Genomic DNA, 70,284 nt, shown 5'->3' with positions numbered 1-70,284 from the left:
CCAAAAAAAAAAAAGTCTGTTTCAAGTTAAATGCCTTATTGGGGTGTCTGGGTGGCTCAGTAGGTTGGGTGTCCGACTTCGGCTCAGGTCATGATCTCACGGTTCGTGAGTTCGAGCCTCGCGTCGGGCTCTGTGCTGACAGCTCAGAGCCTGGAGCCTGCTTCGGATTCTGTGTCTCCCTCTCTCTCTCTCTCTGCCCTTCTCCCACTCATGCTTTGTCTCTCTCAAAAATAAATAAACATCAAGTTAAATGCCTTATAAATGATCTGGTGGTTGTTTCCCTTGGGGTGAGTTGCCTGCCTCTCTCCCTCCCTCTCTCTCTCTCTCTTTACCTAAGATGAATGACATACAATTTCAACTTTTCCTTTCTTATTTGGGACACTGAGAAGCAGTCTTCCTCTATTTGCTAACAAAGTTATTACAAAATAAGCAAGCAAAAATTTATGTGACATAAAGTTAATAAAGATGGAAGAACTCAGGAGTGTGCTTTGAGACAGTCATTTTGGGAAACAATTTGGCATTATCTGGAAAGGCTGAAAAAGAACATTTTCTATGACACAGCAATTCCAACCCAGGGACTATACCCTAAAGAAACACACACACACACACACACACACACACACACACACAAAAGAAACAAAATAAATTCACATGCAGGTACGTTGTAGTGAAATTTAAAGAAGATAAAAGAAAAACAGAAGTTCTGAAATAACAACAAAACAACAACAAAGAATGGCAGCTGACTTTCTCAATAGCAACAACAACAACAAAAACCCTGGAAGTCAATGAAATAATATCTTCAAATACTTAAATAAAATAATTACAATTGTCAACCTAGAATTGTATGCTGATTGCATCATTTAAATGTGAGGGCAAAGTAAAGGCATTTTCAGAGGAAAAACAGCATTTACTTCTAAGAGACTTTTATTGATAGAACTTCTAAAGGATGTCTTCAAGAAGTCAACAACTGAACCCAAAAGAAAAGGGTAAGATGCAAGAACATATGGAAAGCCAAGAAATTGAGTATAATTTTCAAACCAGTAGATGTCAAAAGGGAATAAAGCATACGTAATTACTCCACTGGCAGGAAAGATGAGGTGGGAAAGGAGCATATTGTAGGTATTATAAATGGACAATACAACACAAGGCACAAGAAATACATTAATCACCCTCTAAAAGAGGTAAACGGGGAGGCAGGGGAGGCAGCACCTGGGTGACTCAGTTGGCTAAGTGTCTGACTCTTGTTTTCCACTCAGGTCACAGTCTCGAGATCCATGGGTTCAAGCCCCTTATCGGGCTCCGCTCTGATGGTGTGGAACCTGCTTGGGAATTCTCTCTCTTTCCCTCTCTCTTTGCCCTTCCCCCTATCACTCTGTCTCTCAACATAAATAATAAACTTCAAGAAAAAAATTTTTAAAGAGGTAAATGGGGCAAACTTCTCAGTTAAAAGACAGATTGTCAGCTATATTCTTTTTTAACAAGATATAGTAACTAAAACTTAAAGGACACCAAAGGGTTGATAATAAAAGGAAGGGGAAGATATGCAAAGCCATTAACAAGCAAAAGAAAGTTAATATAGCTGTATTACTGTCAAGAGGCAAAAAAACAGGCCTAAAGTCAAATGCATTATTATCAGGATAAATAGAACTATTTAATAATAAGGATAAAAAGAAAAATTTGCAAAGAAGTTATTACCATTATGAACCAATATGCATCTAGAAACATCTCAAAATGTTCAAAGCAAGAATTGACAGAAGGACAGGTTGGCAAATCCATAATCAGAATAGAATTTTATACAGCATTTTAAGTAAATGATGAATATTTAGACAACATGTGAAACATACAGAGAGCCCTATAAATATTCTTTTCAAGCACACATGGGATCTTTTCCCAAATAGCAGCATACTTATTGTAATGCAAATATCAACAAATATCAAAGAATCAGTGGCCTATAACCCATGTTTTATGACTAGAATATAATATTAGGTTCCAACTATAGACAGAGTTGGTAATTTTTCAAACTTTAAGAGAATACTATAAAGAACTTTAGAATAATAAATATGGAAAAATAATGGACAATTTCTAGAAAAAAGCTTTAACTTCTGAAACACATGAGATGTAGAAAACCAAAGAAGACTAAGAAAATTGAAACTGTTAAAAAAATCTACAGCCCTCTCCCATAAAAATCAACTCCAGAAAGTTTTAAAGATGAGTTTACCATACCTTCAAAAAATAGGTAATAAAATTTTCACGCAGTTTCATGGAATCAAAAGGGAAAGCTATTTAATTAATTCCATGAGGATAATATAACCTTGATATCAAAACTGAACAAAGAGTACAAGAAAAATAATAGGCCAATCTCACTTTGAATTCATACGAAAAAATCCCAAATAAAACAGTGGTAAACTAAAACTAGCAAAGCTTTACAACAAACAAACAAACAAACAAACAAAAAACGATGATAAAATAGTATTTATTCCTGAAGATAACATTATAAAATTTATTAACAAGATTCACCACATTAATATATTAAAAGTAAAAAGCTATAAGATTACCTTGATATATGCAGAAAAAACATTTGAGAATTAAAGGAGGGACCCATACTGTACAAGGCTGTCAAAGAAACCTCTGTGAAAAGACAGCATGAGATGAGATTTAAAGAATGAGGATTCCTACATTGAAAACCACAGGAGCCAACTCTGGTCAATTTAAGTTTAAAAAGGCAATTTATTTAAAGGCTATGGGGATACTCACAGGATTAAAAGGATGCCTGAAGTACGCTCTCGTAAAGATCAATAACCAGTAGCTCTAATTGTCCCGTAGAATTAACATTCTCATCCTGGCAGTACTACTCCAGCCATTTTTTTATCACTCTGCTTTCAGTTCAAATCCCAGGAAAGGAGCTTTACACTGGCTTACCTTGTGACACAGATTCATCCCTGATCAGGGTGCCTTAATTAACTATCCCATCAGATCATACACCAAAAGAAAAAAGTAAGTAATTGCGGTGATATTATCAAAAGAAAATAGAATAAAAGCAGAGTAAGAGCACTCAGAAAGAATTGAACAGCATGTTCAAAGGTCCTGAGGCTAGAACAAGTGGAGCACATTTGTGGCTAAGGAAGCCAGTGGGGCTGGGATGTAGTGAGGGAGGGGAAGAGTGGTAGACTAGGTTGCAGTTGGGCATTACTATTCAAGGTATGGCCCTTGACTGGCCGAATCAGACCTATCTGGGAGTTTGTTGGAAATTCATATTCTCGGGCCCAGGCTGAGAATCAGGCCAAGAATTCTCCAAGTGATTCTTAAATTTGAAAGTCACTGATACAAAGGTTTGTAGACCATAGTAAAAGTTCCAATTCCATCCTAAAGTTAATTAGGAATTTCAAGCAGAGAACCACCCCTGCAATTACATAAGAAATAGATTGAAGAAAGACATGAGTGAAAACAAGGAAACCAGTTAGGAGATTGTTGCAATAATCCAAGAAGAAAATAATGGCCAGAATCAAAGTGATAGCAGAAGAGACAAAAAGAAATGGTCGGAATGAAGACATATTTTGGAGTTCAAATTATGAAGATTCACTGATGGATGTGACAAATGAAGGTTTTTAGTTTGAGCAACTGGGTGGATGGCGGTACCATTTATGACCTAGAGAAACCTGGGTTGATGAAGGAAAACAAAATTTGGGGAGCAAAAAGCACAAGCTCGCTTTTGTACATGTTAAGATTATGATATCCAAGTGGAGATGTCCAGTAGGCATCTGAATAAAAGTAAGAGTGGTACAACAGGAGGTATAAATTTAGAAAACACAGTTGTAAAAGTAGCATTAAATACACAAGAACGTTTGAGATCATTTATAATGAGCAGCCTCCTCTGCAGCATTTTAATAAAACTACTAAACTAAATAAAACACATTTAGAGCTAGCCTGTAGCATAAGTCGAGCAGTTGGTCACCTACATATCATGTTTTGAGTAATGCTTGGTTTCGGCCCCCAATTTTTCCCACATGGAAACCTTACAATGGTATCTTAAATTCCTAAATTAACTATTTTCTTTGGAATCAAAAAGATTTAACTGTCAGCCAATGATACCTCACATTTGATGAGTCCTCTCCCTCAATACTTTCTTGCAGATTGCAAAATCAAATACATTTTTCAGGAAGAGAAGGAAAGTCCACAGAATGGGAAGCACTGAGCAGAAAAAAGGGACAAGGACGATGTGTTTGATTTTACTAAAGAGGGCAGTGGTTAAAGTTAGAATTTAACTTAAAAGTTCTGTGTTGATATAAAACATTCCAACAAACAAATGATACGTAATTAGCCTACTGTTTGTTCTGTTTCAGTTATGTTGACAATAAACTGTGTTTTAGAACTGCTATTTCTCCCAATACTGCTTATTTTCCTCATAATAGTTTTCTTTTCTGTTCACTGATTATTTCCTGTATCAAGCATGAATTTATGCTGGCTATTAAGTCCACAATTTTACTTCCTTGAAAGAGACTTTGCATCTGGTGACTAGCCCCATAGTCTGGAAATTCTCCTGGATTCTATCCTGATTGTAGTTAAATCTTACCAATCTTGGCAATTTCATGAAATGCATCTGCTCCTAGCATGTTCATTTCCCAAACTAAAGAGTGGGAGAACTGCTTACTTACTCTTGCCATGTGTTCAAATGATCCAATTAAAGCACTAGGTATGTTAGATAGTCATAATAACCAGACACAGTAAAATCTTGGATTGCGAGTAACTTGTTCTGTGAGTGTTCTGCAAGACAAACAAACATTTCTAATAAATTTTAACTTTAGATAAACAAGCGATGTCTTTCAATACACGTAGTACGTGATCCTGAACGTCACCGGGTCACAAATGAGCCAATGGTTCTTCTCTCTCTCTCATTGTGGGATTGTGGGTGATCATCACCCATATTCAGATGCTCAGTCTCAGGCCACAGTGTTTGGCAGATATCAGTGATTTTTCAGAACATTGGAAGGTGCCCACAACTGGCACTAGTGTATTTTTTGTCACTTCAAAGCACATATGGACAGTTCTTTGCTTTTCCATACAAGAGTAAGCTTAGTAAGCTTTGCTTCATTCTAGGTCAGGCTGCCTGAGGATAGACCATTTCCTCTGCTGCCTTATTGCCAGTTACATTAAATACAATATATAAGAGTTTATTAATACTGCGTATATGATGGCCCCCATGCAGAAAAAGATTCCATTGAGCTAATAGAGAGCAGTGATTCCATTAGTGATAGTGAAAGTCATCCTAGAGTGCCTGGGTAGCTCAGTCGGTTAAGCTTCTGACTTTGGCTCAGGTTTGACCTCATAGTTCATGGGTTCGAGCCCTGTGTCAGGCTCTGTGCTGAGAGCTCAGAGCCTGGAGCCTGCTTCAGATTCTGTGTCTCCCTCTTTCTCTGCCCCTCTCCTGCTCATGCTCTATCTCTCAAAAATAAGTAAATGTTAAAAAAATTTTTAATAAGTAAAAAGAAAGTCGTCTTACACAGTAACCCTCCTCTCTCTTGTCTCCCTTGCTCCAGACACTTTTCAAAGGTAAGTGTAGGTTAATTTGTTTATTTTTCTTTATATTTTGTACGTTCTTCATTTTTTTGTATTATAGCATTATAATCATTTTTATATGAATATTTTTAGGTTGTGGAATGAATCATCTGAGTTTCCATTATTTCTTATGGGGAAATTCGCTTTGATATACAAGTGCTTTGGATTAAAGCATGTTTCCAGAACGAATTATGTTCGCAAACCAAGGTTTTACTGTAATGTAAAAAAGATATATATCATATGAGAATTGCTAGAATTGATTGCCATTTTAAGCCTTTCCTTCTTTTACTTAGTCTTCCTTCTCTGTTACTTTGTAATTATTTTATTGATTATTCATTGGTCTCTTCATGTTCAGGACCAAGTAAAATGTCTAATTAGGCAACTTTAGTCTCAAGACTTTCAAATCATTCCTTTCAATATTGCTATTTCCCATGTCTAGCTCTTGATTCCCAGGTGATTGGTGCTCTCAAAATATTCCCAGACTTTTCCTTGTTCCCCTGCACCCCTAAATAATAATAGTAACAATGGTAGCAGCAACACTGTACTAAGTTTTTTATACATTATTTGATTAATCCTCATGACAACCATAGGTTCTACTAATATGTTTATTTTTACAGATCAGGAAACTGTGGTTCAAAGAAATTAAATAACTCATCCAAACTCATGCAGCTAGTGACAAATGGAATAGACCTCTCAGGCTCTGGAACTGGGATTTGAATGAAGTCCATCCATATCAGAGCCTGAGTTCTGAACTGAAATGATGAACCATAAGTAGCCAGCATAACATGACAAAGAGGGCTCCAGGTTGGACGCAGATAACTCTCCTGGGGGATCCTGGGCAAGTAATGCAGTCTCTTGTTCCTCGACTTTATCACATTCTATCTCTGCATAAAGTACTCCTTATCTGAGCCTGTCCTTCACTCTCCAACACCTGAAATTTACCTATCTTTGATCTCCAAAGCTGTTTCCAGCTGTCGTTGAGAAAATGTTTAAATAAATGATACAAGAGTATTAGCTTTCTTAAAGGTATATATTTTATGTTAGCTTCCAAAACTGGCATACCTTAAGTGAAACTGAAATTTTAGATACTATAATGAATGAGAGGAAAAACTTGGCAGGAGAAATCTTCCTAGTATTCCTCCACTATGATGTCACGTAAGCCAGTGCTTCTCAAAGCCAGTGCTTATGTATTATTATACATAAGAACACCTGGGAGTTTGTGGAACTGCAGATTCTGATTCAGTAGGTCTGTGGTGGGGCCCAAGATTCTAAAGTTCCAGCAAGTAGCCAGGCGATGCTGAAAATCCCCAGACCAAACTTCTAAAGCATCTGTTCCTTTTACAGGTTGAGTCCATTCTCCTTAATCTATCGTTTCTTTTCATGTTTTTCTTTGCTAAATAGCAAATTCAAGAAACTGTAAAGTCTGATTTTTAGTTCCCTCTTTGGTTGACCCAGGAGGGTATCCCTTACTTTCTTGCAAACTCTGCCGTGCACTTACAAAGATGCACTATATTTAACTCAATGCATCTAGGTGTTTTAGGATTGCTTAAACCTGCATGATTGCTTTTTCAGTTAAAATTAAAATAATAATATATTACTTTTTTAAAAAAAAACCTGGGGCACCCAGGTGGATCAGTCAGTTGAGTGTCAGACTCTTAATCTCAGCTCAGGTCTTGATCTTAAATAAAAACAGAAACAAACTGAGTAAAACTATACCTTAAATGAATCAGGAATAATATGAGGATAGGAAGAATACTGAGAATTAAGAATTCTACTTCCTTTTTTCAAACTTGATTGTATTCTCAAAAAACTGGTTTATTGCAGCACAAGGTCCAACCTAGAACTACAACAAATCCTTTCTTTTTTTTTTAAACGTTTATTTATTTTTGAGACAGAGAGAGACAGAGCATGAACGGGGGAAGGGCAGAGAGAGAGGGAGACACAGAATCGGAAGCAGGCTCCAGGCTCTGAGCCATCAGCCCAGAGCCCGACGCGGGGCTCGAACTCACGGACCACGAGATGGTGACCTGAGCTGAAGTCTGATGCTTAACCGACTAAGCCACCCAGGCGCCCCAAATCCTTTCTATGAAAAGCTTTTCCGATTATAAAGAACTACTTAGAAGAGGGAGTCAACACAGTAAATCATCACGCCTAATTCATATTCAAAGTACGGACTACTAGTTCTTAAACTTTTGGTAGGTTGACAAGGGTGAAGCAAGCTTTGTGGTCAAAATAAGCTTGCATATTTTCACTTGCAAAAAAAATAAATATTTTCTAATAAATATAATTTCTAAAATTTCATGAATTTTAGGGGCGCCTGGGTGGCTCATGGTTAAGTGTCTGATTTCGGCTCAGGTCATGATCTCAAGATTGGTGGGTTTGAGCCCCACGTTGGGCTCTGTGTTGACAGCTCGAAGCCTGGAGCCTGCTTCAGATTCTGTGTCTCCCTCTCTCTCTGCCCCTCCCCTGCTCATGCTCTGTCTCTCTCTGTCTCTCAATAATAAATAAACGTTAAAAAAAAAAAAGAGGCTCATCAGGTGATTCAATTGCATATTTATGCTTTCTTAGATGAAAACAACAGAACTTAGTGACAAAAATTTAAAGTTACAAAATAAAAGCATAATTATATATTAAAAATAGATGCTGCAATGAGACACCACTCCGCACCAGTCAGAATGGCTAGCATCAAAAAGACAAGCAATCACAAGTGTTGGCAAGGATGTGGAGAAAAGCGAACCCTTAGGCGCTGTTGGTTATTACTAAATTGGTGCAGCCACTGTGGAAAACACTATGGAGGGGCCTCAAAAAAATAAAAATAGAATTATCATATGATCCAGCGATTCCACTACTGGGTATTTACCCAAAGAAAATGAAATCACTAATTCAAAAAGATATACGCATTTACTGCAGCATTATTTACAATAACCAAGTATGGAAACAGCCCAAGTGTCCGTTGACAGATGAATGGATAAAGAAGATGTGGTATATGTATATGGTGTGGTGTATGGGTATGCGTGGGTGTGTGGGGGTGTGTATGTGTGTGGGGGGGTATGCATGGGTATACACACATACACACCCATGCATACCCACACACACACACACACACACACACACACACACACACACACACACAAACAATGAAATATTAGCCATAGAAAAGAATGAAATCTTGACATTTGTGACAACACGGAAGGAACTAAAGGGTATTATAATAAGTCAAATCAGACAAAGAAAAACAAATACCATGTGATTTCATTTATATATGGAATCCAAAAAACAAAACAAAACAAAACAAATGAACAAATAAACCAAACAGACTCAAATACAGAAAACAAACTGATGGTTGCCAGAAGGTGGGTGGGGGATGGGCAAAATAGGTAAAAGGGGATTAAGTGGTACAAACTTCCAATTACCAAATAAGCAAGCCCCAGAGACAAAAATTGTAGCATAAGAAATATACTCAATAATATTGTAATAACATTGTAGGGTAACAGATGGTGTCTACACATCGCAGTGAGCGCTGAGTAATGTATAGAATTGTCAAATCACTATGTCGTACACCTGAAACCAATATAATATTGTATGTCAACTAACCTTCAATAGAAAGAAAAAAGATGCCATCAGTTCTTTCAACACATCAGCATTCAGCATTTTTCATGCTGAATCATATATTCCCAAGGTAATTACTATTTTAAAGGACCACCAATCATTCAGTATTTCTTTATAATATCATTTACCACATGACATAAAGTTCTATTTCTTGTTGTTTTGTATATATCATATAACATGTATGACATGTATCAATATAGCATAAATCAGAAAATATTTTAAAATCAATTTAAACATGTAATTATTTCAGGTGCACCTGGGAGGCTCAGTCAGTTAAGTGTCTGACTCTTGGTTTTGGCTCAGGTCATGATTTCACGGTTTGTGGGCTAGCAGCATGGAGCCTGCTTGGGATTCTATCTCTCCCTCTCTCTCCCCCTTCCCCATGCTCTCTCTCTCTCTCTCACTAAATAAACAAACAAACAAACATTAAACATGTAATTATTTCCAGAGTTTTTAAAAGGAAACTGAGGTAAGGGGTTAAACTGTAATAGGGAGAATGCCCTGACTCTAAGTGCAGAAATAAGAATCAAGTAATGATTCTTGATAGATATCCATTCTTGATAGATATTCTTCATAGATATCCATCTATGAAATATATGAGAGATCAGAGAACTAAAATATTAGTCACTGATTATGACACAGTTGTTTCTTTTTTTTAGCTCAGTACAGATCTTGTAACATTACTTTTTTTCTTACTCTTTCTCCCTAGGTATGTGTCATTTTCCTATTTGCTTGTGTCTCCTGTATTTAACCTAATTCTTTCCTACCATTATTCCCACTAAGTACTTGCTTTCCTATTTCCCTAGATTTGTCTTACTTTTTCCATGCTTATCACTATTATCTGACCATTCTCTTTAAACAAAGCTTACTTATTGCTTATTATTTATTGTCTTTGTCCCTCCCCACAATTCCTTACCTACCCTTTAAACTTTCCTCCATTCCTAACACACATACTCATTCACATTAAACTAGAAACTCTGGTGGTGGCTGAGTGGCTCAGTTGGTTAAGCGTCTGGCTCTGATTTGGGCTCAGGTCATGATCTCACAGTTTGTGGGTTCGAGCCCTGTATCGGGCTCTGCACTGATAGTGTGGAGCCTGCTTAGGGTCCTCTTCCTTTCTCTCTGCTCCTTCCCCTACCCTCAAAATAAATAAATAACCTAACAACAACAACAACAACAACAACAGAAAACACACTGTCTTATTCACTGCAACGATCCCTCACAGAATAATGCCAGATACATATCAAAGGCTCAGTGTACATGCACTGAATGACTAAAATGAATGAACAGTATATCTTCATGTCAAACCAAATGTCTCTTCACTTCTATACCATCTGTTTTGTTTGTATATTTCTGATCATACTTCATCCTTTAATACAGTTCCTAGTCCAGGTGTGTTGGACAACCACCATTTTCTGTACTCATGGAAAATCCCTTAAGGTCACATTCATCACCAAATCTTCCAAGGACCTAGCATATTCTATTCCATGTAGAAAGCACCCAGTAGGCTAACTAAATTAATTAAAAACTCCTAGGGAAAAAAAAAACTCAAAAAAAAACGCCTCTAGATGCTAAAGCAAGCTATTCCTAGATTGCAAGTAAGAAAATTTTCATCATTGCAAGCTGTCCCTAGATTGCTAAGAGAGTTTTAAGTCTACTTATCATTTAATTATTACAAGGTAACTTTTAATGATATCAATCTACAATAACTAGCTTGTTTATTCACACTGCAAGGCACTGGCCACTGGACATACAAAGGTGATTAAGACACTGCCCCTCCATGGAGGAGCTCACAGTCTAATGGACAGGCTGACACTGACATCATAAATGGAATGCAGTATAAAACATCCCACAATTTAGACATGTATGATGCAGGGGTGCCTGGGTGGCTCAGCTGGTTAAGCATCCAACTCTTGATTTCAACTCAGGTCACCATCTCATGGTTCATTAGTTTGAGCCTTGTGTTGGGCTCTGTGCTGTCAGTGTGGAGTTCCTTGGGATTCTCTCTTTCTTCCTTTCTCTCTACCTCTCCCTTGTGCTCTCACGGGCACTCTCTATATATATACAAATAAATAAACTTCAAAAAATTTTTAAAAATTTATGATGCAGTGAGGGAACAGAGAGAGGGAGGCCAACTTTTCTGGGGAGATCAAGAAGGACTCTTGAAAGGACTGAGTTGGGTTTTGTTTTAGTTTTTGTTTCATATTACTGTATTTTACCTAATTTAATTTTTTTTAATTTTTTTTAACGTTTTATTTATTTTTGAGACAGAGAGAGACAGAGCATGAGCGGGGGAGGGGCAGAGAGAGAGGGAGACACAGAATTGGAAGCAGGCTCCAGGCTGCCTGACGCGGGGCTCGAACTCACGGACCGCAAGATTGTGACCTGAGCTGAAGTCGGCTGCTTAACCGACTGAGCCACCCAGGCGCCCCCCCTAATTTAATTTTTTGACTAGTCAATGAGTTCACATGGTTCAAAACTTGAAAGATATAAAGAGAGAATACAAACACAACAACAAATGCTGGTGAGGATATTGAGCAATAGGAACTCTCATGCTTTGCAGGTACGAATGCAAAATGGTACAGCTACTCCAAAAGACAGTTTGGTGGTTTCTTACAAAACTAAACATACTCTTACCATACCATCCAGCAATCGTGCTCCAGGATATTTACCCAAATGAATTGCAAACTTACATCCACACAAAAACCCTCACACAGATGTTTATAGCAACTTTATTCATAATTGCCAAAACTTGGAAGTAGCCAAGATGTCCTTCAGTAAGTGAATGAATAAATAAAGTGTGGTACATCCAACAATAGAATATTATCCCACACTAAAAAATGAGCTAACGAGTCAGGAAAAAGACACAGAAGAACCTTAAATGCATATTACTAACTGAACAAAGTGTATCTGAAAAGGATGCATATTGTATGATTCCAACCATATGACATTCTGGAAAAGGCAAACCCATGGGGACAGCAAAAAGATAAGTGGTTACCAGGGGTTAAGGGAGAAAAAGGGGTAAATAGGCAGAGAACAGAAGATTTTAGGGAAACAAAACTATTCTGGATGATACTATACTGATGGATACATGTCATTATACATTTGTCAAAACCCATGAAATGTACAAGACCAAGAGCATACCCTAATGTAAAGTATGGATTTGGGGTAATGATGATGGGTCAGCGTAGATTCATCAGTTGTAACAAACGTACCATTCAGTTTGGGATTTTGATGTGGGAGGCTGTAATGTGTGGGGGCAGGAGGTATAAGGGTATAGGAGAACTCTATGTACTTTCTGCTTAATTTTGCTATAAACCTAAAAGTTCTTTAAAAAACAATGTCGGGGCACCTGGGTGGCTCAGTCGGTTGAGCATCCGACTTCGGCTCAAGTCATGATCTCACAGTCCGTGAGTTTGAGCCCCACGTTAGGCTGTACACTGACAGCTTGGAGCCTGTTTCAGATTCTGGGTCTCCCCCTCTGTCTGCCCCTCTCCTACTCGTGCCTCTGTCCCTCTCTCTCTCAAAAGTAAATAAATACTTTAAAAAAAATTTTTAAAAGCCCACTGTCTATTAAAAAAGAGAGAGAGAATACAGTGAAAAGTATTGTTCTCACCCTTGACCCTTGGCTGCTCAAGTCTCCTCTCTACAGGCACCAATGGTTCTAGTTTCCTAAATATAATTCCAAGAACTTTGAGGTATATGCAAACCTTCCACATTGTATATCATATCTATAGACATGATTTCCCTCTTTCTTCCTCAAATAGTAGTATACAACATATTCTGTTTTGCACCTTACTTTTTTCACCTAATGATATACCTTGGAGATTTCTCCATATTGGTACAGAAAGAACATCCTTATTCTTTTTTATTGCTGTGTATCATTGTATGAATGAAAAATAATTTATTTAATCAGTCCTCTATTGATGGACATGGAAGATGTTTCTAATCTTTTGCTATTACATACAATTCTGCAACAAATAATGTTGTACCTATGTCATTTTGCAAATAGGCATATATATTTGCAAGGATAAAGTTCTATAAATAACACTGGTATGTCAAAAACATGTGCATTTATACTTTAAAATATATTTCCAAATTTTCCTTTATTTGGAATTATACCAAAATATACTCCCTATAGCAAAATATGACTACAGACTTAGCAAGAGTATGTAATCAACCTTTTGGATCTTTTCCAATTTCCTGGTAAAAAATAGCATCATGTTATAGTTTAATTTACACTTCCTCCTATTATGAGTTAAGCATATATAATATTTGAAAGCCATTTGTATTTCCTTTTCTGTAAACTGTTTATATCATCTATTGATTTTTCTACTGATTTTTTTTGTCATTTCCTTATTGATGTGTAGGTATTCTTTTTTTTAATGTTTTATTTATTTTTGAGAGAGCGCAAGCAGGGTAGCAGTAGAGAGAGGGGGACAGAGGATCTGAAGGGGGCTCTGCACGGACAGCTGTGAGCCCAATGTAGGGCTTGAACTCACAGACCGCAAGATCATGACCTGAGCCAAAGTTGGGCACCAACCAACTGAGCCACCCAGGTGCCCTAGGTACTCTTTATATATTAAGGAAATTAACCTTTATCTGTAATAGTTGCAAATATCTCCTCACTTTGTCCTTGGCTTTGTATCAAGTGGGTTTTTCCATGCAGATTTTTTAAACTATAGTTGAATTTATCAGTGTTTTCTTTAATGGATTCAGTATTTTTTGTCATAGAAAGATCTTATCACTGAAGGTGATTTTTAAAACTTCTTATAGGGGCGCCTGGGTAGCTCAGCTGGTTGAGCATCCGACTTCGGCTCAGGTCATGATCTAGCGGTTCATGAGTTTGAGCCCCTTGTCGGGCTCTGTGCTGACAGCCTGGAGCCTGCTTAGGATTCTGTCTCCCTCTCTCTGTGCCCCTCTCTGCTCATAATCTGTCTCTCTCTCAAAATAATAATAATAATGATAATAATAAAAAATATAATTCTTATAAACATATAAGACTGTTTTCATAGTTCTATTTTTACATTTAAATTTTTGATTAATTTTTAATTTCTCATGATGCAAGGTAAAAAGTATAGTTCCTTTTTTTTCAGGTTAATCAAATACTATCTTATCTCCCCACACCATCCCCACTGGTGCAAGATGCCACTTTAATCATATACTAAACTCTTATGAGTCAACTTTTATGCTTTCCATTTTTCCACCGATTTTACTGACTGCTCATGTGCCAGTGCTACACTGTTTTAATTATTATACCTCGTAATATGTTTTAAATCTGGTAGGTGAGTGTCTTTCACTACTCTTCCTTTCCAGAGTTCTTCTAGCTATAGTGACAGCTTATTTTTCTATATCAATTTTAAAACCATCTTGCACAGTTCAGAAAAAATCCTGTTCGTCCACAATACTGTATTGTATACTTGAAAGTTGCTAAAAGTAGATATTAAATGTTCTCACCACTCACACACACACAAAATGGTAATTGTGTGAGGTGACAGATGTATTAATTAACACTGCTATGGTAACCACTTTACAATATATACATATATCAAATCATCACATTGTAGATCTTAAACTTACACAATATCATATATCAATTATAGATCAATAAAGCTGGAAAAATCCTGTTGGTATTTTTATTGGGATAATATTGCTTTATAAATTAATTTAGGAAGAATTGATGACTTTAATGGTTTTGAACCTTCCTTCCAACGTAACGGTATGTTGGTTTACTTCTTCAAGTCTTTTATGTTTGTTGATTATGTTTTTACATTTATGTTATATATCTCTTATGTGTTTCTTGCTCAGTTTACTCCTAAGATATTTTTTCTTTTATAAATGGAGTATTTTCTTCCATGATGTCTTTTATGTCTGTCATTTGTTTCTTGAGAGCTACTAATTTTTATATATTAATTTCAAACACAGCCACCTAGCTGAATTATCTCATTATTTGTCATAGTGTCAAAAATTGATTGTCATGATTTTTTTGGTTTACAAAAAAAATGTCTTAGAAATGCCTTCTATGATAGGGATAATTTTACTTTTTTCCAATTATTATTTCTCTTACTGAAACATTTTGGCTAATGTTTTGGCCAAACTAACACTAAGCAACAATTGTGGTGATCATGAATATTCTTATCTTGTTCCAAATGAAACTGAATCTTAAAGGATGACTATAAATTCGAACTCTTTTAATTTGGGGGCACCTGGGTGGCTCAGTGGGTTGAATATCTGACTTCAGCTCAGGTCATGATCTCATGGTCCATGAGTTCGAGCCCCACATCAGACTCTGTGCTGACAACTCAGAGTCTGGAGCCTGCTTTGGATTCTGTGTATGGGTGTGTGTGTGTGTGTGTGTGTGTGTGTGTGTGTGTGTGTGTCTGTGCCCCTCCCCTACTCATGTCTCTCTCTCAAAAATAAATAAACATTAAAAAAAAAAAGAAGAAGAACTCATATAATTTTAAGTAACAGAAACCAATTAGAGCATGCTTAAGCAAAATAGGCAGAATGCATTATATAAATACAGAGTGTCTCACAATTCAAGGGCAGCAGAAACCATGGGAGTGCTCTCTATGTCCTGTGTTCGTCTTCATATGTCTGTTTCATTCTTTCTTCTTAGATTTCTCTGCCACTCAGTCACATTGGAGGAAGAAGATGATTTACCCACAGTGACTAAGTTGCATGTTACAGATCAAACCACAAGTTCTTATTTTCCTTCAGCCAAAAAGAAAGGATTCTGACAGTTCCATTCTGGTCCAAATAACTGATGATGAGAAAAGGGTCACATTACAAACATCACTGCTGGCGACAGAGGTAAGGAGTAAGTACTTAATGATGTAATTTTGAGCGGGGCATTTACTCCAAAGGCAAGACTATTATAACATACAAAAATACACATGTATTTCAGGAAGCTACAAAGCACTTAGTTGTGATTTCTTAAAATACATATGCTTCTTTAAGATCCTATGTCTTAGGTTGGTTTCTCTGGAAGCAGAGCCTGAGACAGGGATTGGGATGCATATCAATTACTGAGGGAGTGCACAAGAAAAACTAGCAAGGGAGAGAATTCAGCAGAGTTGGGAAGAAGAAAAAGTGAGAAAGAATGTAGTCTCAGGTAAAGTCCAGCCATAGTCTGATCTACAAGAATCTTTTGCAGTTTTCACTACCTAAGATGAGAAGGCAGGCCTTTTGCAGTCCCTTAGCCATCTGTTATTAAGGCGGGGTGCCTAGTTGTTTGGCAAGGCAGCTCCCATCAACTTAGGGCAATTCTTTAGAGAGGGGGGTGTAGCTATGAGCCTTCGCCAGTCAACAGACACAGCAGCTTGGGGGGAGACACTGAAACAGCATGAACTACACCCTATGTTAATAAACTTCTTATCAAAATGTTGACAACATAAGAAAATATCATGATGTTGCAACACTTGAAAAATATGAGGCAAAAAGAGTTAGTTTTGCAATTAAATCCTTTGCCCTTTTTATGTTTTTCATTTTCTCAAATTTCTTATGGTTGGAATTCAGGTTGGAAATCACAATGGAATCAACTAACAGGTTAATATTTATGGAGCATCTATCATGTGACTCACATTGTGCTAAATGCTGTTAAGAATACAAAGCAATGCAAGATGAGGATTCTGCTGTGGATGAGGAGGAAATAGAGGAAGAAGACAAGATTTATATACACAAATAATCAGACATAACAGCAGTAAACCAAGTTTATCATACTGGGAGAGCCTTAGAATTAAGTTCCAGTACAAGGCTTACTCTATAAACTTGAGAAATGGTGCTTAATATCTTTTCTCATTTATTGAATAGAGTTTGAAATATTTTCCACCAATGCTAAGGGAAGTTGAAGAAAATAACAACGGTAAATTGTCCTAAATAACATGAAGGCAAGGACTAAAAGACATACAACTATATCGTGTTGCTATTGGAAAGATTCCATTACACAGAGATGGAAAACCACAGTCATTTGCCTCTGCATTCATCTCCCTGGTGCAAGTGGGCATTGTTCTGTACCCCATGGTGGGATTAGAAATACTGCCAGGGAACAAGTACACAAAGTTGTTAAGGAAACCAGAATGCATCAGCTCAGAGTTATTTACAGAGAACTTTCAGGATTATCACATTCAATAAAATCAACTCTGTTTAAACATGCTTCACTGCTTGCCAGTACATCCCAATCACGTATCTATTTTGAAGGGTCTTTCAATCAGCTGCACTTGAGTAAAAATTCAAGAGTCAGTGAATGATGGTCACATCACAAAAGTGTAATTTATGTGTGGCATTTCTGTATTACATGTTTGATCTTGTTCACACTTGCCCCAACCATTGTCAAGTTTGTTGGCTTCTGTGATATCGGAACAAGGTGGCTGTTGACTGCCATTGATAGAGAAACATTTCCTCCAATGCAGCTGTTGTCTGTGTTACCCAATACTGATACAGCAGGACTTGTCTCTTCACATTCTCTCCACTCAGCTTTCAAGCTAGATAGTAACAGCTGCCTCTGGCCATCGTTTTCATCCTTAATTGTGAATTGGAATTTTTCCAGCTACCCAATTCTTTGAAAAAAGTTGCAGGGTTGTTTGTTTGTTGAGAGAATGAGGATTTTCATAGCCTTTGAGGGATCTTTTGAACCATTTGATGTTTCAGCAGATGAAACTGTGGAGGCTGTCAAGCTGATGATAAAGGTATGTGCTTCGTCCCTAAGCCACTAAGATGTACACTAATTTTAACTATGCAATAAATTTAAACTGTACATGGGGCAGAGATACTATTAGGTACGTTTCCAGCAAACAGGGAACTAAAACTATTTGAAAATATCATTATTTGCTTACATAACAGTTTGAAAAGGATATAGTAACCATGGAGTTGTTAGACAGAAAGCAAACTGAGTCAGTAAATTCTCAGGAAAAAAAAAAAAGTTTGACTTCTCTTTATGAAATGTGTGGGTTGTGCACTGGCCAGGTAGTATTATTGCAATTCTTCATAAAAGGACAAAAACAGGGCATTAACTCTAAACTATATAAGTAGAGCATGCCAATTGTCAGATAGATGGCCCATTTGGTGAACAAGTAACTAGAAAGATCCAAAAGATTTTTGAGGTGGAGAGGACTATAGACAACTTCTGAGCTATAGCCTCATTTTGCAACCAGGGAAACTGAAGCTCAGAGAGGCTGACCATCTTACTTATGATTACAGAACCAGGATAAGAAATAATTTGGATTCAGTATCTCTTATAAATTTTTAGAAATATCCCCTCTAAAATGGGAACTTAAGACAAATGTTTAGGTCCTGACCCTCAGATAGTAGTAGTTAACTTCAAGATGATCATTTCTATTTGCTGAGGAGCATTTATTGAATCGCAGTCACATGATATTTAATAGATTACTATGATCACTGAAATCTAGATCTTCTAACACAGAGGGTCTTAATCTTTCTATGTCATGAATCCTTTGGCAGTCTGATGAAGCCTATGGATTCCTCAGAATGTCTTTATTTTTTTTTTTTTTAATTTTTTGATGTTTATTTTGGAGACAGAGAGAGGCAGAGCATGAACGGGGGAGGGGCAGAGAGAAAGGAAGACGCAGAATCCGAAGCAGGCTCCAGGCTCTGAGCTGTCAGCACAGAGCCCTAGGCGGGGCTCGAACTCGGGGACCGTGAGATCATGACCTGAGCTGAAGTCGGACACTCAGCCGACTGAGCCACCCAGGCGCCCCCCTCAGAATGTCTTTAAGTGCATACAATAAAATACATACAAAGAAAAGGAAACAAGCGATATTGAAATATGGTTTTCAAACATTACAAAACAAATTTGTGGGATGCCTGGGTGGCTCAGTTGGTTCAGTGTCCAACTCTTGATTTCAGCTCAAGTCATGATCTCGGGGTTGTGGGATCGAGCCCTGTGTCGGGCTTCATGCTGAGCATGCAGTCTGCTTAAGATTCTCTCTCTCTCCCTCTGTCCCTTCCCTGTTCACATGCATGCACGCTCTCTCTCTCAAAATAAATAAATAAATAAATAAATAAATAAATAAATAAATAAATAAATAAATATTTTTTTAAAAACCAAATTTGTGATATGGTGGACTTAACATATTGACAAATTTTAGCAATGCATCTAATAACTTGTAATTTCAAAGTAGTGATCAGTATAATATTTTGAGATTTCTGCAACAACTACAGCGTGATATGAAAATAGCTATGACTTCTACTGGAGACAAAGTCACAGATATAGCCAACCACTGTTTCTTTAGTTTGTTGCCTATATACACAGTAGTTTGTTGCCTATATATATAATCTCAGTTTAATTTAGAGTTAATAAAAATAAAATATAGTTTTTCCCAACTAAATTCTATCCATAAACTTTTGTGGAGGTCTCTAGACTCCAAGTTAAGAGCTCCTGTCTAATACCTCTTCCTCTGTCCAAAATAATTTTATAATTCTCAGTGGGGGAAAAAAACGTAAAAGAAAAGAGATTATATTGCAGGTCTAGTAACGTGGAGATACACTGCTTTGATAATGTGCTATTGATTTTTAAGGATTATTTCCACATTCCTCTCTCTGAAGATGAACAAGGAAGGCGGTATCTGGAGCTGATGTATGCTGGAGCAGCCCTAAAGGACAGCTGGAGTCTTGCGGATGTTGGAATATCTTTTTGTTCAACTCTCAAATGCTTTGTTAAGGTATGGTGATCAGAATAACATTTTTTTTTAACGTTTACTTATTTTTGAGAGATAGAGAGAAACAGAGCATCAGCGGGGAAGGGGCAGAGAGAGAGGGAGACACAGAATCTGAAGCAGGCTCCAGGTTCTGAGCTGTTAGCACAGAGCCCGAGGTGGGACTCGAACTCACGGACCGCGAGATCATAAACTGAGCCAAAGTCAGACGCTTAACCGACTGAGCCACCCAGGTGCCCCCAGAATAGCATTTCTCCAAGATACCTACTTCATTTTGAGTAAAGTGTGGATAATTCAACAAAAGTAATTTCATAACTTAGGAAGAACTTTTCTTGCCTTCTCCTGTCTTTCATTTGTCTAACTGGTCTTATTTCTGCTGTAAGGGGAAATAAGGTGTGGAGTCTGGATAGAGTTCCCCTTGTTTACTCCTTCTCTCCCTTCCCTCCTCTATCCCCTTTGTTGCTGCTCCAAACAGTCATCCCAGAACAACCCACTTACAAATATCAGAATAAGGCCAAGGCGTAGATCTGGAATATTGATGTGGAAGGAAAATTCAATCACTTCCATGGGTCCACAATGGATTAGGGGCAGTGGAGTGAGGAAAGGAAGAAATTCTCAGTAACTGTAAGAATGAAGGGGGGGGGATGGGCACCTGGGTGGCTCAGTCAAGTGTCCAACTTCAGCTCAGTTCATGATCTCACAGTTTGTGGGTTCGAGCCCCACGTCAGGCTCTGTGCTGACAGCTCAGAGCCTGGCACCTGCTTCAGATTCTGTGTCTCCCTCTCTCTGTCTGCCTCTCCTCCACTTGCACTGTCTGTCTCTCTCTCTCTCTCTCTCAGAAATAAACATTAAAAATTAAAAAAAATTTTTTTTAAATGAAGGGGCAGTTTCTACATCCAAATCCAGTGAGAGTAGCCCTTCGTTAATTATGTGTATATACCCCAGAGACAGCCTTTTCCATTTATAGTGCCCTTAATTAGTGGTGCTTAATTGGGGGTCCTTAAGCACTTTACAAAACCCTAAAATTGCAAAATAAGCAAAATTATGTGCCTGGAGATTTTCTGGGTGGAGGATCCTTAACTTCTGACAATTTCTTAGAGACAGGTGGCCTAAAGAGTTTAAGAGCTGATCTCTAGGGAAGAAATATGATTCAATAATAGTTCTTTACCCCAAATGAAAACATGATCCTCAAGAAACTAAGCAAATAAGTACACATTCTCTGCTAAATGGGGCACTAATTTTCTCATATTTAGCACTTAAAAAATGTTTATGATAGCCAAAGCTAATTCTTTTTGTTTTTTAATATGTTGTATTGATTAAGTGGAGAGTCTATGTTTAAAAAAAATACTCTAGAATATTTACTACTGGGGCGCCTGGGTGGCTCAGTTGGTTAAGTGTCCAACTTCGGCTCAGGTCATGATCTCACTGTTCCACGTCGGGCTCTGTGCTGACAGCTCAAGGCCCAGAGCCTGCTTCAGATTCTGTGTCTCCTCTCTCTCTGCTCCTCCCCTGCTTGCACTCTGTCTCTCTCTCTTTCTCAAAAATAAATTAACATTAAAAACTTAAAAAAAATAAAATATTTACCACTAAGTAGTAAAAACAGGTCACAGAAAAATAAGCATTGTATGATCTCATTTATGTAAATAAAAATAACATATTTGTGTATGTGTCTTTAATGTTTTATGAGCATTTATTCATGTGCTATTGTTATATTCTTGAAAACTGTTTAATTACCAAAAAGATACATAAAAATAACTCTGACTTCTTTTCTCCCTCTGCACTAAAATAATTATAGTATAATACTCTTTTGGGTAGACTAAATTCCATCTCATTTCTTTTTTTTCCCCAATCTCATTTCTTAAATGTCTTTTCCTCATGTCTTTAAATATACTCATATACTATGTTTTTGGTAATGTACAGGATAAACTCTTTTTTTTTTTTTATTTAAAAAAAAATTTTTTTTAACGTTTATTTATTTTTGGGACAGAGAGAGACAGAGCATGAACGGGGGAGGGGCAGAGAGAGAGGGAGACACAGAATTGGAAGCAGGCTCCAGGCTCTGAGCCATCAGCCCAGAGCCTGACACGGGGCTCGAACTCACGGACCGCGAGATCGTGACCTGAGCTGAAGTAGGACGCTTAACTGACTGAGCCACCCAGGCGCCCCCAGGATAAACTCTTTAAAATGTCCTGGAATTTTCCAGTGCCAAGAATGATGTTTGAGATATGTTGTTTGTTTACCTGGAGATAGTGGTATAAGTTTATTACTAATATTTGAGCTGGCTGGAAGAGATGGATTGAGCCACAGCTGTTTAGGGACGTAGATAATGTGTGTTAAGAGTATGAATAAAATACTATTATTTAACTCGGCACTGGCTTTATTTTCCTTATTTAAAAAATTCTTCCTTTTATGTATTTTTGACCAGGTAGGACACTCACATAGATAAAAGATACAAAAAGTATATATACAGTAAAAAGTCTTCCTCCTACCTTTGGCCCCTCAGTTTCCCTCCCTCGATGCAATCCATTTCATAGTTTTACTTACAAAAAATATTTTATAAATTCTGGCAATGAAGCATCATCTATCACAGTGATGCAAGCTGTCTTCACACTGAACTCAAACCTTTCTCTGGAGTTTAAACTCCTAATGGAAAAAAAAAAAAAAAAAGAGTAGACAGGTAAAATGGGTTTACCCAAGAGAGGCAGAAGCTAATTATGCATCACAGGACTGGCCAGCACATAGGGTTTAATTAAAAACTCTCAAGTTCAATGGAAATCTTACTGATCTTAATCTTCACTTTCTCCAGTAGAATCACATTTAGAGAAGTTTGTATCACTGGTTTTAGGAGAAAAACAGTATCTTGAATCTGAAAGAAGAGATTTACCTGCAAAAGCCATAAATATTGGTTTTTATCCTGCCTTAGTTCCTGTTTAGATTAGATGATAAAACAGGCCTATTTCAAAAGTCCACACCATTTACTGTGTATGAATAATAACAGTCCAAATGGGTTTACAACAACAAAAATACATGATGAAAATATCCCATGCCTCAGAGAATGCAGTCAGGCCAGTTCTGTGCTGTTTAATCTATCTTAAGTAACTAACACAAGGCTGCATTCTAAGTCATGTTGTTGCTTTATTGCATAGTTAGATGTATACAAATTTAAGTAGTACCTTTCCTATTTAACTATGGTACTCCATGCAATTAGTTTACCTTCTGAGAATCTCAAAAAGCTAGAGGCTCTTCATTTATTTTGGTACAACTTAGACATACCAAGATGAGAAACAAATGTTTTTGCAAAGTTTAAAAACTTGCCAAGTAAACAACTTTCTTTTTTAAAAAACTACAAGTAGATATTATGAAACAAATCCAAAATATTTGGTTTCTTTATCGTGCTTATATTTTTGTGTGAATTACAAGGCTTGCTTGTGTGAAAAGAGGAAAAGACTTCTGATAAATTAAGAGGTGATCTGCTCTTAAGTACATTTTTTAAATAGTCAATATATTTCCCAGCTTCCTTGTGTATTACACCTTCTCCTTCAATGGTAATGTAGACCCATTTGGAAAAGTGAATGAGGAGGTGATATGAGAATAGTGGGGAAGGAACATTGTATTCGTTTTTTCTTCTTTGGGAAAAAACTACAGAAACCATAGATGTTATCTTCTACAGCACATATATCCAAGTTCTATTAACACAGGAGTCAGTCCTGCCCATTCATTGCTGCGCATTCATCCGGTAAACCGTGGCATGATGCAGTGGAAAGGCCTAGGTTGTCAGACATGCAGAAATGCTATCGCACTTGCCCCCTTCACTCCAACCAGTGTTATTGTGGAAACTATTGCTTGAGTTTTGTTGGCACCCACTGCCTGGAATAGCACCTGGCATATGAGGCTCTCTGTAAATAGGTGTTGAATAAATAAGTTGACAAAGGCCTTGAGAGGTAGAGTGTGAAAATTAACAAGAAGGTATATGATTGTTACCAGAAATGTTATAACAAGGTATTGAGATGCATTTCAGGGTTTGGATTCCCTCCCTTACTGTGACATCTCTCTCCCTCTCTACCCTCACGGCAAGGTGCTCCTGCATCCTTGCCCTATATTTTCTTATCTAGCATCAGGGTTCTTAGCTGCAAGCAGCAGAAACAAACCCTGGACAATTGAAGCAGAAAATAAACATATTGAAAGGCTACTGGGTAGTTCACAGTCTTGACAGGAAGACTGAAGAATCAGGCTCAGAGATTATGGAGCCAAAAACAATGTCTTAATCAGGCCCTAGGACTAGTCCAGGAAAGCTACCACTTCGGCTACCTCTAAGCCCTTGAAGCAGGTCCTGGAAACACCAGCAATGCCTCAGATCTGCCACTGCCACAGAGGATTCCCTGTATCTGTTCCTGCTCTGCCTTACTGGCCCCTAATTCAAAGTAGGGCTGGATGGGTAGGCCTGAGTAGGAGCATCCTGGTCACGTGTCCAGGACCTACTGCAAAGGGGGCTAACAAGCAAATCTTTGACAGGTCACACCTTCTACCATGTGAGGTGGGCTCAGCCTCCCTGACACTCCTTCTGGGTTCCCTGCCTCCTTCTCTCACCATATTTCTACCAACCAAGGGATGGCGTTAAAGCTTAGTTATTCCTTTCGGGCATCCTTGGAATGTTATTTTACGGTAAGAGATCAGATTAATTGTGGTAGTATTGAGTAAATGTTGGAGTATGTAAAGAATTTGGTGAAGAAAGGTATTTGAATTCAGTGTCCTAGAATTCAAGTATAACGTCTTCAGGATGATTTTCATACAAAAGAAGTTTACGAGGTTAAGATGTTTATGAAGACATCTCAACTTGAATCCATTCAGTTCAACAAAAGCAAACATTATTATTTTTTTTTTTTTTTGTGGTTGGTTAGGAGGTTTTATTTTATTTATTTATTTTTTCAATATATGAAGTTTATTGTCAAATTGGTTTCCATAAAACACCCAGTGCTCATCCCAAAAGGTGCCCTCCTCAATACCCATCACCCACCCTTCCCTCCCTCCCACCCCCCATCAACCCTCAGTTTGTTCTCAGTTTTTAAGAGTCTCTTATGAAAAGCAAACATTATTTATTTCCTCTTTTCATCTACTCAGGAATCATTGGGGCAAGTTTCTGCTTTTTTAGTGCTGCAACTCCAGAAGAGCAAAATCTAAAAAAGCAGAACTTGTAGAAAATGTATAGCAGTGTTCAAAACTTGCATTAACTTTTGTTTTCTTTCCATCTGTTTCTCTTTAACTTTTCCTATTTTATTGTTAATGCACATGTTTTTACAGTGAGTTTGCACTTGGTTTCTTAAGACAAAAGTGGAATTATTACCATGAAGTAGATCTATGTATTTGTTTTTATTGAAAAATAAGACATTTTGTCTGTACCTCCTACCTACCATGGTGTCTTGGTTTATTTGTAAAGGGAAAAATCTAATCTTATGTATGTTCAACAATTATTTGCGGTAGTATTGTTTATTTAATAACATCTGACTTCCTTGAGCATAACTACCAGTGTTCCCTTTAGAAAATTTGAGGAGTGGCATCATAGAGCTAGAGAGATGGCTTTTCTTATGTAGATAGAATGAGTTGGCAAGTTGCTATTAATCAGCACCTACCTGCTCCCCCTCCAAATAACCAACATGAAGAAGTGTCTCCAATATTGGTCTGTCTCATTAGAACTTAAAATGAGCTTTTTCACAAAAATAAGGTTTATAAAATGATAGATAAATAGAGTTAAAATATTACAAAGAGAACTATATTCCAGATACATTAAGAATTAAATGGGCCTGGGAAGTTCCTGGGTGCTAAAAAAAAAAAAAAGAAAAAGAAAAAAAAGAAAAAAGAAAAAAAAAGAAAAGGACAAACTCAAAACAAATAAATAAATAAAATAACAAATTCTGTAGGTGTTAATTTTCTTGCAACTTAAGAACCTGGCTTCATTAGTAATAATATTTTTTTATTTACACTTTTGATTTTCATCTAAACATTGCCGTATATTTTGCAATTCTAACTTATTACTTGTTTCAGAGCTTTATGTATACCTAGGTTATAGATGCTTGTGTTTATTCATATTATTAGAAGCTCCTTTTTAACTTAACTCTGTAACATTATGTAATTGCTAGTTAGCTATTAAGAGTGACTTGGGCCTTTGCTATTTTGTTTGCACATTACACATTTAATTTTAACTATAAATTAGTATCGGTACCAAGGGCTAACAAGAAATCAGAGTAATCATAAAAGAAATAAGGAACAGCTATTATCTAAAATATAATTTTTCTCCCCCCCCCCACTCTTTTTATTCAGTTTTCATAGAATTTCTTCCTACCTATATATATCACATGGATTAGGTTGGTCTTTAATGCAGCCATAGGAAAACATAAACATGGCGAAAGGGAAAGGGTGAATCCTATGTCCTTTCCATTTTTACTGAGCAGATTTATGAGAAGCTATTGAGTAAAACTGTTCTAAGCACTTCAGACTCAGGAAACAGAGGGCCGGAACCTGTTTCTGGTGATTTGAGTCACTGAAATGGGCCCCAGATCAAAGCTTTGAAGCCTAAATGTTCATCAATAACATTCATTACTCCTTTAAAGCCTCCTTCAAAGAGATCTGCATGTTGATTATATCATTGCAATGTGTGACCTGGGAGGAGGGGAATGAATATAACGTATTATAAGCCTGAAACAGGGAGGGGCTCCTGGGGAATCCAAAAATAAATTTTGATAGGAGAAAGGGAGAGAAGAACAGAGGCTGAACAAGAGAGCAATGACTGGCTGGAGCCCCCTTCTCAGTTTTACTTAAGACCCCTCTCCAAGAGTCCCATGTTACAGTGGCAGCACTGTGCATTCAAATCTGCCAAGCCAACAAGAAGCCTTCGAGGAAAAAAATGATTGTCCTGAATCCGATAAAGACGAAGTAAAGTCAATTTCACTTTTTTTGTTAGAAGAGTGAAAATGTTAATAGTCTTCTCTCCGCCCCCTTCACATTTCCCGTTTCCTGTGTTTTTAGTTTTAGTTTGCCTTGATTCACCTGTTGTTAACAGGAGGATGAACATTTTCCCCAAAGTTTCCATTTTAACTCTACTTCAGATCCATCAGTGCCACTTGCTTTCCTATTTGGATTGCAAAAGAAAAAGAAAAAAGGAAAATTTTCACTTATATTTAGAACTTCCCTTTTTAAAGAGTAAAAATAAATACACGTTTGTTTTTTTTTTTAAGTCAAACCATACAGACAATGAAAAGCATAAAATGATAAGCCAACTATCCCCCCAATCTTGAACTTGGTTCCACTCCTTAGAGACAACCTCTTAGAAAGGATTTTAAGGGGTGCCTGGGTGGCGCAGTCAGTTAAGCCTCGGACTTCAGCCAGGTCACGATCTCGTGGTCCGTGAGTTCGAGCCCCGCGTCGGGCTCTGGGCTGATGGCTCAGAGCCTGGAGCCTGTCTCTGATTCTGTGTCTCCCTCTCTCTCTGCCCCTCCCCCGTTCATGCTCTGTCTCTCTCTGTCCCAAAAATAAATAAACGTTGAAAAAAAAAAAAAAAAGGATTTTAAAAACTGACCAAAGGTTTAGAATCCATTGCATTTCTTTTTTTTTAATGTTTATTTATTTTGAGAAAAAAAAAGAGAGAGAGAGAAAGCATGAATGTGAGGGGCAGAGAGAGTGGGAGAGAGAGAATCTCAAGCAGGCTCCATGCTGTCAGTGCAGAGCCTGATGCAGGGCTTGATCCCACAACCGTGAGATCATGACCTGAACCAAAATCAAGAGTCAGACACTTAACCAACTGGGCCATGCAAGTGCCCCGAAGAATCCACAGTATTTCCAAATCAATGCACAACATAACAGTGGAGTTGTTTCTCAACCAACACCTCCATAAGTGCAGCTTGGATATAAATTATCAACATGCCTCTTGTGTATCTGGGTTTGTTGACTAAAAAAAGGGGTCTCAAAGCCCTGCCAAGTCTTCTTTATGCTACTCAAAGCAGGAGGACTCCTTAATATCCTTGGGCAGAAGAACAAGAGTTAGACCAGAAGCCAGGGAACCTAACTGGCCTTTGCCCTCATCCTTAACACCCATGTCATGGAAGTTACAGGCACTTAGGGCCACCCTCCAAAACGTTTTTCCCTTGCTCCAACCCCAAGACAGTGCTTATTCTTAAGTTCCCTCCTTCTCTTTCCCCTTAGGAAGAAGATAAGCCAACTCTCTATGTGTTCAATGCTGTGACCCAAGAGACAATGCCAATGATGGAGAACATCTCCCTTCTTAGTAAAAAAGTGTCTGATCTGAGAACACTGGTAGCTCTGAGATGTGGCTTTCCCGTGAGTGTCTTCTGTCTCCGGACCCCAAATGGAATGGAGATGTATGACTGCAACACCCTCAGGGACTACCAAATAGACATCGGTACTGCCCACTATATTTGATACTAACTACCACTCAGCGCTAGGGTTCTTCGATACCAGATTTGCAACAAATGGAGGAATTGTTTCCAAACTAAAACTTCTGTAACCTCAGTGGGGATGTAAATTATCCATACACCTCTCTGGTATCTGGGTCTGTAGACTAAGAAATAAGAATAAGAAAGGTCTCATAGCCCTGCCAAGTCTTGTTCTCTTTTCTCAAAGTAGGATAACTTGTTAATATCCTCGGGATAGAAGAGCAAAACTCAGACCAATTTATATGTTTCTCTTTCAAAATATATTTCAAGAATACATAGAAGGAAGTTCAAATACACATTCTTTTTCTCCTTTTTAACACGAATGGTAGCATGTGAGACTTGCAATCTTATTTTAAGATATTATCAGTTACGTTAATCTTTTAAACAGCATGAAGCAGATACTGTGCAGGCATTCATCCCTGATGTACAGATTAGTGAGCTGGCATTCATCCCTGATGGACACATTACAACCTTTATTTAAATATTGTACTTCCAGGTTGTGACTGCTGTAGCCATATACCATGAAGACAAAATCAAAGGACCATCAAATTGTTTTAACTCTATTGGAAAATGGTTCAAACCTTGCAGAGATTCTTGCTTGAGGTGAATGAATCTTTGTGATAATTAGCAGAAGTTTAGGTAACGTTGTGTTGTCACATTTGTTGCAATGGAATTGGACTTCTCCCAATTTATAGTAGGGCTTTGTAAACATCATTGAATTAGGCAGTTTTGCTTTTTATAACTGCTAAAGTTTCATTTATTGTTATTTCTCTTGACTCTTATATTTGCTAATTCTTTCATGGTACTTTAATTGAGGCTCTCAAAACTTTTGACATCATTTATCATCCTGTTTTTGACCAAAGGAAGTGATGTTCTGGGATTTGTCCTGAGAGCACCTCACAGTAAAGCACATGCCAGTCTGCATGCTTGCTAAGAGATCAGCCCTGCCCAGAAGATGGTGGAGGCTTATGTGAGTAAGGACACACAAGAGACATTTGTCCCCAAGCAATTTATGGTCTAGTTATTTAATGAAACATAAAAGGATACATGAGAAAATTAGGGTGACTGCTCTTCAGGCCTATGGTACTCAGATTATGATATGACAGTTTACAGCTAGAAGAGAATTTAGAAATGGCTTGGTCTAACCTCCAATTTTTATAGATTTAAAGAAAGCAAAAATATTCCAAATGGTTGAATGATTTCCTCAGGATGTGTCAAGGATAAACCAGGCCTCCTAAAATGACCCCCTAGGAATGATGGTTTTCAAATGTCAGGTTCTAGGGGCTCGAGTGTGACCAGAGTAGACTGCTTTGGCCACCATTAGAACACAGGCCATAGGAGGAGAGGCAAGGAAAGAAGAGCCTCAAAAAGAAGGGAGGAAAAGTCTTTGGGCTGCTTCATATCTTTGTGCAAAGCATCCCTAGTGTTCCTCAATAGCTAGTCCACCTTTTTTAACTAGAGGGTAAAGGAGTTATGATCAGCCTGTCTTCCAGGTTCTCCCCTTCCCAGTCAATGAGTCATCCCTGATGCTATCAAGAGTTGAAAATTGACCCCTTTCTAAAGACAGTGGAAAATCAGAAGGCTTCTGAGAAACAGTCAAGCTCATATTGAAAATCAAGGACTTCAGGGGTGCCTGGGTGGCTCAGCTGGTTAAGCATCCAACTCTTGATCTTGGGTCAGGCCATGATTTCGCCATTTGTGACTTCAAGCCCTGCGTCGGGCTCTGTGCTGACAGCGCAAAGCCTGCTTGGAATTCTCTCTCCCTCTATATCTGTCCCTACCACACTTGTGTTCTCTCTCTCTCAAAATAAAGAAATAAACTTAAAAAAAAATCAAGGACTTCAGTAGCTCATTTAGTCTGGAAATACTTACTAGCTCATATAGAGAGATGCAAAACTGCTTCTGCACTCCAAGCATTTATAATAAAGTGGTAGAAAGAAGGCATGCACATATATTTAGTTATAATCCAATAAGTCAGCTCAGTGTAGGCTGAAGGGCTCAAGGGAAGGCATTCTGAAGAATGCTGGGTGTGAGCACACAAAGATAATCATCTGAAATGAAGAAGGGAAGACATTCCAGGCTTCTGAGCCAAAAGAAAAACACAAGCCACAGGTTCACAAACATGGGTTTAATCCAGGGAAGACAAATATCAGGAGACTGTTCCAAAGAGTGGAGGAGCCTCGCTGAGACCAATAGGAAACACAACTGGGGTCAGATTGAGAAGGGTCTTAGGGGTGAGGCAACAGAACTTAATATGTAAGCTTAATATGCTTGCCACCAGAGCCATGTACATTCTGGAACAGAAATGTTTTAGCAGAAGTTTAATCTGGTAGCAAGCAGCATGAAATACAGATAGGAGTGAAGAGAGAAGCAAGGTGATATGCCAACAGGCTTTCTGAGAATCCCAGTATTAACCAATTCCACTAGCAACAGAAGAGATGAATCTGAGAAACCCAGGAAGTAGAGACAGGATGTCAGGCTGAATCATATTTAAGAAGAGGGAAGCACCAAGGCTCTGACACTAGGACGGTGGTGGTGAAATTTGGGAAAAGGAGCTTATGCTTTGGGTCCTGAACTTTAGATATAAAGAAACTCAGAGAGTATGGTTTATTTCCTAAAAGTTACTCTGCTAGTTGGTAGCAAAGTTGTAAGTACATGTGACATTGTCTAATTCTCCTCCACGACAAATATGGGGTGAGGGCTTAATGATGGGTTGGGTTAGCAGATATTGCTGTAGGCGTCCTGCCCATGGGTCAGGGGCCAAGCCCTAGGAGACATGGTTTCCTAAGAGAGTAAGTACAGAAAGGAACATGTCAAGGGCCAAAGGCCAGTGGTCAGGACATGCTGAAGTCAGGGCAAGTAGACAGAAGAGGAGTCAGAAAAGGAGACATGCAAAGTTGTCAGAAGTGGGAGGGAACTGGGACTTTGCATTGTCACAGATGACAAGGAAGAGACTGTTTTCAGGATGCTGGTAAAAGGCCAAAGACAATGTCTGAGAAAAACTTTTTTGATTTGGCTTAAAGGTCACTGGTGAGCTCAGAGCAGTTTTAATAAAGAGGATGGAGACAGAAAGATTTCAGGGATTAAAAAAAAGATAAGTAATTAGAGGATAAAGGATGTTTTTGGTGATAGAATATTTAATGATGAACTTATCAAGAATTTGCCAAAGCTAAAATTCTCTAATATTTGTGATTTTGTGACTTGAGGCTTATTGGTACATCATATAGGTACAACACACACCCACACCCCCACACCCACACCCACCTTTTCTTGTATCAATGTGTATGGGACATTTATATGTTCATTGTAGCCTCATTTCTATTTTTTTTTTAATTTTTAAATATTTATTTTTTATTGAGAGAGAGAGAGAGTGCAAGCAGGAGAGGGGCAGAGAGAGGGAGACAGAATCTGAAGCAGGATCCAGGCTCTGAGCTGTCAGCACAGAGCCCAATGCAGGGCTTGAACTCATGAACCGCAAGATCATGACCTGAGCTGAAGTCAGATGCTTAACTGACTAAGCCACCCAGGCACCACGAGCCTCATTTCTAGTTCTTAAATCTCTATCCTGGCTTTTGCTTTCCTCTTGCTTATCTATGTGCTTGTTTGCTAGTTACTCTGTCTATATTTTCTATGTGCTTATAAACTGACATTAATCCTTTCTGGAACAACTGTGCCTTACAAATAAGTGAATGAAGGAATACCTTTCCTTTACAGAATGATGCCATTGGTATTTTTCACTATAAATGCCATGTGGCATGTATTCGTGGCCAGAATGAGCACATTGTATCTCAGAGACTATTCCAGGAGCAGGGTCCTATCAGACCCTAAAATCTCAGCTGGCTCAGAGGCCCTTCTACCAGCCCTTAGGCCCCTTGAAGACCTACACGTTACTTTAATTCACTTTATAAATGAGAAAAATGAGGCTCAAAGAAGTTAAGTGACCAGCTCAAGGTCATACTGCTAATAAATCATAATCACACACTCAGGATTGGGTTCTTTCCAACAATTTATATTGCCAACTTTTATTGGCACCTACTTTTATTCATGCTCTTTAATTTCTGATAAATGTGTTGTTTTGCTTCCCACTAGGGGAAACCCACACCAGAGAAGTGATTTCCATATTCAGGAAGAAAAATCTCAGATCAGATAGGCAGATATTGACCTCAAAGTATGGATGAGGAATCCGGAACCTTGGGATACAGGGACCACATAGGGAGAAGTGAAGACAATTCCCTAGAACAGGCACTGTTGCTCATACCTGCTTTCCTGAATGGCTTGGCATGGTGATGGGTTTGCAAGTAGAGAGTGAGCAGATCCAGGTTTTATAAACATATACCATTTTGGGGGTCTTTGAAAAAAATTCAAAATTAAGAAGAGAGGATTAGAAAACTCATATAGTGAGAGGTCCTGAAGCTTAAGTCTCATTAGTTTTACTTCCACTTACAACATAGCATATTTCAAGTAAATTTCTATTTTTCCAACAGAATTCTTAAACTTATGAAGAAATTTAATATGTGACAAAAGAAGCATTACAAACCAACTGGGATGGAAGGATTACCCAATAAACGGTTAACTTGCTTAGAAGTTCTCTGGATTTTCAAAAGTTGAGCATTAAGAGAAAAAGCATCCATTGTCACCTTTGTTCCTTCAGAAATGAGGACTGCTTCATTGCAAGGAACTAAAATTAATAGTTACAACACCTGTAACAATTGTTCCCAGATAGGGAGTTAAAGGAGAATAAAATTCCGGGGCTCGATGGAGGTGCCCTACTGCTGATGAGGATTTAAATCATATAGCCTTCTCTGCAGTTTTCAGAATCGGGGTTCATCGACACTGGACAGGATGATCGAGGAAGAGCTGAGATCCTAATGCTAGGCAACCACTTAGGAAAGGGCAGGTGGGCCAAGAAGAAGGAAGTTAGTCTCAAATAAGTCCTGCTGGTGGGATCCCTGGGATAGGTAGATAGATCAGTCTGCAACTACATTTAGGAAGGCAGAAGTTGACCTCAGGGTGACCCGGCAGGGGCCTGGTGGGTGAGCCATAGCATAGCATCAAGGTAGTGAGTGAATGAATAAATAAATAAATTACATAAGAGGTGACAAACCAGACAAGCTAGTTGTTGACATCAGAGGCTCTGACAACACGTAAGAGAAATCTAACCCCAGAGATTGGGGTTCAGAGTAAGAACTTCAGCTCCAGGCTCAGAGAATGGATGAACCTCAGTTCTAAAACCCAAAAGGTAGAGTAGGATACTGACATTCTTGTTCTGGGGCACAAGGTGGGGGCTTGGTCAGGAGGGATAAAAAGGCAACTTGCTAGAACTGAGACAATATCTGAGCCAGATGAACAGAAATGCCAACTTCCCATCTGAGCTACTGGCTTAACATATTCCCTTTTACTAGAATTAAGGTTATTTCCTGGGCCTAGAGCTTGGCTGGCTCTTCAGATGGAAGCTGTGCGGCCTCAGCTGTAAAGGATCAAGGAGGCTGCGGTACAGTGTCAATCAGGCTTTTCAATGCTCATCTGTGGATAACAATTTTTTTTAAGAGAGAGGGAGAGCAGGAGCTGGGGACAGGGGCAGAGAGGCAAAGGGAGAGAGAGAGAATCTCAAGCAGGCTCCAAACTCAGCACACAGTCTGATGCGGTTCTCGATCCCATGACCCTGGAATTGTGACCTGAGCCAAAATCAAGAGTTGGACACTCAACTGACTGAGCCACCCAGGGGCCCCTATGGGTAATTTTTATAGTAAACTACAAACACAGCAAATCACTTAAGTCAGGAGATGAAATAAATGTACTTGGAACAGTGTTTAAAGTCCCTTGTTTTCAGTGCTACCCATAGGAGTCAAAACTTTAAATAAGAAAGTTTAAGTACAGCAAGAAGCTTCAGAGCAACTAAATCTATTGCATCAAGGATAATAAACACCTGAAAGTATTTATTATAAACTTACCATGTGTCTGGGCCTGAGGGTATGTATGGATAAGCCAAGTCACACATATTCCCAGTTCCTATTGCCAAGGCCATCATATTGATTCAAAGGCAGTCAGCCAATCTACAGATTGTCCAATGACATCAGCTCTCACAGCTGAGTCAATTAAATTCTTGTTTGGAGACAAAGATAACACAGAGGACAGGAATGTAGGCACAGAAGCCAGATTGCCTAGGTACAAATCCTGATTCCACTACTTACTGGGTATGTAAAACTGGGCAGTTTACTTAATCTCATAGTGCCTCAGTTTCCTTAGATGTCAAATGGAGAGAATTATACAACCCATACTTAGGATTGTTGTAAATGTTACATTCTCTTATTCACGTAAAGTACTTAGAATAATGGAAAGCATATAATAAGCATTCAATGAGTATTAGCTGTTCATATTCAATATATTATTATCATTAATTATTACTAGCCTTGTGAATTCCAATTGGGAAATATAGAGAGACAAAACCGGTTATCAGTGTGGGCAGAAAATTCACGGTGTCATGACGTAAGGTTGGGTCATGGCAAAGCAATGTTGCACGCATACCTCAGCTACGGCAGGACAAACTGTAAGAAGGCAGGGCAGCCTGCTAGCAGAGAAAGGGAGGAGACACAAAGAGCTAGAGGGCTTGAGAAAGAGAGAGAGAGATCCTGGAGCTCCTGGGAGTTGGGGAGTGGCCCATCTTGAGTACTTTTGTTCGCAACGTACAGCAGATCTGGCCCTTGACTCAGTACAATAAACCCCATTTTCCTGAGGGCCTCCTTGCAGCCCAAAAGCATAACTAGAACAGAACCCACAGACTGGATGAGACATAATGCTTGGGCTCAGAGAGTTCTCTGTCAGGTTTATAAACTGGGAATTCCAAAGCAGAAATGTATTTTTAACAATGAAGACTTTCAACATACATTATGGTAACCAGTTGAACAGTCCTTTTATCTATTGAGAGTGGTGAGCTAATGACATAATTAAGAAGGGCTTCCCATGGGGCGCCTGGGTGGCTCAGTCGGTTGAGCGGCCGACTTCGGCTCAGGTCATGATCTCGCGGTCCGTGAGTTCGAGCCCCGCGTCGGGCTCTGTGCTGACAGCTCAGAGCCTGGAGCCTGTTTCAGATTCTGTGTCTCCCTCTCTCTGACCCTCCCCTGTTCATGCTCTGTCTCTCCCTGTCTCAAAAATAAATAAAAAATGTTAAAAAAAAAATTAAAAAAAAAAAAAAAGAAGGGCTTCCCGGAGGAGGTGATTCCAGGGTTGCATCATAAACTATTGGCAGGAGGGCGTGGGTAAGAAGTCACAAGAATTCAGACAGCAAAAGGAGAGACCCCAAGGCCAGAAACAGCCTATTGTGCACACTGAAGTGCAGGCCAGCCTCCTGGGCTACAAAGGGCTAGGAGGGCAGCAGGTGGCCAAAATGGATTTGGGAAATAGGGTAGAATTTCCTTCAACAAATATTTACTGATCATCCACCATGAGCCAGGCACCACCAAGGAAAGTGAACATAGAGCTGCGAGCAACAGTGGCAAGATTCCTAGCGTCTCGAAGCTTGCGGTTCAGTGGGAAAGGCAAGCAGCACTAAGTAAACAGAAAAAGAGCAAATTTTAAATAGAAATGAGAACTTCTTAGTAAAAGGAAAACAGGATATGGGAATAGGGAGTCATGTGGTAACATGGGGGGCGGGGAGGCTCTGTTAGATGGTTAGCTAGAAGAGGAGATGACAGTTGAGCAGAGACCTGAATAAAGGGATGAGGAGGCTGGTGGGAGCTTCCGGAGGTAGATTTAGATGAAAGATCATCTAGGCCTGAAATAGGGTGGAGCCAGGGAGACGGAGGCAAGGAAATGGTTCTTAAACTTTTAGGAGATAAACTTTTCAGGCCTTAGCTATTGTGCATGAGAGAAAAGGGAAGGACAAAGAGTAACTCCTCAATGTCTAGCTGAGGGAGATAACAAGGAAGACAGTGGTGCCACAAACTGAGACACAACACAGGAGGAAGAGTAAGTTGAGGAAAGATGAGTGGTCTTTCAGAACGATGGGTTTATAGTGCACTCTCTTAGATGCCTGTGTCCCCAGTAGGGGGACTCTGGAGCTGAAGCAGAGGCCTGGTGTGGAGATTTGGACTTTGGAATGAACGCCATGTGGGTGGTCAGTGAAGCCAATAGCATCACTGAGATTGCCTTAGTCAGCCAATATTCAGTGAGCACTTATTAAGTGCCAGGCTATGTGGCAAGTCTTGAAGGAACTTTCTTTTTTTTAATTTTTTTTTTCAACGTTTTATTTATTTTTGGGACAGAGAGAGACAGAGCATGAACGGGGGAGGGGCAGAGAGAGAGGGAGACACAGAATCGGAAACAGGCTCCAGGCTCTGAGCCATCAGCCCAGAGCCCGACGCGGGGCTCGAACTCGCGGACCGCGAGATCGTGACCTGGCTGAAGTCGGACGCTTAACCGACTGCGCCACCCAGGCGCCCCGAAGGAACTTTCTTTTTAGTGAGGACATGAAAAACAAAAAAGTCCAAACAAGAAAAATGATTTAAAGTACTGATGATAGGAGCTATGAAGAAGTTAAAATAAAGTCATAGGATAAAGACTAAAGGAGTTGGGGGGCAGGGGGCAGTGGTGGCCAAGAGGGTCCTTTGTGAGGACATGATGCTTGAACTGAAAACTGAATAGGGACACTATCCTGTGAAAAGCTGGATGAAGACCCTTTGAAGCAAAAGAAATTACAAGTCTTCAGGTCTTGAGATGGGAGTAGACGTAGTGTGTCTGAAGGACAGGTGAAAGGTCAGAGTGGCTGGGACAGAGTGAGTGAGCCAGACAGGAAGGAGATTGGGTTTTATCCCGGGGGAATGTGTAGAGAAAGAAAAGAAGGCTGAGGAAAGAAGATTCCTAAAAAACACCAGCCTGAAAGACAAAGGGTATGAGGTGCTACCTAGCGTAGGCCAGGAGAGAGTAGACTTTTGAGGAGCAAGTGACAAATTCTCCAGCAGCAGGATGCCTGGGTGGCTCAGTCAGTTGAGTGTGTGACTCTTGATTTCAGCTCAGGTCACGATCCCAGAGTCTTCGGATCAGGCTGCATGCTGAATGTGGAGCCTGCTTGGGATTCTCTCTCTCTCTTCCTCTGCCCTTCTCCCCTACTTGCACTTCCTCTCTTTCCCCATTAAAAAAAAAAAAAATTCTCCAGTGGCAATGAACACATTACTTTCATGTTCATAATACAGAATATCTATTTTGTGAAGGATAAAACAAAAGGATCATTCAACTCCACCCACAGCCCACTTGTAAGCTAACGGCTCCAAAAGCCCATTAGTCCTGTCACAGTTTCTTCAGTTTCCTTTTCCAACATACTGGCTTCAGTTGACATGGTGATGTATAAATTTTTTTAATGTTTATTTATTTTTGAGAGAGAGAGAAAGAGTATAAGCAGGGGAGGGGCAGAGAGAAAGGGGGACACAGTATCCGAAGCAGGCTCCAGACTCTGAGCTGTCAGCACAGAGTCCAATGTAGGGCTAGAACTCACGAACTGTGAGATCATGACCTGAGCCAAAGATAGATGCTTAACCGATTGAGCCATCCAGGCGCCCCTACATGGTGATGTATATGTCAGCACGGAATCAATGTCCACAGGACTATTTTAAGATAGGTGCAAAAAAGTATTGCAGCTTATATGCAATTGCTGTGCAGCTGGGAAAACGGAAGTGCACAGAAGTTAAATGGCTTTTCCAAGTGACTGCAGGCCTAAGCTAAAAATAGCATCCCTGTCTACTTAGTCCAAGGTTACTTTTCAATTTGCATCCAGCTTGTGCCTCCATTGAAGAAAGCTATCCTTAGAAGTTTTATGGATTTCCAAACCACAGTGATAGACTGGGATGATTAACTGCCTCTCTTGATCCACAGGCACAACACTTCGTTTGGACGTCTGGGATGGATGGAAGGAATTTCTGATGGGTTGTCTTCTGGGACAAAAACTTAAAGTCCAACGCTATTTATCAAATGAAGGACCAGTACTCAAGTATGGAGATAAGACAAATGCTAAATTAAGTAATTTTTACTGAACTTCCATAGGACCTTGAGCCATCAATTCACTCTACAGCTGGAGTGCCGCACCATGCCAATTCCACTTAGCATGAATTAACCTGAAATTATTATTGAGATACTTGCTGGAAAAAGATAGCAGGGATGTCACCAAGGCTGACTGCCTTTGGTGATGGATTGCAATTCAGGTAGACTTTCCTCAGGAAACACTAACTATTTAAATAAGTGATGTCAGTTTGGTTTGGAAATCAGACTTTTAACAGCACTTTGAAAGCCCGTCAGAGTAAGTACCTTGCCACCCTCATATTCAATTATCCTAAAAAGCACTGATTGCTAACTGATTGGCTGCCTCTCCCTAAGCTCCCAAGGAATTTTTCAAACTGCTTTTAATACAAGCCTTCATACTTCTGCCATACATGAACACGTGTGACTGGGGCAGTGGATGGTAGGCTCAGAGAAGCAGGTGATCATTTTAATGTATCTCTGCAGTCAGCAGCTTCTCATACATGTAAGTTGCATTACTCTTTAGGTTTTAATTCGATGGTATTTTAGGACAGGGACCCCTCCTGGTGATTCAGTCATGCTTTACAGAAGCCCACACACCCAGCAAGAGCTCTAAGGGCTCTAAGAAGTGACAGAATAGAAAACAGCTTCTGCGATTGTATATAATATTCAATATTCTGAATTAATTTCTATTTAGAGATAGTGATACTTCCCTTTTTTCATGTTCTAAATCCGAAGAAATGGCTGTATTGCATTGTTACTTTAATAGTGCATATTCATTGAGTACTTTGTAACAAGACACTGTGTTACATGTATTACCTAATTTTGTACTTAGAACAATTCTATGAGGTAGATACTCTTTTATCACCAATGTCACACAGCTAGCCAGGGCACAACTAGATACCGAATCCTAACAATTTAATTCTAATGCTCAGATGCTTAACCATTCCACTTGACTTAATCCTTAAGTAAAATCTGAGGAGGGTGAGCAGTGGGGGGTGTGGCTGTGTGCCTGCTTTAGACCCTGCCCCCAATGTACATCCATGCGCATGGCTCAGCTGACCCGGCTGGGCCCACAGGCTCACTCAGTTCCAGGCCTTATCGGCTCTGGTGATGGGTTCCCAGACTGCAATCTCCCTGCCCACACTATCTGTAGTTCTCATCACACACACACACACACACACACACACACACACACACACACACAGGAACCGGATGGACAAAGGCACACAGGAGAGGAGGGGAAAAAGAGAAAAAAAGACCTATCAGCTCAGAGAATATATATGGTCAGGCTAAAAAGCTCCTTTTATTCTGTCACCCAATCAGCAATCATCTATTGAGCATATACCACACATGATCCTAGGAATATACCAATAAACAAGATAAGGTCCCTGCCTTCAACCTCACAATCCAGTAAAGGAAACAAAAAAACAAGTAACAGTGTGCGTTGGTGGTATAGTGGTGAGCATAGCTGCCTTCCAAGAAACAAGTCACCAATTCCTGGAGAAGCAGAATTGCAAAATGATTAGGGACACAAACTCCAAGGCCCTTCTGCCTAGGTTCATAGCCCTACTCCCCAAGTGTTTAGTGTGTAAACTTGGGCAAGTTATACAGTCATCCTGTACTTGTTTCTTCCTTGAGGAAAATGGAGTAATAATTGCATCTGTCTCACAGAACTGTTTCAGAGATTGTGTGACTAAATCATCGGAATTTAGAGGGCTGGTTGGCACATGGAAAGCGGGACATAATTGCTACGTGCTGTTGCTGTCACCATTCAGTATGAAAGTGTCATGGCATGGATACAGTCATGATCCATGATATTGGATTGGGAATGTATACAGTGGGCAACTAACTAGACTTAGGGGATCAGGTAAAGCATCCTGAGAAACGCAACTGAGGTCTGAAGGGCTGATACTTAGGCAAATGGAAGGGAGGGGAAAAAAAAAGATATTCCAAAATTGATGGAACCACATGAACAAAGTCCCAGGGGGCAAGAGAATAGCTTCAAAGAACTGAAACAAGTTCCACATGGTAGGTCATGAAGTGAGAGGGAGCTAGTGGCCGGAGGCTAGAAGGATAAGGAGAGGTCAGCTCTTGCAGGCACCTGTAGGAATGTGAAGGAACTTGGGCTTTATCTTTTAAGTGCTGGGAAGACATTGAAGGTAGAGAAAAGCCATGATGAGACCTGCATTTTAGAACATTGCTCCGGTTGCAGTGTGAGGAATAGAGGCAGGCAGGGGACAGGGAGATAGTCAAGAGGTAACAGTGGCCTGAACGAAGCTTATGACAGCAGAGGTGTGGCTAAGAAAACTTGACTGTGAAAAGATACATTTAGAAGATAGAATCAGTTAGTCTAGGTAACAATATGAAAGCAAAGGCCAGTTAGTCCATCCAAGAGGGACTCTTCTCCCCAAAATAAGAAAACTGATCACATTCAGAGATGCTGATTTGCGCTAATGAATTTTGGGGAAAAAAAAATGATGTGTGAACCAAAATGCCACTGTATTAAGGCATAACTCTAATTAGTTATAATCGAACTGTGGGTCCTGGAGACGCACATATTCTGAGAAGGTCATCTCCTTGTACAGGAAAATTACACAGGAAGCCACATACACATCAAAAGATGGTGTGGTGAGCATGTAATCAGAGACAGGAGGGTCAGTTGGTTTTGGATGTAGGTGGTTTTGGATGATGCCAGGCAAGCTTGCCTCCATCTCTATAATGGGGTCCGATAGCCCTGCCCAAGTATATCCTGGACAATACTTAGTGGACTCTGTCTAGGTTTGCCTCCCTAATTCTTATTTCTCTGAACAGCCCCCACCAGTCATTCAACTTATGCTTTATGGGGAGGGATAGTAGGAAGGCCAGTGTGGCTCTAGGACAGTGACAGGGAAGGGGGTTGTGGAAAGTGGGGCAGGAAAGCGGGTCACGGGCCTGATTGTAAGAGGCCTTGTAGGTCAAGGTGAGGAGTTAGGATTTCAATTGCAATGGCATGCTATTGGAAGGTTCGGAACAGAGGATAAACTATCTCCTGTTTCGGAAATAAAAAGGTCACTGAGCGCTGTGTGAGGAAAAGCCCGTAGGGAAATACAAGGAGGTGGGAGACAGTTAGGAGACTATGGCACTGGTGCTGGTGGGAGTGCAATGTAGTGGTTTAGATCTGAATAGCAGTAGAGACTTTGAGAAGCCAGAAAATAAGGGCTGATGGTAGAAAAGACAAAACAAACATAGAAATCCATATTTCTAAAATGTGCTGGATTTCTTCCAGTACTTTCCCAATTAACATAAAGGTTACTGTTTTCACTGGGACTTTGAGTTTCATAAAAAAGAAAACCACTCCAAGGAGCCCACTTTGAATCATTTGCCTGTGCATAATGGGATAATCTATACAGGCAGGATCTGTGCAGTTTAAGCTATATATTACCATACACTTTTCCTGAGAACATTCTATGTAAAAGTTAAGAAGAAATAAATATCTTAACTAGTGTGTTTTGTAACTACATTATCAGTTTGCTGACTTACTAAACACCCACTCCCACTTGTTTCATTCATTCAGGTATCAGAAAAAGGTAGCCCTGTTCATCGCCGCCTTCTATGGGTACATCGAGCTCACTGAATGGGCCCTGAAGCAGGGCGTGCGGCCCGATGAGGCTGTTGGTGTTCACCCCTATCGAGCATGGTGCCATGAAGCCCTTCATGCAGATGTCTCTAAATGCCCCATTCATGCAGCTGCAGAAGCGGGCCAACTGTTGATTCTGAAGGCCTTTGTCAACTGCAGCGTGCTGTGCCTGGAATGTAAAAACGCAGCGGGGCAAATCCCCCTGACCATCGCATTTAAACACAAGCATAAAGACTGTGTATTGTATTTATTGAGCAAAATGTGGTCCACGGTTTCTTTTCCGAAAATATCAGTTCCCATGAGGATTTATATTAAAATAAAACAATGGGTCCTCAAAGCTCAGAGTCACAACCTTAATAAAAGCCAGCTTTGCGGCGCAAGGGTCCTTGGGGCAAAAGTTGGAGACACTGTGATGGTGGATGGTTTCACCACACCACAAATGACCTCCAAGGGCTGGCATAAGGCTCAGAACAAGGACTCACAAAGCACTGTGGGTAAGCTACCACCTCTCAAGGAAGAAACTGCAAGCAAGAAACCTGTCAATCCTTTGGCAATTTCACAGCAGATCACAAGACGACAAACCTTGAAATTACCTCCACCGGTAGATGCAAATACGTTCTTTAAATTACAAAGACAGCAACAACAAAATCAGAAAAAAATTACTGCTGCAGCTAAGAAAAAAGAAAAGTTCATAAAAAATACATATCTCCCCCAAATCCCCCTCCCTCCAGTTTCAAGAGTGGGCTATTCACACCCATCTTTTTACTATGCAACACCCAGTGCTGACTTTTTACTCAAATCGTCCTTTGCGTGCTTCTCAGAGCACAGTGGTAAGACTCCAAGGGAGAACGCCATCTACTGCTTAGCCGTGGCCAGGTAACGTTTTCTCTTTAAATACATAAGGACAAACCTTTAATAGGGCCGCTCTAGGGCAGGAAGTGGTCCATGAAGTCCTACCATGCCATATAATGTAATACAGGTTGTACGAATGCATCAGTATCCAGCTTCAAGGACCTCATCCTAGCCTTGTGTCTAGGACAAAATGAACTGATTTTACTGGCCAATCCAATCTGTGTAGTATCTGTGTAGTAAAAATCATTTTACTCCTCAGGCTTTCGGAAAGAAAAGAGACAGTAGAAAGAGTTGTATCAAATAACAAGGTCTGGGGCACCTGGGTGGCTCCGTTGGTTGAGTGTCCAACTCTTAATTTTGTCTCAGGTCATGATCCCAGGGAGTGAGCCCTGCATTGGGCTCCGCCCTGAGCATGGAGCCTGCTTGAGGTTCTCTCTCTGTCTCTCTCTCTCTCTGTCTCTCTCTCTCTGTCTCTCTCTCATTCTCTCTCTCTCCTTCCCTCTATCCCATCCCCCACTCACATGTTCTTTCTCTCTAAAAATAAAATAAAAATAACAAGGCCCCTTGACTCTTTTTTTAACTAATAAGAAATTGTTAATAATTAAAGGGAGAAGGGAGAGACTTGAAATGGGGGAGAGACACATCAAAAGTGTCATGGAAGACTGGATGGTAATGAAAATGGAAGGAAAGAAAGGAACAAGTGAATAACAGACTGAACCATAAAGACTTCAGCTGACTTACTGGGCAAGATATATTGGTTGGGAAAGATCTATATTGGACAGGGTGATAGAGTTGACATTAATATTTAAGGTCAGCTTAAAAAGTAATCCATTGTCACATTTAAAGACAAAAACCAGTGTATCAGGAGTGGACTTTTCAGGCACATTCATTTCATAAGATAAAATTTGACATATTGGTCATCAGATTTCACTGAAAACACAACTCTGATCAGATCTCAGGTCCCATCCATTACTTATGTGTTTTTTTGCGTTCTAATATTACAGTAGAATATAGATTTATGAGTGGTTTTCCCCCTTACTCAATATAATGAAAAGGAAAGAAAAAAAACAAGGCTAGATTGTTTCCGTTGCCTTTCAGTATTTGTCTTTATTTCCACTCTACTTTATTTCAGTTAAGCTGTTGCCACCTAGTGGTCAGAGTAATTGGGCTATAAAACTGGCAAAATTTGGAACAGCACAATGAAACTAACTGCTTAACAACTTTAATTTTCATAATTCGTGAGCTATCTCTGACTAGAATGTATAAGAGATAACCTAAAATCCTAGAAAAATACCGAAGAAAATTATTAATTGAAAACATTGGGGTGCCTGGGTGGCTCAGTTGGGTAAGCATCAGACTCTTGATTTCGGCTTGGGTCATGAACTCATGGTTGGTGAGCTCAAGCCCCACATTGGGCTCTTTGCTGACAGTGAGGAGTCTGCTTGGGATTCTCTCTCCTTCTCTCTCTGCTCCTCCCCTGTGCATGCATGTGCGCAAGAGCGCTCTCTCTCTCTCAAAATAAATAAACATTAAAAAATTATATAGTTATCTTAAAATCATGCTGTAAACATAAGAAAGGAAGCACTGATTAGTTTTATCAATAGATGTACATTAGAAATCAAAAGATGCGCTTTTAAAACATTCTTAAGTGCTTATTATGTCCCAGTGAAGTGCTAGGCAGAATGCAAACATGCAAAGGTAAAGCAAGGAGTTAATCCAGAACATTAATGATGAATGAGGCAAACTTGGATGGAGTTCAAATATTTGAAATACTAAGGTAATTTTATGCAAGATTGCTTCTGATAGAATTGGTAGAAGCCCTTTAAATTTCAAGAACTTTGCCAGACAAAAAGGGTGGTGGTAAAGAAAAGGAGCCAGGTACAGGTGCCAACATGGTCAAGGGCACTGCTTTATGAAAGGGTAAGAGAGAAATTTAGTTTTCAAAGAAGTCAGCAGATCTGCAAAAGGCATTTTAGGGGACAGGGAGAAACCGGCTGAAGATGAAACTAGCAAGGTAGACTGCACCTGCATGGAGAAGCGTCTTGGGTGCCCAAGTGGAGAGTGTGCTTCTTGTTAGGAAGTAGGTAGGAAGATCACGGAAGTTCTTTTTTTTTTTTTTTTTTTTTAATCAGACAAGTCACATAATCAGTTTGTGTTTATTCTGGAAGATGTATCTGGTGGAGATGCGTGTTAGAGTCACTGGGAAGAAGTCTTATTGAAGCTGTGGAAGGCCTACAGTAGAGTTAGGAGGCTTCAATAAAGGAAGCAAAGAATGATAAAGACCTGGACTAGAGCAGAAATAGTAGGGAAGAGGAGAAAAGCCAAATATGACAGATACTTCTGAGGAACAATCTGCAAACTTTGATTGGAAATTAGATGTAGAAGTAGAGAGAGAAGGAGGAATTGAGTTTTATTTCTAGAGTTAGACATGGTGAGGAGATAGCAAAGTCACTGTGTTATTAGAGCAAGGATACTGAAGGGGGCAGGTTTAGAAAGAAGATAAAAGACATGGAAATTGGAAGTGTCAGTCAGGATTTAGGAGTCATGGATATGTGAGTTGAAGCAATTAGTAAATAAGGCCTCCCAAGATGAGGGTGCAGAGAGAGAGGAAGACAAAAAGGACAGAACCTCAGAGGACCCCTCTAAAGTAAATCACATTTGGGATGCCTGGGTGGCTCAGGTGGTTAAGCATCTGACTCTTGGTTTCGGCTCAGGTCACGATCTCATGTTTTTGTGGGTTCAAGCCCCGTGTCCAGCTCCATGCTGAGATGCGGAGCCTGCTTAGGATTTTCTGTCTCCCTCTCTTGCTGCCCCTCCCCCACTTGCACTATGTCTGTCTTTCTCAAAATAGATAAGTAAACTTAAAAAAAATAAAGTAAATCACATCTATATCCTACAAAGTAGGAGTAATGATATTCAAATCTACAAGTCCTTATTAGCATATAGTCAGGGAATAGCTACTATAAAACATTAAATTTCACTGCATTTCAGTTAAAGCCTATTTAATATCATTTTTTTGAATTAAAAACATTTTTTTTTATTTTAGAGAGAGTGTACAAGCAGGGGAGAGAGGCAGAGGGAGAGAGAGAGAATCTTAAGCAGACTGCACACTCAGCGCGGAGCCTGATACAGGACTGAACCCTTGACACTGAGATCATGACCTGAGCCAAAATCAAGAGTCTGACACTTAACTGACTGAGCCCACCCAGGCTCCCCAAGGCTATTTAATATCTTATCAATGAAAAATAACATGTTTCTGTTGTGGAGGAAAAGGAAGAGAAGGGAGACACCAGAGAATATATCATCTATATAAGGATGTCTGGGGATACAGAAAAAGGTTCAAGCTAGAGAATTCTGTATGACATTGATTGGTTTTCTGATTCTAGGTGTGAGTGCTAAATTTCTAGTATTGCTTGGGAAAATAACACTTCCACTGCTTCACAAGGAACCAGTTTCAGAAAGATTCCAACTTTCTATTTTATAACCTATCTGTGTGAGAAGATAAACTAGCCACAGTTACAAAATGAACCTTAAGATTTCTATCATTTCAGCAACAAACAGGGACAAGATTGGACTTCCTTACATTTTTTTTTTTTGTCTTGTTTTCTTGCAGTGCCTTTAAAGAGAAACGATGGCTTCAGCAGTTAGGAATAGCAAGAGTTCTAGCCAAAAAGAGCATTTCTAACCTGACCACACAAGGAGGCCTGACAGCATGTGAAAATCCTCCAGAAATTGTGCTTTGAAGAGTCATGACAACCTCAGTTTGGGCAAAGACCTGATCAAACAGAACCTTCAGTTCTAATGTTAACATTTCAAGTAATTAATGCTATAAGTTCTAATAATAGTTCTAATGCTACACAACTATCAACAGGATATTTAATATCTAACACCAGGTTTTCTTGAATTCCATCACTGGCAGTGAACATTCCAGGCATGTGTTTTGCATAGTTTGAGAAAGAATCTATAAGAAATGGAAGGTAGTAGTCGCCTTACAGAGTAGGAAAACTGGAAGGATGGGAACCAAGAATGGGGGTGATAACTTTTACAGTTTCTCTTTTTTTGTTTTCCTGGGTTTAGTTTTAATGCTTTCTTTTTTTTTTAAACCATATTAATGTAGAACATAATAAAAATAAATTCATTTTAAAAGTAGGACGGTTACAAACATCCTCCTACAAAAGTCAAGTTCTGGTCTTAGATATCTTTTGAACTTCTGCTAAAACATCGCTTTCCATTAATTTTTTAAAATTGATACACACAGTGAATTGCACAAATCTTAAACATAAGATTCTATGGCTCTGACAAATATATACATCAATATAACCAATACCCCAGTCAAAATGCAAATACTTCCATTTCCCGAGAAAGTCTCTCCAAGCTCCTATAACTAAGTCCATCCTAATCCCCTATAGGCATCCACTTCTCTGATTTCTGTACCCATGCATAAAGTTTTCTAGTCAAAGAAATCATACGATTGGTCACTTCTGTTTGCTTTTGTTGCTCCGTGTAATATTTATGCTGTTGCATGTATCAATAGCATATTCTTTTCTCTCTCTCTGTAGTGATATTCTTTTTCATTTCCTGGTATTGGTAACTTTTGCTTTCTCTACTTTTCTTTTTTGTCATACAGAGTCTTGCTGATGACTTACTGTTATTAAACATAAATGCTTTTTATCAATTTTAATAGTTTAGTTTTTACAGTGAACTATTCCTTTTAATTCTTTCTATTGTATATTTGTGTTCTAATTTGTTTCTTTTTTTTTTTTTTTTACAGTTTTTACTTCTTTGATTAAAATTTTCATCTGTCATCCAATGTTTTGGACATATTATTCATAGTTATTTTGGAGTCCAGGTCTAATAACTCCAATATCTCTACTTCCTTCATTCAGATCTTTCTTTGACTTTTCTTTATTACCTAGTATATTCCATTGTATGGATACACCATAATTTATCTGTTCAGCTGTATGTGTATTTGGGTTGCCTATAGTTCTGTGTTATTGTGAATAAAACTACTATGAATATTATTGTAAAGGTCTTTTCCTGGACATAAGCTTTCATTTTTCTTGGGCAAATACCTAGGAGTGGAATTATTGGATAATATATTGGATAAATGTATATTTAACATTATAAGAAATTGCATAACAGTTCTCCAAAGTGGTTTTATGATTTTATACTCCCATTAACAATGTACAAATGTTCTCATTGTTTCACATACTTGTCAAAATTTGGTGTCATCCGTGTTTTTGATTTTGTTATTCTAGTGGGTTTGAAATGACATTTCATTATGGCATTAATTTACATTTCCTTGATGACTAATGATACTGCAGGCTTTTTCATGTGCTTATTGGTCATTTGTATATCTTTTGTGAAGTATCAACTCAAGAGTTTTGCCCATCCGAAATATTGGGTTGTCTTTTAATTATTAGTTTATTGGAGATTTTTACATACTCATGATACAAATTCTCTGAATGATACAAATACATACAGATATATGTATTGCAAATATTTTTTCACAGGCTGTGGCTCACTTTTTCATTTTATTAATGGTGCCTTTTGACGAATGAAAGTTTTTAACTTTGATGAAGTACAATTTATCATTTTTTTTCTTTTATGGCTAACGTCTTCCATTTTCTCTTTAAGAATCCTCTGCCTATCTCAAAGTTGTGAAGATATTCTCGTATGTTTTCTTCTAGAGGTTTCATAGTTTTCGTTTTTACGTTAGGTCTATAGTCCATCTTGAATTATGTTTGTGTGTGTAATATGACGTGAGCATCAGGATTCATTTTTCCCCCTGTTTATCAAATTGCTGTAGCACCAGTTGTTGAAAAAACCATCTTTTCTCTCATTGAATTACCTTGGTATCTTTGTCAAATATCAGTTTACAATACTTATGGATCTATTTCCAGACTCTCTATTTTGTTCCATTGATCTACTTACTTATAATTATACTATACCACACTGTCTTAATTACTATAGTTTTATAGTGGGCTTTGAAATCAGGTAGTATGACTATTCCAGCTTTGTTCTTCTTTTTCCAAGTTTGTTTTGGCTTTTCTTAGTCCTTTCATTTCCATATAGATATTTTTTTATTTTTTTAACATTTATTTATAAAATAAATGTCTCTAAAGAGATACAGAGCGAGAAAGAGCATGAGTGGGGAAGGGGCGGGGAATGGGGGGGTGGGACACAGAATTGGAAGCAGGCTCCAGGCTCCGAGCTGTCAGCACAGAGCCCAACATGGGGCTCAAACCCACAGACTGCAAGATCATGACCTGAGCCGAAGTTGGACGCTCAACTGACTGAGCCACCCATGTGCCCCTTTCCATATAGATTTTTAAATAAACTTGTCATTCTCTATAAAAAAACCTGTTGGGATTTTGGTAGGGCGCAAGTGATATCTCAATAATATCGAATCTTGCAACCCATGGTGTATTTCTCTATCCATGGTATATGTCACCATTTATTTATATCTTCCTCTATTTCTTTCATCATTTTTTTTTAGTTTTTGGTGTAAAACTTGTTAAAATTTTCTTTTTAAATTTTTAATGTTTTTATTTATTTTTGAGACAGAGAGAGACAGATCATGAGCAGGGGAGGGGCAGAGAGAGAGGGAGACACAGAATCCGAAGCAGTCTCCAGGCTCTGAGCTGTCAGCACAGAGCCTGACGCGGGGCTCGAACTCACGGACTGTGAGATCATGACCTGAGCTAAAGTCAGACGCTTAACTGACTGAGCCACCCAGGCGCCCCCCTAAAGTTCATTTTTAAAAAATATCTTTAATTTTCAAGTTAGATATTTGGAGTTGGGCCACATCGAAGATTAATGTAAAAGAAAATACAAAGATGATACCAAATAGATATAAGGCAGCATGTGTATAGGTGCTAGTTCATTGCAGAGACAAGAAGGGATAGATAGTAACTGGAAGAGGACCCAGGTTCTGGGGCACTGGTAACATTATATTTCTTGATCTGGGTAACTAGGTGTGTTCAATATGAGAAAATTCAACAAAAAGTATTTTTTATCTTTTCCATTTTATGTACCTATTTTATAATCCAATTGAAAAGGTGAACTAAAATAATTTTTAAAAAATCAAAGGAACTAATTCATGTATTTTGCGCCAGATTCAGACCCATGAGAGGGCAATCCATGTGAGTGATGGGTATGACCAGGCTCTTATCCTCTTGACAGTATGTATGCTGAACCGAACTGCAATTCCTTGCAGAAGATGATAATATTTTACATAACATTGAAACACAGCCAAGGAAATTCTGGTGCAAAGATTCTGGGGCTGGGATGTCTGAGAAGGAAAAAGGAATGTGGGGTATCTCAAGGAAAAGGAAAGTGGATGAGGTGGAGGGAAATAGAAAAATAAGGAAAGCATGCGAGAGGACAATTGATGTGAACCCTTTTTCCCTGCCAAAATCAAATGAAAAAATACTGAGTATACTTTCTTCACTTTAGCCCCGGAAGTAAAATGGCACGAAGTGACTTTAAGACTTATGTACTTACAATGTAATACAGTTGTAAAGCATTAGTATTAGCATGTATAGGCATAACCTGGGACACTTAGCCTGAATCTTATTGGAATCAGGGTTAATCAGTTAATCAGTAGAAGTTGCTACCTTCTCTGTGGGGTTCCAAATCATTTTGTTCAAACCTCAAGTATTAGCTCATCATACTCATATTGACTTCACCTAATTGTCCCCCTCAATTTATTGTCATCGTGTAGAGGGAAAGACATTGTTTTGTTCACCTCCAAACTGCCAAGGCATAGCATATGCTTGCACCTTTGAGTAATTGCTCAACAAACATTTGTTGCACCAAATGAATGGATTTTAGGATGATTATGCACACAGAATTCTCAATGATTTGGGCACATAAAATCTGCTATAAAATATAAATGCTCCAGTTTGCAAATCTTTCAGTTGTTTAACATTAATTTATTGTTTAATTTGATCATTAAAATAAATTTCTTGGGGTTCCTGAGTAGCTCAGTTGGTTAAGTGTCCAACTCTTGATTTTGGCTCAGGTCACAGTCTCACTGTTCGTGAGTTTGTGCCCTGCACTGGGCTCTGTGCTGATGGTGCAGAGCCTGCGTGGGATTCTGTCTCCCTCTCTCTCTGCCCCTCCCCAGCTTGCTTTCCATCGCTCTCTCTCAAAATAAATAAATATTTAAAAATCAATTCCTTAATGCGAACTTATTAATTCATTTAAGCATGATAACAGCCCTGTATGGCACAGAAGGGCAATCATCATTAAAACACCCGTGGAGATGACACTAAAGTAAAGGAGACAATCAAGTGAAGTCAATACAGTATAATGGGGCACCTGGGTGGCTCAGTCGGTTGAGCGTCTGACTCTTGATTTTGGCTCAAGTCAGGATTCCGGAGTTATGGGATTGAGCCCCAGCTTGTGAAATCACGCCCTATGTTGGGCTTCGTGCTGAGCATGGAACCTGCCTAAACTTCTCTCTCTCCCTCTTCCTCTGCCCCTCCACTGCTTGCATGCACACTCTCTTGCTCTCTTTCTCTCTCAAAAAAAAAAAAAAATCAAGAGGCTAAGTTTATAACTATTAAAAACAACTTGTTGGAGGCCTTATAGGTAGTAAGTATGAAAGCCAGATCTGGAATCTAGACTTCAGATTTTTCATTCAGGTAATTTCCTCTAAACTATGATATGACATTTAGTAATAAAACATTGCTCTGGGGGTGCCTGGGTGGCTCAGTTGGTTGAGTGTCTGACTTCAGCTCAAGTCATGATCTCACAGCTTGTGAGTTCCAGCCCCACATCAGGCTCTGTACTAACAGCACAGGACCTGGAGCCTGCTTCTGATTCTGTGTCTCCCTCTCTCTCTGCCCCTCCCCTGCTCATGCTCTGCTGCTCCTGTCTCAAAAATAAATAAACATTTACAAATTTTTTTTTTAAAAACAAACAAAAAAAACGTTGCTCTGTAAATTATCCCAGGGAGTTCTAACTCCCAAGCTGTTTCCCCCCAGCTATAACTTGGCTTCTTGACCACTTTCTTTGGCCACTCCATTCTGTTACTTCTATTCACCACCTTCACCCCCGCCACCCGCATTTTTAGTCCCTGAGATCACAGGTAAGAAAGGCTATATCATATTGGCATAGTATTATATCTACTTGTAGATTCATTTAAGCATTTCTTATTCCCCATGAAGGTATGATTCTTGAAGTATCTCCTTTGTGCCAGCTGAAACTGGTTCCTACTGCAATGATCCCCTCATTAACCCATGGATTCACTACAATCTTTGACATGTGTCCATTATATATTTGTCAAAAAATCATGATTTTACTTTTTTCTGAAAACTATTCTTAAATAATAGACATTTTCTCAATTAGGAATAAAAGCTTCTTCAGGAAACGATGCTATTTTTGCTGATCTCCAACTTACAGTCTAAGAAAATATTGTGCTCTCTCTGCAAATGCTGCTTCAAGACCTGACAAATTTAAAGATGTTCCTTTCTGTGCCCCTCCTTTCTGTGGAGGAAACAAACAATTTCAACGTGAAGGACAAGGTACACACAGCGAACAGAGCTAAAATAACTTCCAATTTTCATTTCTGCCCAGGAGCTAGTATAGAGAGAATTATCTCAATCCCTACATATAACAATAGATATGAAATCTCTCTCTACTACCTCTTCTCTTTCCCCCCACCAACTTCCCCACCAAGGGGGGGGGGTGAGATTTGGAAAGTCCTGTTCCTATCAATTGGCAATTCCATAGTCTCCGATATTTGAACCACAGCAGGTGAGAAGAAAAAGCTGGGAAAAGACCCAAATTTTCACACTGTCTCAACACATAAAGATAAAAATATTGTTCTGAACTCTGCAAGCATCAGTCATTGTTGTCATCATCATCTTTTTTTTTTTATGTTTATTTATTTATTTTTGAGAGACAAAGAGAAAGAGAGAGCACACAAGCAGGGGAGGGACAGAGAGAGATGGAGACAGAATCCCTAAAGCAGGCTCCTCGCGCTGTCAGCACAGAGCCCAATGCTGGGCTCAAACCCACACACTGTGAGATCCTGACCCAAACCAAAAACGAGAGTCAGAGGCTTCAACCAACTGACCCACCCAGGCACCCCTTGTCATCATCATCTTTATCTTAATTCATAATCACTCATAGAAATTGTTACAAACCTTCAGGTTTCAGCCTGCTGTGTAGAATCATGGGCTTTGGAGCAGGTCGTCAAGGGATCTGACCCTCTCCTTCCAGCTGTGTCTCTGGCTTATTATGTGATCTTTGGAGCTTTGATTCGTCATCTGTAAAAACGAGGTCATAGCTCTTGAGCGAATTAAATAAGATCAATCAAATAAGATAACATATACAAAAACTCTGTGCAAACTAATAGCTCTATAAAAGTTAGTTTCAGTCGCTTGACCTTTCTCTGTTTCCTTATCCCTCATGGGAACAATAATGGTACCTACCTCATAGAATTCTTCTCAACTCTAAATAAGTAAATACATGTAAGAACATTTCCTGATACAGTGCTTAATACATGTTAGCTATTGATATTATTCATGTAGGCTCCACATGGGGGCGTGCCGGATTTTAAACGTCGTTTCATCTTCCACGGAGCATGGCACCGCGCATCCACCAGGCTACGTCTTTTCAAAACGATTTGCTAGCGGAAGAATCTGCCAACCCCAGAACACACCACCGGCGGGCGTCCGAGTGTAGGACTCAGGCCGGAACCCAAAGCTGGGGATGTGGAGAAGCCGGAGCTTCTTTGCGTTTGGACGCTGGCCCCGGAAGTGGAGAGGGCGGGGTCAACACTGCCGAGTAAAGTCCTCTGACTTGGGAAGATGCTGCTGGACCTTTCGGAGGAGCATAAAGAGCACCTGGCCTTTTTGCCGCAAGTGGACAGCACGGGTCAGGGGACGCGGCCGCGGAGGGTGGTGTTCTGTGGTCTGGGGAGGGGAACAAGGGGTGTGCCCGGCGCTCACGGTCTCCTGGTTTCCCTTGCAGTGGTCGCCGAGTTTGGGCGGATTGCGGTGGAATTCCTGAGGCGAGGCTCGAACCCCAAGATCTACGAAGGCGCCGCCAGTAAGCCTGGGAGGGGCACTTCGCGGGGAAGTGCGGGCCATTCTTTGGCACCCTGGAGAGATAGGGGTTTTTGCAGCTCCAATGGTCTAGTTCTCATTGTGGTAGAATAAAAGCAGAAAGGCTCTTCAGGGCGCAGATCCTGTCCATCCCCTAAGTAGCTTTGAGATTTTTAAAGCTTCTATTAAGTCGGTGTTGTCATCCGTAAAATGGACATACTACCATCTGCCAGAGATACTGTGATGCTTAAATGCACCAAAGCGTGTGAAATAGTTGGGTGAGCCATTAATATCATGCAAGTGTTTGGTTATAATTACTTCAGATATCCGCTTTTGCTGCAGTATTGTTTTTTCCCTGCCGGACAGGGTAGTTTCTGAGATTGTCAGCCCTTGAATTCCACTTATGCCAGACTTGAAGTAGCTGGACATTCAAGAGAAGGACTAAGGACTGTATGCCTGATGCTAGTCTGTCTCCACGGGTCTGCATTTTGAAAAGAAGGTTACACAGCGGCAAATACCCAAAGCTTTTGTCCAGCAGTGGAGAATGAACAGGAGTCTATTACTAAGTCATTATTTTTCATCGTAGTGTTTGCAAATATGGAATAATGGATAATATTTATTCCTAAGTAAGAATTTGAATAAAAGGATAAATATCACACAATAATTTATTTGCTTTTTTTTTCTTTTTTCCCAGGAAAACTAAATGTGAGCAGTGACACTGTCCAGCATGGTGTGGAAGGATTAACATACCTCCTCACTGAAAGCTCAAAGCTTATGGTAAGGGCTTCTGTGGAGTGTTTGTATTTCTTCATCCTTAAAAAGCTCCAGTATACTCTGCATCATAGCCTCATAGCCCTGGCAGGCACCTGCTTATTTCAGTAATGTTGTTAATGGTTTATAATTGATTTAGTGAAGCCATGCCTAAACAATATGGCTGTAATGTGATATGCTGGTATGAAAGCCTCTTGCTAGTATAAATTAGAATTTTCTCTAATTCTGCATGTTATTAAGCCATATACAATAGTGGGTATCCTAGGAAGGGGGAGGAATAAATGATTTTTTTATTTTTATTTTTATTTTTTTTTGCATATTAGCAGTATCTGACTTGACGGAGAATAGGAGAGAAACTGGGAATTTAAAAAAAAATTTTTTTAATGTTTATTTATTTTTGAGAGACAGAGACAGAGCACGAGTGGGAGAAGGGGCAGAGAGGGAGACACAGAATCGGAAGCAGGCTCCAGGCTCTGAGCTGTCAGCACAGAGCCCAACATGGGGCTCAAACCCACGAGCTGTGAGATCATGACCTGACCTGAAGTCAGAGGCCCAACCGACTGAGCCCCCAGGCACCCTGAGAAACTGGGCATTTTAATAATTCTTTTTATGCTTTAATACAAGTATTTTTATGTATCAGAAACTCAGACTTCAAAATAGTGGGTAAGAGTTATCTCTATAAAGGATGTAGTTTCTTTTACCAGGCAGAAAAGAATTAGGAGATATCATATTCTTTTGTGTATATCAAATATTTTAGCATTTCTAGACAATCATAAATTTGATGTTCTGTTAAACTTGATTCACTTTCAGATTTCTGAACTGGATTTCCAAGATTCTGTTTTTGTTCTGGGATTCTCTGAAGAATTGAACAAATTATTGCTTCAGCTTTATCTAGACAACAGAAAAGAGATCAGAACTATTCTGAGTGAATTGGCACCAGACCTTCCCACTTACCACAGCCTTGAATGGAGACTAGATGTACAGGTATGGTTTCCCCCACCTGACAAACTATAAGATTAATTTTGGTTCTATGTCCTCAGGCTTATTGTATTCTTTACCACCTTAACTGAACTTTGGTTTGAAACTTTATTTTTTTAATGTTTATTCTGAGACCATTTTACAAATAGTTCATTTTCTGATATGCTTAATGTGTTTACATCAGTTTCACTTGCAAAGTTTGTAACAAATAGGTTCTTTTGGTAAGGAGATGGTCATGCAAATTTTTAAAGTGGTATTTGATTTTTAAAAACTTTTATGCCTAAGCAAAACATACATGGATTAAAGTGCATACGTCATTGTATAGCGCAGTGAATTATCACATGGTAAAAACACCCATAAAACCAAGACTTGCCCATGACAGGCACCCCAAAAGCATTCTCTTTGCTTCTTACCAATTCTCCTTCTTTCCTTTCCAAAGGTTAACGAGCACCCTGACTTCAAATACATAGATTACTTTTACTTGTTCTTTAACTTTCTATATATGAAATGATTCAGTAAATATTCTTTTGTGTCTGGCTGCTTTTACACTACGTTTGTAAGATTCAGTCATTTGCAAAGCCACATTGATAACCGAAAGGGAGTTCTCAGACTCTTGTATGTAGCCCTTTATCAAGCAGTGACAGCTAATAGATGTTTATTGAATGTCATCATTTGCTGATTAGAGCTGTGCCAAATGCATTGGTACACAAAAGAAGTATGAGACATTTTCTCAATTGGAAAAGATGTTATATACTCAGGGATATTAGGTGTTCTCAAAATAACTAGTAATTACAGATAGTTATAAGTTACTGGAGGGGGGGAATATAGTTGTATACATAAAGTTACAGCTATGTACTGTACTTCACAAACGTAGCTTAGGTCGTTCAGTGGATGCTTGCACAATCCAGGAAAGCTTCAACAAAAGGAGGTAAAATTTCAGAAGGGTCAATAAATAGAGAAAACCAGGGTTAATGTTCTTGGAAGAGGAGGCAGCATAAGCATAAGGGAATGAGCTTTGAATAGGTTGCACACTAGTTCCCAAACTTGACTGCATATTGGAAAGGCATGGATAGTCTTAAAATATTTTCGTATCTATGTTCCGCCCCCAGAGATTCTGCTTTATTGTTATGGGGTTTGGTCCGAGCATCAGAATTTTTTAGAGTTCCGCTTGTTACCCAGGTAATTCTAATTTGCAATAAAGTTTGTAAATTACTGTTATAGTGGATTCTTCCTGATTTGAATGGTGGTAAGATGGTCCAAACAGGATACAGAAATTCATTTAGAGGGTTTAGCAGTTATAATCCAGTGTAATGAGTGCTTGAATAGGTATAAACACAGGGTATGGTATAAACCAGATTGTAGGCTCTATGAGGGCAGGTACTGTGTCTTGTTCAGTACTGTGTCCCCAGCACAATGCCTGGTACATAATAGGCATTCAGTGCTGAATATAAAAAAAGGTGGGGGAGGGTAAGTAGCTTCTTAAATTATTTATCAAATATTTCTTGTACAGTTATCATGTGTTAGGTATTGTGGATTTAAAGAATCAGACACAGTTCGTGCTCTCGGAGACATAAGCAGCAAATCCTGTGGGGCTATGGGAAGGAGGAGATCACTGTGGCCAAGCTTCTGTGTTTAGGTCCTTTCATAATAACCAGGTGGAGGAGATGTGAGATGGTCATGTTTATGAGCTTCAGTAGTAATTTATCTTGTAAATCTTTAGCTCTCTCTTGGGTGTGGGTAATTTCTGACTTTTGGGTTCTGGTAGCCCATAGAAGTTATTTTTTTGGCTTTATCGATTTGCATTGAGTTTTTCCATTATGAAGACATTTTTAGAAATTAGAAACAAGCAATTGAATTTTCTAAAACTTGGGAGAGCTCATTTACCCAGTGCAATGGGTTTGAATAGTGTGTTACTGCAAGAACTAATATAGTTTAAAGTTGAGTGTATACTGAATGAATATTGCTTCATGTGGTAAAATGCGTTTAAGGGGTAAAAAAGCTACTTAGAGAACTAATAGATTTTCTGAGCTCATTAGTCAAAATTATTACAAGGGATTTTAATTGGAGTAGATTCTTCTTTATAGGAGGAAGACTTGTCAGATGAAGATCAGCTGAATTGCTAGGAAACTAGTGACAAGTTACAGGACGTTTCGTTTTTGAGTAACTGATTTGTCTCATGGACACTGGTAGTGAATGGACAATTACCATCTAATTGTGCAGTTGCTTATGAGAAATACATTAATCATCATAGTTCAGTTTCTAGTAGAAACATTTCCCTTCATAAATTGCTAGCACAATTAATGCACTTAATAACATAAGTAAATTGAATGCATCTGAGATTGGTGAGGGACGATTTACCTTTAGGACTGATCCATTTAAATTGCTTTTGTTATTTTTACAAAGAGAAGGACAGAACATAAGTTCTAATCAGGAACCTTGTGGGCTACTGTTCTTTATCCTGTAGTACTGTCCTTGAAATTCATTTCTGAGAAAAAAATTAGGTCTAAATATGTCTTACTAGGTGTTTGTTAGGGATGTTGTATAACCTTCATCTGGAAATTTTAAAGAATGATATAGATGCTTCTTTGTAAAGGATATTAATTTAGATATGTTGTGTAAAAGTTTGAGGATAGATTGAGGCTTTGGATGAAAAATTTATGGTTTATACACCTAGATACATTTGGTCCCTGTCTATCAATGCAGATATAGAGGAAAAAGAAGTATAAACAATGTGTAAGTGAATCAATAAGTAGTATTTTCAGTCATCATATTTATTGTTTACCTATCTTTCATATCTATAATTTTCTGTACTGGAGAAATGATCTTAAAGAGACACTTTAACTTATAAGTATCTGTATTATTTTGCGGACTGGCTAACTCAAGGGGATTGACCTGTTGTTTCCAAATTATTTTTAGACATTAAATTTCAGTATCGTGGGTTCTTTTGGAAGCCAGATCACCTAGAATTAATTGGAAGAAGTTATTAGTCAGAATATTCTGTGTTGCGGTATAAATTAATCCTGAAATCTCAGGGTTAGACTTTTGCTCACTCGGAAGTCTCTTCAATTGGGCTTCTTGTCCTTTTGACGTGACTCCAATAATTTTAGGTAACAATCTTGCTTTCCTGTATAGCAAGATGTCTCAGGCTCAATCTTGCACAGTTGTTATCCCAGACCTCTAATCAGTTACTCCTTTAAGGAGCTCCTGGCTCCTTTTAAGGAAAAATGGTCTTTAGAGAACAGTTGGTGCTAGAGCTAAATGCCTTCGCTTTCAAGTTAGCCATTGTTTCTAGTAGTTTCCTTTTTTTTCTTTCAAAAATATGTCAATAGTCCTTTTTAAAAAAATTCAGAATATATCATACAAATAAAGATTATAGATACTCAGTTTAAAGAATAATAGTAGGGGCGCCTGGGTGGCTCAGTCGGTTGGGCGGCTGACTTCGGCTCAGGCCATGATCTCGCGGTCTGTGGGTTCGAGCCCCGCGTCAGGCTCTGTGCTGACAGCTCAGAGCCTGGAGCCTGTTTCAGATTCTGTGTCTCCCTCTCTCTGACCCTCCCCCATTCATGCTCTGTCTCTCTCTGTCTCAAAAATAAATAAACGTTAAAAAAAAAAAAAAAAAGAAGAATAGTAAAACAAGTACCCATTGCCAATCTTAAGAAATACACTGAGGGGCACCTGAGTGGCTCAGTTGGTTAAACATCTGACTTAAGCTCAGGTCATGATCTCGATGTTCATGAGTTCGAGCCCTGCGTCAGGCTCTTTGCTGACAGCCCAGAGCCTGGAGCCTGCTTCAGATTCTGTCTCCCTCTCTCACTGCCCCTCCCCCACTCGCACTCTGTGTCTCTCTTTCTCAAAAATAAATAATTTAAAATTTTTTTTTTTTAAAGAAATACAATGAAACCATCTGTGACCTACCACAGTTACAACCCCTCACACTTCCCTGAGGTAACCATTTTCCTGAATTTGATGTTAATCCTTTCTTTATAGTTTTTGGGTTTTTTTCCCCATTTGGCAAGTGAGTACTTTATCTTTTTTTAATTTTTTTTAATTTACATCCAAATTAGTTAGCATATGGTGCAACAATTAGTTTAACACATTTTTTCATTAAACTTTAGTTTTTATGTATTCTTCTGCAACTTGCTTTTCTGATTGAACATTTTCTTTTTAGAATTATCCATGACAATTTATATTGCTGTAGTTTGTTTCTTTTCATTGACATTTAGTAAGCATTTTATTTTTAGGAATATTCTCAATACACCCATTCTGTTAAAGAGTATTTGAAATGTTTCTAATTTTTGACTCTTGGAAACAAATACTATTGTGAATATACGTATATATGTAAGAATTCAAGGTATATACCTAGGAGTGGAATTGATGGTACTATTATATTGTTTTCCAAAGTTATTCTCTTACCACTCTGACCAGCAGTGGATGAGAGTTCCCATTCCTATCACTTGCAGTGCCCCACATGGGCAGGTTTTTAATTCTCGCCAGTCTGATATGTGTAAAATAGTATGTTATGTTTTTATTGCCATTTTTCTAATTACTAATAAAAAGTTGAACATGTTTTCCTATGTTTATCTATTTGTGTTACTTCTTTTGTGAATTGCTTACTTAGGTCTTCTGCACATTTTTCTTGGTCTTATGGGGTTTGTTGTTGTTTTTAATCAGAACATTCTGATTAAATTTCATGCATTCTGAATACTGATCTTTTGTTGGGGGAGGGGGTTCTATGCATCATAAAATATCAGTTTGTGGATTGTTTTTCCACCATCTTTAGGTATTCTTGAAAGAAAGTGTTAATAATTTAAATGTATTTCAGCTTATCAGGTTTTTTCTTTGTGGTTTGTGCCTTTTATATCATGTTTAAGAAATCCTTCTGCCGGGCAAGGTTGCATATACATTGTCATGCCTTTTTTCTTTCCAAAGGTTTTAAAGTTCATTTTTCATTTTGAAGTCTATGATTTATATGAAATTTGACTTTTGTATATGATATAAGGGAATTATAAATATTATATGTTCAGCATGATAATTAGTTATTCTCTTACTCCATTTAAAATGAAGCTTGCAAGCAGAAGCCTCAGGCAACAGATAAAACCATCAGTGACTCTAAAGCTACACCTTAATCAGAATGGAGATCACAACACCAAAGTTCTGCAGACAGACCCAGCCACTCTGCTCCATTTGGTTCAGCAATTGGAACAAGCATTGGAGGAGATGAAAACAAACCACTGTAGGAGAGTTGTGCGCAATATCAAGTAGTTCCAGTTTTCAGGACTGGAATCACTGAATCACGTATTGATAATGCGACAGTTACTTTTTTAATTTTTTATTAATTACAGTGATAAATACATATAGTTCCCATGAAATTTCTTTTTCTATGACAAGATATTGAGGTCATGATCAAAAGCTAAAGTTAAGGGGTGCCTGGGTGGCTCAGTTGGTTAAGCGTCTGACTCTTGATTTGGGCTCAGGTCATGATCTCACAGTTCATGTGATCAAGCCCTGCATTGGGCTCTGCGCTATTAGCGTGGAGATTTTCTCTCCCTTTCTCTCTGGGCTTCCCCTGCTCGCACTCTGTCTCTCTCTCAAAATAAATAAATAAACATTAAAAAAAAAAAAAACAACGCTAGAGTAAAGTTCCTTTCCTGGTGCTAAATGTGGTCTGTTTCTTGACTAATTAAGATGTATTTTATATGTTAAAAGTGTATGTACAATTGAATCAACTGGAAGTGAATCTGTCCTATTCATCTTTGGTGTATATGAATGTCTTTTATTCGTACTTCTTTTGATTGCTTAACCTGACTGTTCTTTATTGACCAAAATTTGAAAATAAAATTCACAATGTAATATTACTGCTATTCAGAATATTTTTAGACAGTTCATTGTTTTTGACTTTTAAAAGCACCCACAATGTTAGTAGCTATGGAATAGTTGGAAGTAAATATGAATTTTTTTAAATGCTACATTGTTTAGGGGGTTCATGCATTTTTCCTGGTTAGTAAAGGTAATAAATACTATGTTGCTTAAGTTTGAGTTGTCATGGCTAATTTGCTTAAATAGTACTCAAATTTGTGTGATCATATATTACATTTTATCAAGGACCACTTTTTTTCCCTAGTATGCAAAGCATCTAAGAGACACACTGTCATTTACATTTATACACAGTGAATATAAGAGTAACATAATCACTTATTAATTATCTAAATATAAATTACAGTGACTTTTTGTCATTTTTTTTTTTGGATGCAGTATATAAAAAGGGCAGGAGTCCATGTTTACTACATGTAAATATCCCTTCTTCTTTACAAACTTGATTTGTTTGTTTTTTAGTAACTATAAACTGTCGGCTTGAAAAACTCAGATACTGATGTGTCGGATTGGCCTGATAGAGTACAGGGACACAGGGAGACTTAAGGAGTAGCAGATTTAAGGAGAAAAAAAACACAAGGGTGGAAATGGGGGTTCAGTCTTAAATGTATATATATCTTATTCTGAGAGCCTCATCCCCATGGAGCAATCCAGGAACGCCTTTAGAGCCATCAGACTCAAAGCTGCAATCTGGGTTCTATCAATGCCTTGCATCCTAAGAATTAGAGATTTTCGGGTCAGAGTGACATTGTGTTTCTTCTCTTAAGAGAGAGTCGGTAAAAATGAACTATTGGAACCTCATCAAAATAAAAAGCTTCTGCACAGTGAAGGAAACAGCAAAACTAAAAGGCAACCGACAGAATGGGAGAAGATACTTGTAAACGACATATCAGATCAAGGGTTAGCATACAAAATCTATAAAGAACTTATCAAACTCAACACCCAAAAAACAAATAATACAGTGAAGAAACAGGCAGAAGACATGAATAGACACTTCTCCAAAGAAGACATCCAGATGGCCAACCGACACATGAAAAAATGCTCCACATCACTCATCATCAGGGAAATACAAATCAAAAGCACAATGAGATACCACCTCACACCTGTCAGAATGGCTAACATTAACAACTCAGGCAACCATACATGTTAGCAAGGATGTGGAGAAAGAGGATCTCTTTTGCCCTGCTGGTGGGAATGAAAACTGGGGCAGCCACTCTGGAAGACAGTATGGAGGTTCCTCAAAAAATTAAAACTAGAACTACCCTACGACCCAGCAATTGCACTACTGGGTATTTATCCACAAGATACAAGTGTGCTGTTTTGAAGGGAAACATGCACCCCCATGTTTAGAGCAGCACTATCAACAATAGCCAAAGTATAAGAAGAGCCCAAATGTCCATCAATGGATGAATGGATAAAGAAGATGTGGGGGGTATATATATATATACACCGTGTATATATACAACGGAGTATTACTCGGCAATCAAAAAAAATTAAATCTTGCCATTTGCAACGACGTGGATGGAACTAGAGGGTGTTATGCTAAGCGAAATTAGAGAAAGCTATCATATGACTTCACTCATATGAGGACTTTAGCATACAAAACAGATGAACATAAGGGAAGGGAAGCAAAAATAATAAAAGGGAGGGGGACAAACATATAAGAGACTCTTAAATACGGAGAACAAACAGTTACTGAAGGGGCTGTGGGAGGGGGTATGGACTAAATGGGTAAGGGGCATTTAGGAATCTACTCCTGAAATCATTGTTGCACTATATGCTAACTAACTTGCATGTAAATTTTAAAAAGTAAATAAAAATTAAAAAAAAAAAAAGAGTCTGGGGGTGCCTGGGTGGCTCAGTTGTTAAGCATCTGACTTCGGCTCAGGTCATGATCTCATGGTTCAGGAGTTCGAGTCCCACATCGAGTGAGCTTGAACACCCCCTTCGGGTGAGCCCTGCTTCTCTTTCTCTCTCTCTCTCTTTCTCTGCCCCTTGCTCACTTGCACCCTCTCTCTCTCTCTCTAAAAAAAAAGAGAGAGAGAGAGAATCTAGTAGGGAACAGAGACCAGTGGAAGAAAAGCACAATTTTAATTGCTACCCATTTAATTGTCACAGGTATATGTTCTGCAGTGGCAAAATAACTAATATTAGATATTTACTATAATCAAATAATTTTTAATAATTATGATAACTTGGTTAATGAAGCTTTCATGTTAACAACCTCACAAACTAAAAAACACTTTATATATTACATGAAGTGATAGTAGGATATCATCAGGTTTATTTTTTTTTCAACGTTTATTTATTTTTGGGACAGAGAGAGACAGAGCATGAACGGGGGAGGGGCAGAGAGAGGGAGACACAGAATCGGAAACAGGCTCCAGGCTCTGAGCCATCAGCCCAGAGCCTGACACGGGGCTCGAACTCACGGACCGTGAGATCGTGACCTGGCTGAAGTCGGACGCTTAACCGACTGCGCCACCCAGGCGCCCCTGGACGTCATCAGGTTTAAAAGCAACACGCCTGCCAACATTCTGTGAGGCTTCTTATTTATCCACATTTGGTAGAAGATAAGCAGGTCTGACCCCAGCCAAGATTGAAATAATAGCACTGTGTCCCTTCAAGGCAACCTTTCTTCTATATCCACTGACCTAACCCCAGTTAAAACAAGAAAGCAGGTGCTAGTCTTTTGTTATTTGTGTCAAGCTCCCCTGGCCTCCTTTCTCCGTACCTTATTCTTTCTGATGTTCTGCCTTCTTTACCCTTTTGGGCCAGAATGAATTGGGAGCAGTCTGCTAACTCTTTGAATGTGAGGCTCACTTTTAGTACAGGGCACTGAGTAAGCCTGTTTCTTTTCTTGTTTAAACATTCCACATCCTTAGGAACTCCCTTGCCCTGTTGTTTTATGGCACATTGGTTATTTATTTTTTTTTTTTGTAGCTAATATATGAACATATTTTCTGCTGATGTAATCACTGTTCTGTGCTCCTGTATGAGCAGGTATCATGACTCTGGGTAATGTGCCTTTCTGTCTTTATCTCAATTTTTAGTAAGTCATTTTGGATTATAAGTATGTTGATTTTTCAGGATTGCTGTATCGCTCATGTCTCAAAACCAGAATAGTAACATATGTCAGAACAGAGCTGTTGAGTAGGGAATGACCTATATATATATATATATATATATATATATATATATATATCACAAAGTCTATATATACTTCACCCATTGGAAGTCTTTTTTGTGTTTCACAAGATTTCAGTGAGCTTTTTTTGTTATTGATGTTACCAAGCTTAAGCAAATTTAAAGCAGCAAATTGGAAAGGTGGTGGGGATACCATAAAAACAAAATACACCTTTGAAAACTGAGAATCTGTTGCTAAGGAAAGTATGAAAAATCATTAAGAGTGTGTGAAGGATGTATGTGTGGAAGGATGTATGAGTCCTTAAAATTTGTAACACTGAGGCCTTTTAGGGTATAATCTTTGGAGAAAGTTAAGAGGTTAGTCTTTAGAACTGGACAAAAAGGGTATAAATTTAGCATAATAAGATACAGCATAGTAACAGGGTTTAGAAAATAGTCGTGTAGACTGAGGATCTCATTATTTTATAGCCTTGAATTATGTTCTGTACACTTCCTAGTGGTTTCTGGGTGGTAAGATTATAGCTGTTTCTTTTCCTTCTTAATTTCTGTAAGTTTGAATGACTCATTAAAAAAAAAACAACTTTGGAATCTGAAGGGAGGAATAAAGATCATGGAATTTAAATACAATTTTAGTAATATTTTCATTCAAAATTTCAATTCTTGGAATGATGTACACATAGCTCTCCAAAAAACTGAGCTATTCAAAACTACTCAGCCCCCAAAGGACTCAGGCTGAGAGTTGTACATATAGGGTTGGTCCTGACTCCCTTTTTTCTTTTTTTCCTTCATACTAGCGGAAAAAAAAATGAGACTCTCAAAACATTATTTAAGCCAATTCTTTTTCTACATAATATTACATCTAAATGAAGAATTACCTGTGTTCCTCTTTTTCTACATAATATTATATCTAAATGGAAAATTATCTGTATAGTTTTTAATCTCCAAAGGAAAACAAATAATACTTTGTAGTGTTTCACAGCCCTTATGGTCAAGAAGTTCTGCCAACTGCTGTATTAAAGTGTTCCTGCTCTACTCTATCACTCTTCTCTGTATTTATTTTAATTTTATTTTTTAACATTTATTTTTGAAGAACAGAGAGTGCGGGGGAGGGGGGGAGGGTAGAAAGGGAGACACAGAATCCAAAGCAGATTCCAGGCTCTGAGCTGTCAGCATAGATCCAGACGTGGGGCTCAAACCCACGAACTGTGAGATCATGGCCTGAGCTGAAGTCAGACGCTTAACCAACTGAGCCACCCAGGCTATTTTTTAAATACATATATATTTAAATGTATGTATTAAGTCCCTCCTTAACTTATCCTTCCACAGTTTACATAATCATAGGCTACTGTCCTCTCCCTACCTTTCTTTTATAAATGATAGAAAATATTTTCATGAAAAGAGTATCATACTACATTGCTTCTAATTTAAATATATTTACTTTTAAAATCACCAAGGTTCCGACTCTTGATCTCAGCTCAGGTCCTGATCTCAGGGTTGTGAGTGCAAACCCTGCATTGGGCTCCACACTGGGCGTGAAGCCTACTTAATAAAATTAAAAATAAATAAATAAAACTACCATGACTGTTGTATTCAAACTTAAATATTTCTCTTAAAAACAAAAGCAAGCCCAACTCCACCATTACTGTGGTTAGTTCAGTGAGTTTTACAAACTTTGAAAGTGATGTTTTAATTATAAAAGCAGAATAAGCCCATTATCTCTCTACTTTGCAAAAAATGTATATGATGGATGTAAGAAAACAATGATCTACCTTATGGAATTAAAATACATATTTAATGGTTCGATCAATGAATAGCAATGGCTCTTTTTCCCATGTTTGCATAGCTCCACCCCTCTCTGCCCAGGAACTCAAATGACTTAATTACGGTTGATAGGCACGAATCTGTAAGATTCTACTTACCATATGGGGAAATATAGGGAAAGTAATTTTATCTTCTTAGTAGGCTTTAAGTAAAAGGGAGCATCAGGAATACAAATAGCTACATCAGAGTCCTCTGAAATTTGGCTACTACTTAAGTCATTGTCATTTTAAACTGAAGCCACTTTTTGTAAGATGAATTTTTTTTTATAATTATAGCATAAACTATGTTTGTTATCATAGGAAATATTACTAATTATGTAGCTGTCAGAGTGGGAGGCCATGCTCTTTTCTTGTTCTTGAGACTAAATTGACACTTTTTATTTAGAAAGACCACGATTTTCATTTTCCTGTCTTACAGTTACCATATTTTCTCTTTTTTTAAATTTTTTTTTTTTAATGTTCATTTGTTATTGAGAGACAGAGCATGAGCATGGGAGGAGCAGAGAGAGGGGACACAGAATCTGAAACAGGCTCCAGGCTCTGAACTGTCAGCACAGAGCCCAATGCAGGGCTTGAACTCACAAACTGTGAGATCATGACCTGAGCCAAAGCTGGACACTTAACCGACTGAGCCACCCAGGCGCGCCAAAGTTATCACATTTTCTCTTGCAGAACAATCTGCCCAACAACCAGCTAAAATGAGGCAACACAAAAGGGATGTCTGCCCTTTCTCACAAACCATCTGAGGCATTTTACCTGTTTTATTCTTAATTTTTCTTACTCTTTATTCTTATATTCAGCTATAATCCAGTCATTTATATATGTCATTGTGTTGATAGAGAAAACAAAGCAAATTTTAAAACCTTTTCTAGCTCATTCTTACAATGTTACCGATTCAGTTTTGTTAAATATTTATTAAGTGCTTTGAGTGACCCATGTTGTGTGTCAAAGGATAAAATCCTAATCTCAGTTTAGAATGCTCTCAGGCCATTCCATCTTTGAAGTAGTTTAATCCATAAACTTATAGATTCAGAAAGGAATTTCCTAAAGAGGCTGTTCTGAAGAAGGGAAGTTCCTATGGGCTTCTGTCTGTTAGAATCCCTTTTCCTTGAAATTCCACCATTTTCTGAAAGGTAAAACTCTAATGTGATTCAATAGCTAGAGCTGTAGAAGTGTGCAGAGGAAAGGATAGATCACTATGGAATATTGTGGAATACTTGGACCTGGTTAAGATGGCAGAAATTATCCTTACTTCCTTCCCATTAAATTGGGGTTCCTTGAGGTAACCAGAGGTGCGATGGGAAAAGCAAACTGAATTCTTGTTTTACCTGCATGCCAATGTTGTGATTGTCATAAATCCAATGAGAAGTGGATGCCTGTGGTTTGGAAGGAATGTGCTTAGTTCACAGAACGAAAAGGCTTCTTAGTTAACTCAAAGACTAAAAACACACGGATTAAAATTCAAAGAATGAGGAAAAGAAAATCCAGGGAGGTCCTTTGAGTTTCATTGGGGCAAGTATAGATGGGTGGGATATGATTTCCTGGCATGGTCTACAAACCATATGCTTTTATTGCAAATAAATAAGAAGGTCTTACAAAGCTCAAGTGAGTTTAAATGCTACAACATCATAAAGTTGCTTGATTTGCAGCTAAGACTGTTGCACAATTCATACAGCAAAAGAACTAAGAAAGACTGCTGGCAATATTTTTAGTACCCGCCCTCCCAAAAAAAGAGCAAGGCACCATATACTTTCCTAAAAGGGGGAAATGATATGAGCAGTGTAATTAAAATCTTTAATATTTAGACTCTTAAGGATGTAATTACTGGGTATTCTTTTCTATGCTTTTTTTCTTCTACTCTTTGTCTTTGCCCAGATATAAATACCAAGTTACATGCCTTTCTTAGGCTCTTACAAACAATTTCTTTTCACGCTAAATCTCATGAAGCCTCCTCTGTTCCTTAAAAAAAATTTTTTTTTTGTAGAAATAATTCACATAAAGTTCACCCTTTCAAAGTGTACAATCTGGTGGTTTTTAATATGTCCACAAAGTTGTACAACCATCCCTACTATCTGATTACAGCACTTTTTCATCACTCCAAAAAGATACACATATCCATCAGCTGTCACTTTCCATTCCCCCTCCATCCAGCCCCTGGCAACCGCTAATTTATGTTCTATGGATTTGCCTCTTCTGGACTTTTTATATAAGTAGAATTATATCATATGTGTCTTTCTATGTCTGGCTTCCTAGCATTATGTTTTCAAGGTTCATGTCATAGCATGCATCAGGACTTCATCCTTTTAATGGGTGAATAATATTCCACTGTGTAGATATTTTCTTGGTTTTTACAGTATTTGAGTCTTATTCTTGGTCTTACTATGGAATTAATCTGTTGCATTTTATTTTATAGTGTTTGTAGGAGAAACTCTGATAGATTTAGTCATGTATTTTCTACCATGATGGTTTCCTATCATTTTCTTCTCAGATACAAGTTAGAAAAGTCAGGGAACAGTTTCTTCCCAGCCAGTTATTAGTAGAGTTATTCTCCAGTGAACAGAGGTTTTAGTTTTAGTCTTATTCAAAGTTATACCAGATGGAGAATTCGTTAAACTGTTAAAGAGACTTTTAGCAGAAATCAGCTCCAGAAGCAATTAGATTAACATTGTATCTTTACTTTTATTTCAAAGATTTCCAGAGCTCCTGGGTGACTCAGTTGAGCGTCCCAACTCTTGATTTTGGCTCAGGTCATGATCCCAGGTTATAGGATCAAGTCCTGCTTTGGGCTCTGCACTGAGCATGGAGCCTGAATAAGATTCTTTCTCTCTCTCTTGTTCTGTCTGCCTCTGCCCCTCTCCCCTGCTCTCTCTTTCTCTCTCTGTCTCCAAAATAACAACACCAATAACAATAATAAAATAAAAGATTTCCAACTAAAATGAGGAATGTTCTGTGAGCATTTTACATATTTAGAGAAGATAGGAAAGCAACTAAGGAGGATTTATGTCCTCCCATATTCATTTTGTGTATTTTCATATTAGGTAAAACTATTAAAAATTTATAAAAATTGACTGTAATAGAACAGAGAAAAAGGCATTTACTTTTGCTTAAGTTTACTCCTCAGAATATTTGTAAACTAATTATGGGGATCTTTAGGACACCATTCTCTGGATAATGCAGCTGCTGAAGCCACTTGCCTTCTGGGGCTGATAAGCTAGTAGATGGAATGGAAAGGTACGTAAACATTAACTCAGAGTGTGACTAGGCAGAGGAAGAGATACAACAAATAAGGAGCTCTGCATACGTAAGAGAGGGAGTGAGTAGTTCTCACTAGGGGCATCAGGTAGGTACTCTTTTGCCCTTGATCATTTTCGCACTTTTGGTCATTGCACCCCAAGTTACATTTGGGGAATAATCTCTTCCTAATTGAATATTGTTTGGTGGGACTGTCAGAAAAGAGACGACACCTTTTGCTATTCATGCAGAACCTGTAAGTCTCTCTCCTGGGACTCTGAAACCTGAGGAATTAGAAAGAGTGGTTAACACAAATTCATTTTAGTGGCAGCCTTGCAGGATGCTTGAGACCTGTTCCATGGCCTCACAAAAATGTTCCTGTCGTTTAAGGGCCTGGTGTCAGAGCTACCCTTTTATTCAGTAGCGTACCTAATGTGTACAATACATTTGTTCTCTGTTTAGGTTAGGGTCTAAAGAACCCTAAGTGCTACAGAAGACAATGATACAATTAGATGAATTTTGTAAAATTGGCTACTTTATTTCATAAAGTGGAAGTTTTGTAAAATAGCTTTACAAATTGTCATGCATCTAAAAGTTAGACAATATTGTAGGATATAGGTTGACTAACAAACTCATAGTTAGGATCTCACA

At 38.7% G+C, this 70,284-nt stretch overlaps 2 protein-coding genes across 2 annotated transcripts; both read left to right on the top strand.

Moving 5' to 3' along the window:
* The first annotated feature begins 17,759 nt into the window (after positions 1 to 17,759).
* Positions 17,760 to 46,498, top strand: ANKUB1 (ankyrin repeat and ubiquitin domain containing 1). The gene is made up of 6 exons (XM_047098850.1): positions 17,760 to 17,849; positions 19,698 to 19,841; positions 28,029 to 28,245; positions 38,144 to 38,258; positions 41,841 to 42,779; positions 46,369 to 46,498. The coding sequence occupies exons 1-6, from the start codon at positions 17,760 to 17,762 to the stop codon at positions 46,496 to 46,498; spliced, it is 1,635 nt and encodes a 544-aa protein (XP_046954806.1).
* A 7,046-nt stretch (positions 46,499 to 53,544) lies between these two features.
* COMMD2 (COMM domain containing 2) lies at positions 53,545 to 61,055 on the top strand. Its single transcript, XM_047100153.1, has 5 exons — positions 53,545 to 53,645; positions 53,742 to 53,819; positions 54,510 to 54,592; positions 55,397 to 55,570; positions 60,629 to 61,055. The coding sequence occupies exons 1-5, from the start codon at positions 53,579 to 53,581 to the stop codon at positions 60,824 to 60,826; spliced, it is 600 nt and encodes a 199-aa protein (XP_046956109.1). The 5' UTR covers positions 53,545 to 53,578; the 3' UTR covers positions 60,827 to 61,055.
* Positions 61,056 to 70,284: the final 9,229 nt, after the last annotated feature.

Source organism: Lynx rufus, unplaced genomic scaffold (assembly GCF_022079265.1).
Source record: "Lynx rufus isolate CCGP_SWC_20201006 ecotype Redwood Valley unplaced genomic scaffold, mLynRuf1.p SCAF_5, whole genome shotgun sequence".
Lineage (NCBI taxonomy): Eukaryota > Metazoa > Chordata > Mammalia > Carnivora > Felidae > Lynx > Lynx rufus.
Note: the sequence above shows the minus strand (reverse complement) of the source record. Positions and strands in the feature narration are given on the sequence as shown.

Coding starts and splice junctions, on each gene's coding strand:
- ANKUB1 (XM_047098850.1), top strand. CDS start 17,760: ATGAGGATTTTCATAGCCTTTGAGGGATCTTTTGAACCATTTGATGTT. Junction 17,850..19,697: donor CTGTCAAGCTGATGATAAAG/GTATGTGCTTCG, acceptor TTGATTTTTAAG/GATTATTTCCACATTCCTCT. Junction 38,259..41,840: donor AATGAAGGACCAGTACTCAA/GTATGGAGATAA, acceptor TCATTCATTCAG/GTATCAGAAAAAGGTAGCCC.
- COMMD2 (XM_047100153.1), top strand. CDS start 53,579: ATGCTGCTGGACCTTTCGGAGGAGCATAAAGAGCACCTGGCCTTTTTG. Junction 53,646..53,741: donor GCCGCAAGTGGACAGCACGG/GTCAGGGGACGC, acceptor TTTCCCTTGCAG/TGGTCGCCGAGTTTGGGCGG. Junction 53,820..54,509: donor GATCTACGAAGGCGCCGCCA/GTAAGCCTGGGA, acceptor CTTTTTTCCCAG/GAAAACTAAATGTGAGCAGT.